Source organism: Euleptes europaea, chromosome 1, assembly GCF_029931775.1.
Source record: "Euleptes europaea isolate rEulEur1 chromosome 1, rEulEur1.hap1, whole genome shotgun sequence".
Classification (NCBI taxonomy): domain Eukaryota; kingdom Metazoa; phylum Chordata; class Lepidosauria; order Squamata; family Sphaerodactylidae; genus Euleptes; species Euleptes europaea.
The window spans coordinates 5,532,495-5,604,583 of NC_079312.1; the positions used below are offsets into that span (position 1 = coordinate 5,532,495).

Consider the following 72,089-nt stretch of genomic DNA (forward strand, 5'->3'; position numbering starts at 1 on the left):
CCCATTCACAAATGGACAACAACCCCCCCAATGCAGTTTTGAGAATCTGGATGGGGGAAATGTGCATCTGAGTGGCAAGTCCAAGGCAAAACCTCTCTTTCACAAATGGACAATAACACACACCCCCCCCATGCAGTTTTGAGAATCTGGATGGGGGAAATGTGCATCTGAGTGGCAAGTCCAAGGCAAAACCTCTCTTTCACAAATGGACAATAACCCCCCGGCCGCTCATGCTCGGCCCCGAGGGCTGCTCTGCCGGTCGCACCGCTACGCCCGCCGAGTCGCCCCCGCCCCTCGACAAAGTTGGCTGCGGCGCAGCGGAAACTTGTGCCGAGGCCGCGAGGAGGGGCAGAGGAGGGAGACGGGCAGCCAAGGGGGCGGCGGAGGAGGGGGCAGGGGCAACTCGGCGGGCGTAGCGGTGCGGCCGGCAGGGCAGCCCTCGGGGCCGAGCATGAGCGGGTGGCGGCGGGTCTGGAGCGACGCCTGGGTGGGGCGGCGGCGGTGCTGCTGCTGCTAAGGCGGAGCAGGGTAACAGAGGCAGATGGCGTCGAGGCTGCGAGGAGGGGGCGGGGGACAGGCGGGGGGGCGGCTCCACGCATGCCCATAGAAAGGGCTCGGCGTGCCGCTTGTGGCACGCGTGCCATAGGTTCGCCAACACGGGTCTAGGGCATAACCCTTTTCTAGTCTATACCATACTACATCTCCCACTTTATAGAGAGGTAGAGAGAGGGGAGGGAGACTGAATTAAGGCCCTCTGTGTTCCAACAAAGTTCACCAAAGTGACCTCCCAGGTGCAGCTAAACTTCCTTCAGCTTCACAGAGAGAAAGGGGGGAAGAAACCACAAAAAACTCCCCCTTAACACAAAATTTAAACATTCTCTCTCACACAACACAGTACTAATGCCCTGGGATTCATCAAGCAATGAACCACACTGAGATCCCCCCCAATGCATTCTCCACTATAAATCTATAATCCCAAACAGAAATTAGCTTCCAGAAAGTAATAATACAGCATTCTGTAGTATGGGTATACCAGGGCAGATCTCAGTAGGGGTACCCAAAAATAAAATTATAAAAAAAGGTGAAGTGATTATAATTTTAATTTTATTACATACAAAACTGAATAAAAAGCAGCAAAATTGTAAAGAATCTACTGTCAAACCCTTAGAGTTGATTCCCTAAGAAAGAACACATGCACACACATATACAAAACTAAGAATGAAGAAAAGAAAGGGGAAATAGGTAAGGATAAATAGGAAAGAGGCATCTGGAAAGCTGTGTGTGGTAACCTTTGCCCTCTCGGGGAGATATGACTATTTCTAATTTCCTGTCTTCCTGGGTGGGAATGTCGCGGGTCAGTGCGTTTCAGTGCCTATACTCTTAGAATGGACCCCTTCCTGAGAAGTCTGTTATCTTATTCAGTTAGACACCTAATAAGCAGGACTCAGTGCTTCTTACCAAAGAAAGCTTTCTCTTGAAGTGCTCCAATAAATTATGAAAAGGATGTAAATGTATGTACAGTTTATTTTGCATCATGTAGTATATATGCATGTAGATGGTTACAGTCTTTAAATGTTACACAAGTTCAGTTATGAGTCTCAAACACATTCATGTTGCAAGCAATCTTAAACAATCTCTAAACCTCTATATGAGTTTCAAACCTGTCAGGCCTAGCCTGGGCTATGTGCAGGGAATGCCAGGCATGGTCTGACAGAGAATGTTGTGCTTTCTCCAGGTGCTGGCCAAGGTCAACTCTAACAACTGCCAACTATGTATTTTGACTCTGAACTTCGTGGGAATCTTACCTCGATGGGAGGGGGGTTACCATGGTATCCTGAGTTGTTCTGTGTTCTTTCATATATACCCAGCACCATGCTTTTAGTTCTCATTAGTGCCATCTTGATTCTTAGCTGCTCTTAACCTGTGGATTCTCCAATAAATCAACTCTCTTTTGGACTACTTGTCTGTGGATGTTGTTTATGGGATTGTCACGGGGCAAGTGCTCACAAAACCTTAAAGCAGTAATACTATTTCATTCATAAAATATAACAATTACAGAAATCTTGTAAAAATGGTTAGCTCAGTACATAAAATCTGATTTAGTTAAAAGTATCTTAATTCAAAGTATCTAGAATATCATAATAATAAGCAGGCATACTTTACCCAATCATGTCAGTTGTGAACCTCCGCAGTACAGCAGGACTAGAGAGATCTGAAAAATTCCCATTCCATGTTAAGGATGAATAGACCTTTTAGGTCTATGTGTTATTTCCCCCTTCTGGATGCACACCTTAATGTGGTGAGGGCGTTTGTGTGTGTCAGGGAAGCTGAGAGCAATCCCGTAAGGGGTCTAGACTCTAACAAGAGACTAAACTCCTAGCAGAGTCACTCAAGGCAGAATGGTCACAGCTGAGACACCAGACGAAGATGCATCCACCCCCTTAAGGGATCAATGGCCACATCCGCAGAAGAAAACAGGCAGTTCCAATGGGGATGGGGGCAGAGGAATCCCTGAAGGTTAGCTACTGGGCAGCAGCAGTAGTGAAAGGTGACACTGGCGGAGGATCTTTCGTAGACAACGGCAGTGCCACTACGATTAACCCTGGTTAGTACTGCATAGAAGAAGGCACTGGTAAACCACACACACACACACACACACACACACACATTATCCCAATATGTGATGGCCTTCGCCCATGTTTCTTTAAATTCTTCCATATCTTTCTCATGTAGGGATTCCGCCATCTTCATATACATCCATAATTTCTCTCTCCAGTCTCTAATTAGAGGTTTATTTACTTGTTTTCAAATTTTAGCTATTGTTATTCTTGCAGCAGCAAAACTATATTGACAAATAATTCTATCTTTTTTTAAATTTTTTCTTGAGGAATCCCCATTACACAAAATGCCGGGTTTCTTTTTACTTTCGTATTGATCAAATTATTTGTTTCTTTTAATAATTTCTTCAAAAACTTGTTAATTTTTTTACATATCCACCATGCATGCATAAAAGTTCCTCTTTCCTTTCCACATTTCCAACATAACTCCGAGTTTCCTTTTTTCATTTTACTTATCATCACGGGAGTTACATACCATCTGTAAAACATTTTATATAGGTTCTCTCTAATTTCATTAGTTATTGTAAATTTGAATTCTTTCTTCCATAAATTTTCCCATATTTCCAAATCAATATTATATCCTAACTCTCTTATCCATTTTATCATCACTGGTTTAATTCTTTGTTCTAGATTTACTTTAATTAATAACCTATATATCCTTCCTATCAATCCTTTATTTCCCTTTATTAATATATTTTCTAATTTAGATTTATTCTATTAAATCCAATTTGCTTATCTTTATTAAATATATCTTTTAATTTATAATACATAAACCAAACTTTAATATTAAGTTTTTCTCTACTTTTTAAAATCCATTCTTCTCCCTTATAATCTATCATTTCTCTGTATATATCCTTATCTAAATTTAATTGTATCCCTCTCTTCAGAAATGCTTCTACTGGATTAATCCATCTGGGAGTTTTGTTTTCCATAAACCTTTTATATTTCTTCCAAATTTGAAGTAAGCCTGATCTAACAATGTGGATATTAAAATCTTTATTTGCCTTTTCCTTATCGTACCACAGATATGCATGCCATCCGAAACGTAAATTGAAACCTTCCATCTCCAATATTTTGGGATTCTCTAACAAAATCCAAGTCTTTAACCAAACAAAACAAGATGCCTCATAGTACATTCTCAGATCTGGCAACCCCAAACCTCCTGTTTCTTTTAATTCAGTTAAATTATGGTATACTATTCTGTGTCTCTCTTTACCTCATAAAAAATTTAAAATGTCCTTTTTCCAAATCTTAAATATTTGGGCCCCTTTTATAATCAGTAAATTTTGAAATAAAAATAACATTTTAGGTAATATCATCATTTTAATTACCACTATCTTACCCCATAATGATAGGGGTATTTTTTCCCAATTTTTTAGATCTATAACAATTTGTTGCCATATTTTTATATAATAATTTTTAAATAAATTGAGATTGAGGTTAACCAAATACCCAAATATTTTATTTTATGTTCAATAGAGAAGCCTGTTCTTTTTGATAGTTCTTGCTGCTGCAAGAATGTCATATTTTTAACCAAAATTTTAGTTTTGTTTTTATTTATTTTAAAACCTGCAAGTTTTCCATAAACCTCAATCATTTTGTTCCAGATATCTATTTGAGTAATAGGATTAGTCAAAAAACAAACTAAATCATCGGCGTAAGCTTTAACCTTAAAATGATTACTCCCCAATTGACATCCTGTTATATCTGGAGTATTTATAATCTTTCTCATTAAAACTTCTAATACTAAAATAAACAGTAAAGGTGAAAGAGGACAACCTTGTCTTGTACCTTTTTGAATTTCAAATTGTGTTGTTAAATTACCATTAATCAGCAGTCTGGCTGATTGATTAGTATAAATGTTTCCGATAGCTAATTTAAAATTTTCCCCCAAGCCCATATATTCTAGTATTTTTTCATAAATTTCCAATTTACATTATCAAAAGCTTTTTCTGCATCTAAAAATATCATTGTTATAGGAGTAGTAACTGACTCTGCGAATTCTAAGAGATCTATTACTGTTCTAACATTTTGAGTAATCATTCTACCTGGGAGAAATCCAGCTTTTGATCCTCATGTATAACCTGGTTTAATACTGTTTTAAGTCTATTTGCTAAAATAGTTACAAAAAGTTTATAATCATTGTTCAGTAATGAGATCGGTCTATAATTTTTAACATCCAATAAATCTGAGTTCGGTTTTGGTATTAAAACTATATTTGCTTGTTTCCAGGTTTGTGGGATGGATCCGTTCTGCAAGTAATGATTCATCATCTTTAATAAATGTGGTGATAATTGTTCTATAAAAGTTTTATAATAAAATGCTGTAAATCCATCTTCTCCTGGAGATTTATTTAATTTGCTTTTACCTATAACACTTTTTAGTTCCTCCATGGTTGTTCTAGAGTCCAATAGTTCCTTATGTTCTCATAAAATTCCATCCCATTGAAATTGGTTTAAATAAACATCCATTTCATTTTCTGAAACTTCATTTTGTCTATATAAGTTTGAGTAATAATCTAAAAAATTCCATGTTTTGTTTATCTGTTATTATTTTAACCCCCCCCTCTTAATTTTTAATATTGGTGTTTTCCTCTCTTTAGGTTTAAGCTGCCAAGCTAATAATTTACCCAGTTTATTGGCATGTTCAAAAAATCTGTTAAACAATATTTTTGTCTCAATTTCTGAAATTATCAAGAATTCATATTGATATTGTAACTTTTTTAGCCTGTCTATCTGTTCTTGCTTAAATGATTTATCTTGTGATTTTCTTAGATGTCTTTCTCCCAGTTTGATTTCCTCTAATATCTTCTTCTTTTGTGCCTCCTTCTCTTTAAACCATCTTGTGTTTTGTTGTATCAAAAGTCCTCTAGTTACTGCTTTACCAGCATCCCGTACTACTTCGTCTGAAGTTCCTTTATCTTCATTCTCAAAAAAATAATTTTCTATATCTATTTTTAACTTTACAATTTTTTTGTTTTAACAAAAATTCATTTATTGACCATGGTTTATTTCTCTTATCCCCAGCCTTAACTTTAATTGAAACTGCATTGTGATCTGATAATACCTTGGGTAAAATTTCTGGATTTTCTGAGAGGCTTATAATTCCTTAAGAAAGCCATAACATGTCTATTCTTGAAAGTGTAAGATGTCTAGATGAATAATATGTATAACCCTTTTTATTGCCGTTTGACAATCTTCATGTATCATACATTTCCCATTGGTCTGTAAGATGATTAAAAATACCAGGTAGTTTACCTTTGCAGTTACCCTTTTTTTTCTTTGCAGATCTATCCAATCGTGGTTCCACCACCCCATTAAAATCTCCCATCCAGATTATTTTTTCTTTAGCATATTCAGCTAATATTGATGCCAAACTATTATAAAACATTTTCTGGTTAGTATTAGGTGCATACCCACCAACACTATTTTTTGAAAACCACTTACAATTTCTATCAACAAAATCCTGCCATCATTATCTTTATATAAAATCTTAGGCTCAAATATCGTAGGCAAATACATAGCTATACCGTTAATTTTTCTCTTCTTGTTACATGAAGTAAAAAGTTTACCCAGTTTTAAATGTTCCAATCTTACAATATCCTTTGGTAAAATATGAGTTTCCTGTAAACAAAATACATTGGCCTTAGATTTTTGTAAATGGTAAAAAATCTTCTTCCTCTTATTGGGTGAATTCAGACCATTAACATTCCATGACAATATTTGTAGCATATTAGCATTCAATCATCCTCATTTCTTAACCTTAATAATCTACCCACCCCTCCCTCCCCTATTACTTCTTTAGATATTATTTTTAGTATTTAATAGTTCAGCCATCATCTGACAGAGTCCTCCTCAGCTTCTGGTAACTTTGGCCCACCACTTGCTTTTGACGCCTTTTCTTCTTTGTGGAGATCTTTTTCTGCAAGATCTTGAGGTGGATGATGTGTTGGTTTATGTAGATCTTCGTATCTTCTTAAGAATTCTTCAGCTTTGACTGTCCAAAATCTTAAATCTTTTTGCTTTGAAGAAAAAGGATATTCCTTGTGGATATTCCCATCTGTGTTGGATCCCATTAACTCTCAGCCGTTCCACAATCTCTGCAAAGTCCTTTCTCTTCCTGAGTAATCTTCCAGGGATCTCCTTCATTAGCCTCACCGGTGTACCTTCTATTATAAGTGGAGTTGAATAATGCTTGTTCAAAATCAGGTCCCGATGACTCCTTGAAAAAAGTTGAACTAAGCAGTCCCTTGGCACTTTATTTTTTGTTGCATATGCAGAGTTGATCCTATAAGCTGTTATAATAATTCCTTCCACAATTGCTGCATCTTCTGGAAGAAATTCAGCCAGCACATCCTTAAGGAAATTTTTTAAATCTTTCTCTTCAGATTTTTCTTTGAGGCCGCGTATGCGAATAAAACTTTCCTTTATTTTAAGTTCCAACATTGCTGTGTGGTCGTCTCACCTTTCTTCTCTCTCTTGGCTTGCTTCCATTGACATCTCCAATGTGTCCACTCTTTTTCTGGTTTCTTTATTGTCCTTTGATTGTTTCTGAAGTTTGGCCTCCACTTTATCCTGTCGTATTGTCAGAGATGAGATAGAGTCTTTCACGGCAGATAGCCACCTCGTTTTGTCCAATAACCACTGTATTTTGAGACAGTTCTTTTTTTACTGATTCCACCTCCTGTTTAATTAATGCCACCTCCTGAAAGATTTTGGTCATCAGTTCATGTAAAGAAGTCAGGGTGATTTCAGGTTTTGATTTGGATGTCATCTTTACAGCTGCAAATGTCCCACTTTGAACTGGTGAAGTGGTTAATGGAACAGTTATATTGGATACAGAGGCTCTTCTCTGGGGTAATGGTGGTTGAATCTGGAGTTGTTTAGTGTCCTTTAGGATGTTTTTCCGTGTCTTTTTTTTCCTTATCTCCCATTCCAAGAAAACTGAGGTGGCTGAAATTGTAATCCAAAGAAGGGTGTGTGTGCTTATTTTTTAATCCATCAGTTTAAAAGTCACATACAAAACTGGAAATCAAACTTGCTTTATAAACCAAACTCTGGAGAGCACATTAGCACAATATTATCTTCAGTCTGTTGTCATTTGCCAGTTATCCTTCAAAACAAGAGTTATTTGCACTCCTTAAGATAATTAACGAAGCTGGCAGAGCTGAATTTTTAGAGCGCCACAGCTGGCAAAAATCTAAGTTTCACTCTGCAGCTGTTAGTTATAAGTAGAGTCCAGGATGCTTTCCTTTAATCAACCAATACTGTCAGACACCTCAGTTATGTATTTTTTAGTTATATATTGTGAAGAAAAAAAGTAATTTGCTGTTATAGATCAGGGTCTCCCCGTCTCTCCTCCCGGCTACTTGAAACAGAAATGGCGCCCGCATTCTCCGCTCACCCGTCCGAGCGATCGCTGCCGTTTTTACAGCTGCGATCGCTCCTAGAACAGGGAGCACGCCGGCGTCCCATTCAGCATCCCCTCATACTCAAGGGGTGCCGCTTGCCAGATGGTGGGGGGGCGGTTTCCCTTCCCCCCGGCAGCTTCAAGCCGGCTTGCGATCAATCGCGTGGCCGCAGCGATTCAGCCCTGACCCGGAAGTCCTGGTAAACCACTTCTGACCTTTACCTTGAAAACCCTATGATGAAAAAAGATATAGTGCTGGAAGATGGGACCCCCCAGGCCAGATGGCACTCAATCTGCTACTGGGGTAGAGCAGAGGACAAGTACGAGTAGCGCTGTTCTTAATGATGCGATTGGACTAAAGCCGAAAGGACGTTCAGTGGTTCACATTAATAGATGCAAAAGGAAAGTCCGAAGCTGTTCGACGTATATAATAGGAACATGGAATGTGAGAAGCATGAATCGAGGTAAGCTTGAAATTGTTAAACAAGAAATCGAACGTATGGACATTTCAGTCCTGGGAGTAAGTGAATTAAAGTGGATGGATTAGGACATTTTCAATCAGAAAATTACAAAGTGTTTTATTCAGGGAATGACAAAAAGAGAAGAAACGGAGTTGCTTTAATAGTGAGGCAAGATGTAGCGAAGGCAGTCAGGAGCTATAATGCAAAGTCTGAATAAATAATATCAATCAGACTTCAGGGAAAGCCTATCAACATAAGCATCATTCAAGTTTATGCCCCAACTACAGATGCTGATGAGGAAGAAATTGAAAGTTTTTATGCCAGTGTTCAGGAAGAAATTGATCACACACCTAAACAAGATATGCTGATAATCATAGGTGATTGGAACGCAAAAGTAGAAAACAAAGCAGAATCAAATGTTGGCAGATTTGGGCTAGGAGCACGGAATGAAGCAGGAGAACGCCTCGTAGAATTCTGTAAAGACAACAATTTGTTCATTACAAACACGTTTCAGGCAACCAAACAGACGATTGTAGACATGGAAATAATCAGACGGCCAGTATAGAAACAAAATTGCCAGAGATAGATGAGAAGCAAAAGTAGAAAGTGACAGAAATAGAATCAAAAGTCTAAGTGCAACGTTCCAGCGACTCACACTTAGAGACAAAGAGACCTATTATAATAACCAGTGTAAAGAAATAGAAGAGAACAACAAATAAAGGAAGAACAAGAGATCTGTTCCACAAGATCCAAGAAATCAAAGGGAAATTTAAAGCATGGTTAGGCATGCTGAAAGATCAGCATGGAAATACATTAACTGAACAGGACAAAATAAAGAAAAGGTGGGAACAATACACTGAAGAACTATACAGAAGAGATGAAAGGATAAAAGATTCTTTCCAAGAAGAATCTTTTGAAGAAGAACCTACAGTTTTAGAAAGTGAAGTGAAAGCTGCATTGAGAGCAATCGGGAGAAACAAATCACCAGGAGCAGATGGGATATCAATAGAGCTATTCCAAGCCACAGAAACGGAATCCATCAAAATCTTGACAAGAATATGCCAACAGATATGGAAAACAAAACAATGGCCCGCAGACTGGAAACGATCCATTTACATTCCAATTCCCAAGAAAAGAGACATCAAAGATTGCAGCAACTATCGGACCATCGCATTAATTTCTCATGCAAGTAAAGTGATGCTCAAAATCTTACAGCAAAGGCTGTTACCATATATGGAACGAGAAATGCCTGATGTTCAAGATGGTTTCAGAAAAGGAAGAGGCACTAGAGATCATATTGCAAATATACGCTGGTTACAGGAGCATGAGAGAATTTCAGAAGAAAATCAGCTTGTGTTTCATAGATTACAGCAAAGATTTTGACTGTGTGGATTATGAAAAGCTATGGCTGGTTTTAAAGGAAATGGGTGTGCCACTACATCTGATCATTTTGATGCGCAACCTGTACTCTGGACAAGAGGCCACAGTTAGAACAGAATATAGAGAAACGGAATGGTTTCCAATTGGCAAAGGTGTCAGACAAGGATATATTTTATCTCCCTATCTCTTCAATCTATATGCGGAACATATAATTAGGAAAGCTGGATTACATTTAGATGAAGGTGGAGTGAAAATTGGAGGGAGGAACATTAATAATTTGAGATATGCTGATGACACTACATTATTGGCAGAAAATAATGAAGATTTGAAATGACTACGGCTGAAAGTAAAAAGAGAAAGTGCCAAAGCAGGACTACAGCTGAACATCAAGAAAACAAAAGTAATGACTACAGGAGAATTACACAACTTTAAGGTTGACAATGAGGAAATTGAAATGGTTCAAGACTTTCTATTCCTTGGTTCCACCATCAACCAAAAGGGAGACTGCAGCCAAGAAATCAGAAGGAGATTGAGACTGGGAAGGGCAGCCATGGAGCTAGAAAAGGTTTTGAAGTGTAAGGATGTGTCACTGGCCACCAAGACTAGATTAATTCATGCCATCGTATTCCCTATTACTATGTATGGGTGTGAAAGCTGGACAGTGAAGAAAGCTGATAGGAAGAAAATAGATTCCTTTGAAATGTGGTGTTGGAGGAGAGTGTTACGGATTCCATGGACTGCCAAAAAAACAAATCAGTGGGTTCTAGATCAAATCAGGCCTGAACTGACCCTAGAAGGTAAAATGACTAAACTGAGGCTATCGTATTTTGGTCACGACATGAGACGACGAGTCACTGGAAAAGACAGTCATGCTAGGAAAAATGACTAAACTGAGGCTATCATATTTTGGTCACATTATGAGAAGACAAGAGTCACTGGAGAAGACAATCATCCTAGGAAAAGTTGCCGGCAGCAGAAAAAGAGGAAGACCAAACAAGAGATGGATTGACTCAATAAAGGAAGCCACAGCTTTTGCATGATCTGAGCAAGGCTGTCATAGGACATTTTGGAGGACTTTCATTCATAGGGTTGCCATGAGTCGGAAGCGACTTGACGGCACTTAACACACACACACGTGAGTAATTTTAGACTTTAAGTATCTTTGGTGTGGGCAAAGGTTAGAAAAATCTCTGATTCCATGAGTTCATGTAAGAGCTGAGGTTATCAGCCTTTGAAGCATATTTTCAGTCCATGCCAGGACTAAGTTCATGAAACCGCTTTATGCTGTAGGACAGCAGCCTTTGCTGTATGGATTCCGTATGGCCATCATATAAGGACATCCTCTTCCTGGTCACCATAGAAGGAGATCCTCTTCCTGGTCTCTTGCTGATCATAACCTCTTGGTGTTTAACAGCTGGTTTATGTCTTCATTTTACAACTTAAGCTGTATCTTTGCAGTTCTGCTTAGTCAGGCAGTTTGCTCAGCTACAGTTTGGATTCCAGGAGTCCAAGATCACCGAGTGCTCAACAGATCTTTTGCCTGTATTCCAAAAAGGGTCACAGGGTCAGACATGCCTAGGTTTGCCAAGTTTCTACCGTAAGGCTTGTAACTAAGGAAAATCCTATACACAGCCTAGCATTTCAAGGACAACATCATTTCTGTTGCTACTACAAACAACTTGTATATATTTCAAGACTAAATGATTTAGGGCTAACATTCTTCGCTGAAGAGTCTACAATTGCATTCAACTTTAAATAGTGAAAGTCTGCAAAATACAGTGCTTCTACTGGCATAATTGTCTCATAAATTCCAGAGCCCATGACAGGAAACCACCCTAACTCTCATGTTTCACTCTTGCCGAGCTGAGAGAGAACAGGAACTTACACAACATTAACAATAACGACAAAAAATGGTCATAACAGGAAAACAGAAAAAACAAGCTAGTATCTGCAAATGGTGTTTGATCTTTCCTGAATAATTGTACCCTATGCCCCTTGTTAACCTGCAGTATATTATACTATATTACTAACTACCCTGTTCCTTTTCTGTATTATGTCATTCTGGAAGGGCCGGAGGAGCCACTGCAGTGGGCAAGAATGGAAACGTGCCCACGGAATGACTCCGATGCACGCAATCATCAGACTTATAAGTCTTGCTAGGGTCATCAGATGTGTGGTGTTGCATTAAGCCGTTGCCCTGGCCAGGGATGCTATCTTGCTGACCTTCTCTGGTGGAAGAATGAGGAGGTTCTTCTTGGTGTTGATGATCACCCCTAGATGAGTGATGCTCTGGGAGGGAACCAGGTTGCTCTTTGCTCTGCTTACAAGATAGCCATGTGTTTGTATCCCCTCCTGTCTCAATGCAGCGACCAAGGTGACTAAGATCTTAGAAAAAACACGACGGGCGGAAGCCAATCCAAATGGGAGGGCTTTTAATTGCAGGTGCCTTTCCATATAGGAGAAGCGCAGGAAACCTTTACACACAAAGCCAGCTGGGTGACCTTGGGCAAGTCATTCTCTCTCAGCCCCACCTACCTCACAGGGTGACTGTTGCGGGGAGGGTAAGGGAAGATGATTGTAAGACGGTTTGAGTCTCCCTTAAGTGGCAGAGAAAGTTGGCAGATAAAAACCAACTCTTCTTCTTTAAGATTGCCACTGCGACTGAAACTCTGAGCATTTCCACACACTGAGCATTCAAAGGGTTTCTCCCGTGTGGGTTCTTTGATGCTTTTTAAAATTGCCGCTGCAACTGAATCTCTCCATACTCTGAGCACTCAAAAGTTTTTTCCCGTGTGGGTTCTTTGATGCTGTTGAAGAGTGCCACTGCGACTAAATTTCTTTCCACACTCTGAGCATTCAAAAGGTTTCTACCCTGTGTGGGTTCTTAAATGCTTTTGAAGATCACCACTGCAACGGAATCTCTTCCCACACTCTGAGCATTCAAATGGTTTCTCCCCTGTGTGAGTTCTTTGATGCTGTTGAAGAGTGAAACTGTGACTGAATCTCTTTCCACACTCTGAGCATTCAAAAGGTTTCTCCCCTGTGTGGGTTCCTTGATGCTTTTCAAGTTTGCCACTCTGACTAAATTTCTTTCCACACTCGGAGCATTCAAAAGGTTTCTCCCCTATGTGGGTTCTTTGATGCTTTTCAAGATTGCCACTCTGACTAAATTTCTTTCCACACTCTGAGCATTCAAATGGTTTCTCCCCTGTGTGAGTTCTTTGATGCTGTTGAAGAGTGAAACTGTGACTGAATCTCTTTCCGCACTCTGAGCATTCAAATGGTTTCTCCCCTGTGTGAGTTCTTTGATGCTGTTGAAGAGTGAAACTGTGACTGAATCTCTTTCCACACTCTGAGCATTCAAAAGGTTTCTCCCCTGTGTGGGTTCTAAAATGCTTTTCAAGATTGCCTCTCTGACTAAATTTCTTTCCACACTCTGAGCATTCAAAAGGTTTCTCCCCTGTGTGAGTTCTTTGATGCTGTTGAAGAGTGAAACTGTGACTGAATCTCTTTCCACACTCTGAGCATTCAAAAGGTTTCTCCCCTGTGTGAGTTCTTTGATGCTGTTGAAGAGTGAAACTGTGACTGAATCTCTTTCCACATTCTGAGCATTCAAAAGGTTTCTCCCCTGTGTGGGTTCTAAAATGCTTTTCAAGATTGCCACTCTGACTAAATTTCTTTCCACACTCTGAGCATTCAAAAGGTTTCTCCCCTGTGTGCGTTCTTTGATGGCTTTGAAGACTGCAACTGTGACTGAATCTCTTTCCACACTCTGAGCATTCAAAAGGTTTCTCCCCTGTGTGGGTTCTTTGATGCTGCTGAAGAGTGCCACGGCAACTGAATCTCTTTCCACACTCTGAGCATTCAAAAGGTTTCTCCCCTGTGTGGGTTCTTTGATGCTTTTCAAGATGGCCACTGTGACTGAATCTCTTTCCACACTCGGAGCATTCAAAAGGTTTCTCCCCTGTGTGTGTTCTTTCATGGCTTTGAAGATTGCAACTCTGACTGAATCTCTTTCCACACTCTGAGCATTCAAAAGGTTTCTCCCCTGTGTGTGTTCTTTGATGGCTTTGAAGGTGGTAACTGCGACTAAATCTCTTTTGACACTCTGAGCATTCAAAAGGTTTCTCCCCTGTATGTGTTCTTTCATGGCTTTGAAGAGTGCAACTGTGACTGAATCTCTTTCCACACTCTGAGCATTCAAAAGGTTTCTCCCCTGTGTGCGTTCTTTGATGGCTTTGAAGATTGCCACTGTGACTGAATCTCTTTCCACACTCTGAGCATTCAAAAGGTTTCTCCCCTGTGTGCGTTCTTTGATGGCTTTGAAGACTGCCACTGTGACTGAATCTCTTTCCACAAACTGAGCATTCAAAAGGTTTCTCTCCTGTGGGGGTTCTTTGATGAATTTGGAGATGGCTACGCTGATTGAATTTATTTCCACCCTCTGAGTACTGAAAATGTTTCTCCCCTGTGTGTTGTTTTTTGTGCACAAGGAGCTTTGATCTGTATCTGAAGTTCTTTCCACACCAAGAGCATTTATGTGCCCCCATTATTCTATGCTTCGGGAAAAGTGCATTTCCTTTTCTTTCACAAGAGAACATCCTTCCACTTTCTGTGCACATAAATGGCTTCTCTCCTGAATGAATTATTTCATGTTCAAGAAGGTCTGATTTCTGTGAGAAGCTCTTGCCACAGTCTGTGTAGCTATAAGGTTTCGCTCCTTTATGTGTTCTTTGATGCCTAAGGAGTTCTGCTCTATGAAGAAAGCTCTTGCCACACTCCAAGCATTGATGGGTCTCCTTTCCACTGTGTATTTGCAAATGGATATCATATTGGATTGGATTTGAGAAGTTCATTCCACACTCAGAGCACTTATATGCTTCCTCCACCATGTGGCCTTGTTCACGGAAATCCCGTCTTTTGTCAGAAATGGGTTTATCTTTCTTCTCGACTATGTGACTTCCTTTCTGCCTCTTAGCTCTGCCTTGATTCCTGAAGTTTCTTTTCCAATCACTCTTCACTTCATCTGTTAAGAGTTGATGCAGTTCCTCATCACCCACCTTCCACTGATCACCCTCTGCTGGAATGAAAAGAGAGATCCCGTTAGCACCTACACAAGGAAGTCTAATCATCCACAAACAAAACATTTCAGTGGCTTTTTCCTGCTCTATATTGAAGGGTACATTACTATGCCTTTTAAAGCGACATGAAAGCCTGCTGTATCAGAAAGGCTTGGTTTGCAGTCTAACGATTTACACAGCTTCTCACACGAGTGAATTCTTGGATGTGACGTGGCTGATTTCCGACTGAAGGTAATTTCCCTTTCCATGCTATCATATGATTTATCTCCTAAGGAAATTTTTCTCTTAGAAAGAATACTCAGGTTTCTATAATCACAGAATCATAGAAGGCCCACCAGGGTCATCTAGTCCAACCCCCTGCACAATGCAGGAAATTCATAACTACCCCCCCGACACGCCCAGTGACCAGAAGTTGGTCAAGATGCCTTCCCGCTCATCATCTGCATTGCTGACAGATGGCCATCTAACCTCTTCTTAAAAACCTCCAGGGAAGGAGAGTTTACCAGTTCCCGAGGAAGTCTGTTCCACTGAGGAACTGCTCTGTTAGAAAATTCTTCCTAATGTCTAGATGGAAACTCTTTTGATTTTATTTCAACCCGTTGGTTCTGGTCTGGTCTTCTGGGGTAATAGAAAACAACTCGGCACCCTCTGTAAGCACTTGTCCCCATGGTAGTCCCACAAACAGCATCCACAGACAAGGAGTCCAAAAGAGAGCTGATTTATTGGAAAACATACAGGTATGCAGCGCCTACAGGTACATTGGCACGGATGGCAATTGGGAGCACAGGGTAGGCCTATAAGGGAAAGTATTAGTCACAATAGGTCAAGGCAGCCCCCCCTTCTACTGAGGAGCCGTTTTGTTGCCCTCCTCTGGACACTTTCCAGCTTGTCTACATCTTTTTTAAATTGCGGTGCCCAAAACTGAACACAGTACTCTAGGTGAGATCTAACCAGAGCAGAGTAAAGCAATAGCATCACTTCATGTGATCTGGAGACTATACTTCTGTTGATACAGCCCAAGACTGCATTTGTCTTTTTAGCTACTGCATCACACTGCTGACTCATGTTCAGTGTTTGGTCTACTAAGACCCCAAGATCTTTTTTGCACACACTACCGCTCAGACAAGTGTCCCCAATCCTATAATTATGCATTTGATTTTTCCTACTAAACTGCAGAACTTTACATTTGTCTTTGTTGAAGTTCATTTTATTAGTTTTAGCCCAGTTCTCCAGTCTGTCAAGATCATCCTGTATCCTGGCTCTGTCCTCTACCGTACTTGCTACCCCGCCCAAGTTAGTATCATCTGCAAATTTAATAAGCATCCCCTCTATTCCTTTATCCAAATCATTTATAAAGATGTTGAACAACACAGGGCCCAGGACAGATCTCTGAGGAACTCCACTAGTCACTTCTCTCCAAGTGGATGAGTGTCAGAATGTCAGGCCTCACTACTTTGGGGTAGTCAGTGTGAACCAGTCTTTGTTGTTAAGACCCTGGCTGGCCTCCTTTCGCTGTGAAGGTTTCACATCTGCACTCTCAAGGCTATGATCTCATGCTGAGTCCTGTTTGTTCTCTATGTTATGACTTTGAAGCTGTGAGAAACCATTATCAGTTCGTAGCCATAGGAACCAGCAGGTTCATGGAGTAAAGATGCTTTCGCTTTGAATTCTTTTATTTGTAACCACATTTGTCTTGCTTCATTGCTGCCCTTCCTTGCGGGAGCTGCAGCCAACTTCTGAACCTCTGTCCTTTTTCCCCCATTAAATTAGCTCTGCTTAGGACCTTCACTTGTCTGAGCATGTCTGTTTGTGGGAAGCTAGGGACGGACATTAGAGTCTGACATTAGGGCAGCAATCACTGCATTTTTTTATTCCCTTTTTCCCTTTTCCTGTTGTTTGTTGATTGATTTTCTTTTATTTTCCGTGGCTGAGGGCCCCATGCTTCCTGTCCATGTCCTGGCAGGGACAGCCGGGGAGGACCCCCAGCACCTTCTCCTGAGGGAAGCACGGCTCGCCCACGGCGAGGCCTATCGGCTTGCCGGGTTGGTAGGCACACAATGGGTCGCCCTTGAGGACGCAGAGGCACGTGACGGGCTGGAAGCTGCACACCGCGCCCGAGAGGAAGCCTGGTGCCTCTCCTGGCTCCTGAAGGAGTCTCGTCTGGCACAGTAGGACGCGGTCGCCCTTACCTGGTTGGTAGCGGAGCATTGTGACCTCGGGGAGGGCGCAAAGCGCCTCACCGAAGGAGACTGAGCAGTCTGAGGGACTAGGAGATGCACGCCCTTCCCAAATGGCGGGTCAAGTGGACCAGGCCGAGGCGGAATGGCTCGCAGAGGAACAAGTCGCGCAGCGTCATTGGTTTTTTTCCGAGAATGCTGCCTCAGCGGCGGCAGCACACCTGCTGGAGTTGGCAGCAGACAGCCTTACGGAGTCCCAGGTCCACCAAATATTGGAAGATGACTTTGGTAGCCCTGTTCGGGTGGAGGTCGCCCAAGCAGCTATGGCCAGGATGGACGATCCTGGGGCCCTGCGGACCCTACTACGAGAAGCAGTAGGACGGGCCCAGACGGAGGACTTTGAGAGAACCATTGCATGCACTGTGGCAGCATTGGCTGAGCAGAATGTTGTGCTCGGAGTCAAGGGTGGTGCTGGAATAGAGATCCCCGAGGGTGACCGGTAGTCTGACACTGTCTCTCCATTCCTGACGGAGTCCCCAAGACTTCTAGTGGGTAGCACGGGAGCGGTGCCCAAAGGTTCGAGGGGGTGGGACTCGGTTGCACCGCCGTCAACTTTTTTTCCCTGCCTGTTGGTGTAACTTCTCGGCGACGGAGGTCGGCTGACGATGGTTGTCAGAGAGACTATGTAAGCGGTGAGACCCCCTGGGATTTGCCGTTTGACCAGTATGGGGGTCCCGACGATGAAGAACAGACGGAATGGGGCACGAATCTCCACGCGTCGCAGAGGTGGAGAGCTGGAACTACCTCTCCGCCACAGCCGCCAGTGAGTGCAGAGGAGTTTCAATGCCTTTGTCATCGGAACCAAGAGTTGGAAGAGCGGTTTGCGGTGATGCAGGGCATGATGGCCGCCCTGTGGCAAGAAGTGGGTGAGGTGCAACAAGTGCAACGTGCACGACCACCACCTCAACCCCTGCGAGCACCGCTAGGTCCTCCGCAGCCACTACAAGTGCCCGCTCTCCCAGAACAACCAGCCGGCTTCCCAAGGCCCGTGGGACAGCCTGCACCTCCGCCGGCGCCCGTCCCACAACCCATTCTCCCGCCTCGTCCGCCGCCTCCACAGACAGAGCTACGTGCGTCCTTTGATGGTTCAGCGGAGAAACTACCTTACTTTTTACTCCAGGTAGACGGTTTCATGAGAGAGCAAGGGGCTACCTTCGCTTCGGAGGACAGCCCTGTGAGGTATGTGGTGTCACTGCTGGAAGGACTGCAATGGTTCTCTCCACGTCCTCCGTCTGGGCCCGTTCTACTGCTTCTCATAGTAGGGTCCGCAGCTCCACAGCAGATCGCTTCTGTCAAGAAGCCGAGAGCTCCGCAGATGGTGAGCGACATGGGAGAAACTGTGTAGGTAGATGTCATATTACAGGACTTTAGAGGGGGTCCACAAATGACAGTAAAGGCTTTGATAGACTCGGGGTGTGCACGTACCTTAATTAACGAAGAGACGTTTAAAGCTTTAAAAGTGAAAACCGTGCACTTACCCCAACCCATACAGTTTGCCCAGATGGACAGCAGTAATTTTCGAGGGGGCCCTGTAGACAAGCGCACCCGCCCAATAGCCATGGGAGTGGGGAACCACTGGGAGCAACTTCATTTTACTATTGCCCCAGGAATTCAATATCCCGTTGTGCTGGGGTCCAACTGGTTGCATGGCCACAGTCCTACCATAGATTGGACTGCCAGAACCATCGGATTCACGCAACCCCACTGCGAACGCCATCGCAGAGAGGTGGCAGTCAAAGCCAGTGCTTTGACAACGGGGATAGTGTGCCCTTCCACTACTCAGTTGCCTGAGGAATACACGGTCTTTGCAGATGTGTTCAATGAGAGGGAGTGTGATGTCCTACCCCCTCATCGTAAGATGGATTGTGCCATTAAACTGGTGGGAGAGGCCAAACCACCGAAGGGAAAGATTTACCCAATTAGTCCGAAAGAAAAGTCAGTACTCCAGGACTTTCTGGACAAGAATGTGGCCCGTGGTTTCATCCGACCCTCCATGGCTCCTTGTTCCACGCCAGCCTTTTTTGTGTGGAAGAAGAAAGGTGACCTGCGCTTGTGCATAGACTTTCGCAGACTCAATGCGGTCACCCAAACCAATGCCTACCCCATTCCCCTAATTCCGGATCTCCTCAGCCATCTGAAGGAGGGTCGTATATTCACCAAACTGGATTTGGTGGAAGTGTATTACCGAGTTCGAATCAGGGGAGGTGATGAGCCACTGACTGCATTTTCCAGCTGTTTTGGGATGTTTGAGTACCTAGTAATGCCCTTTGGTTTAAGTGTCTTCATGCACATGATTAACGAGGTGCTGCATGATCTGCTCTTCAAGGGAGTCTCAATGACATTTATCTCAATGACATTTTGATTTACTCTCAGACATATGAAGAGCATGTCAGTTTGGTTAAGGCGGTCTTGCAATGCCTCCGGGAGAACCAACTGTTTGCAAAGGTCTCCAAGTGTGAATTTCACCAAGACAAACTGACTTTCTTGGGTTATGTGATTTCGCATAAGGAACTGGCAATGGATCCTACAAAAGTGCAAGCGGTGGTAGAGTGGGAACCGTCTTCAACCCGCAAACAACTTCAACAATTTCTCGGTTTCGCAAATTTCTACCGGGGGTTTCTCAACAATTTTGCACAAATTGCATTGCCCTTAACCGACTTGTTAAAGACTAAAGGGAAAGAGGGTTCTGCTTCCCTGCTGTCTGTCCGGTTAGTGTGGACGCCGGACGGTCAACGAGCCTTCGAGACTTTAAAGAGATTGTTCACTTCAGAACCTGTACTTAAGCACCCTGATTGTGAGGAACCTTTTGTGGTTCAAGTCGATGCGTCCGATGTAGCCATGGGAGGGGTACTTCTACAGAGGGGAGAAACAGGACAGCTACGCCCTTGTGCGTATTTTTCCAAGAAGTTTTCCCAATCAGAACTCAACTAGCCTATTTGGGAAAAGGAGGCAGCCGCTATCAAGCATGCATTGACTATATGGAGACATTTCCTAGAGGGGACTGAGATTCCCTTCGAGGTGTGGACAGATCACAAGAACCTGGAGGCTTTAAAGGGAACACGTAAACTCACTGCAAAACAAGTGCACTGGGAAGACTTCTTCTCTAAATTCCGTTTCGTATTAAAACATGTTCCCGGCAAACAAAACGGTACTTTGGGTGGTTACGGATCTATTTTCCAAACAGGTGCACCTGGTTCCTTGCGCGGGCCTGCCCACAGCACAAAAGTTAGCCTGGTTGTTTGTGTCACATTTTCAAATAACACTTGTTCCCGCGCAAGATAATATCCGACCGCGAAGCCCAGTTTGTGGCTAAGTTTTGGAAAGCTTTTCTCAAGCTAGTGGGGGTGGAACAGGGGTTATCGAGTGTGTATCATCCCCAAACCGATGGACAGACTGAGTGTATTAATTCTGTGTTGGAATGTTATTTGCATTGTTATATAAACTACCACCAGGACGATTGGGTAGATTTACTGCCTTTTGCAGTAAATCTACAACGCCACACACCAGTCCACAGGTTTTAGCCCGTTTCACGTAGTATATGGCAAAGAGTTCGGGCCTTTTGGTAACGTGGATCTCTCGGGGGAGGAGGGGTTCACTGAGGTGGCGGACTGGGCAAAAGCGGTACAAGAGACCTGGCTGTGGCTACAAAAGAAACTTGAACGTGCCAAAAACCAATACAAAACACAGGCAGATAAACATCGTTCCCCGGGTTGGGACTATCAGGTGGGGGACCTGGTCTATCTGTCCACAAGAAACCTACGGTCCTTACGCCCGTGCAAAAAACTAAATGAAAAGTATCTCGCACTCTTTCCCATTGCACGGCTCATAAACGAGATCACTGTAGAACTCAGTCTTCCTAAAGCCCTGAGGGGGATCCACCCGGTTTTTCATGTAAGCCTGCTAAAAATATATGAACCCTCTCCGGAATGGCATCCAGAACACCCTCCCGAGATTCCAGTGCTGGTGGAGGGGGAGGAACATTTTGAGGTGTCTAAGATCCTCGATTCCCACGTCCGCAAAGGGAAACTCTACTATCTAGTTCATTGGAAACATTTAGGTCCAGGTCATGACGAATGGGTGGCCGAGCGCCACGTGGCAGCCCCCCGACTGGTCCGTCAGTTTCACGCCACCTATCCCTCCAAACCTCGCCCGGTTGTACAATGCGAGGGGGGGGCCTTCGGGGGGTAGATTGTCAGGCCTCACTACTTTGGGGTAGTCGGTGTGAGCCAGTCTTTGTTGTTCCCTGGCTGGCCTCCTTTCGCTGTGAAGGTTTCACATCTGCTCTCTCAAGACTATCATGCTGAGTCCTGTTTGTTCTCTATGTTATGACTTTGAAGCCGTGAGAAACCATTATCCGTTCGTAGCCATAGGAACCAGCGGGTTCACGGAGTAAAGATGCTTTCGCTTTGAATTCTTTAATTTGTAACCACATTTGTCTTGCTTCACTGCTGCCCTTCCTTGCGGGAGCTGCAGCCAACTTCTGAACCTCTGTCCTTTTTCTCCCATTAAATTAGCTCTGCTTAGGACCTTCACCTACCTGAGCGTGTCTGTTTGTGGGAAGCTAGGGATGGACACCAGAATCTGACAATGAGGAACCATTAACTAGAATTCTTTGGGTGTGATCTATCAAACAGTTACAGATACACCTAACAGTAATAGGATCTAAACGACATTTTCGCAATTTGTCAACTAGAATACTATGTGGAACTGTGAGGGCCATCTGGTTTTGGCTCTTATCTATTTCTATCTCTACCTCTTTGAACTCGTACAAGCAGTTCGCACCTCTGTGTATCTTCCTGAGTCCCCCGCCTCGTCCTTCTTGCCCAGGTGCCACCTCTCCTCCCCTGCTGTGCTTTCTGCCTTCACTCCCTCGGGCTGAGTCCGGCCTTGAAATGCAGATAGCCCTCACTGTCTCTCTAGGACTGTTTGATGTTTTATGCTGCACCGGTTTGCCTTGTAACCTCCCATGTCTCCCATGCGTGTGAACCTTCGTGCCCTGTAGTAGATAAATACTGTAACCCCGATAAGCTAGTCACTCGCAACTTTGAATCCATGAGCCTGTCTTCTCTATCTGAAGCCTTCAATAAATCTTTTGTTTCTGCATCCAAGTCTGAGCAATTGATTTGGCGAGGTTTGCCCAGCTAGGTTGGGGACTCTCACATTAAGTTGCGAGTCATTGCCTCTTCGTTCTGCATCTGTACCCTACGGGACAGCTATGTCAGCCGACGAGGAAAAAACGACCCCTCCGGCCTCGCCGGATGGAAGCGGTGCCCCGGACAAGCCGGCCCCGAAGGACAAACCGGACCAGAAGGTGCCAGGTGCGCCCCGACCGGGCCCGGGACCGGGCACGCGTCCCAAGACCACCTTTAACACTTGGCTGGACTCGCCGAAAGGTTGGTCACTTTCCCGGACTGAGGCAAAGCACCGCCGCTTGGCCTTAACTGGTACGGGGTTCGAGGACGACCCCGCTCGTCGGGACGCTCTGATGGATGAGGAGCGGAGACAGTGGCAGGAGGAACGCCAAGCGATGGTGGAGCGCATAGATGCCATGCAGCTCGTGATGGAGGAGATGGCCGCGGCCATGGACGCGCTGAAGGTACAGCCCCCGCCGGGTAACCCTCCGGATGGGACACCGGCGGCTCCCCCCGCGCCTCCTCCCAGCACCCCGGCCCGCCGGGACCTGAAGATCACGTATGATGGGTCGGGGGACCAGTTGACCTTTTTCATGGTCCAAGTGGACATTTTCATGCGGGAGCAGGGCAGGACCTTTACCTCCGAGGAGTCTCAGGTCCAGTATGTGGCCTCCCTCCTGCAAGGCGAAGCGGCCGCGTGGATGGTGTTACAGTACGAGCTCCGCTCCCCGGTGCTACGGAGTTTGGATGACTTTATGATCGCACTCCGTAACCGGTTCGAGGACCCGAATCTGGGGGAGCGGGCCAAAGCCGCTCTGATGCAACTACGCCAAGGGGCCAAGTCAGTGGCGCAGTATGCGAGCGAGTTCCAGTCTCTGTCGAGTCGGATTCTGGACTGGAGTGAGGCTACCCGGGTGCAGTTGTTCAGGGAGGGCCTAAACCCAGACCTGCAGCATTGGGCCTTTATGCAAGGCAACCCCCCTGACGTTGAGGGTTGGGTGCGCCACGCTGCCGATATCGAAAATCGGAAGCAGCTCCTGAACCTGTCCAAGCAACGTTCCGGCCGCGACTTCAAACCAAGAGGAGACAAGGCAAGTGGGATCCGAGACCCTCGCACCCCAGGCGGTGGCGGCCCCACGCCAGCGGAGCGCCGCAAGCGCTTCGAGGCAGGGGTGTGCCTGGTCTGTGGAGGAAAGGGTCAGTTCGCCTCCCAATGCCCATCCCGCTCCGGACGCCCGGCTTCCATTCGCCCCGTCCCGAGCGAACCAGAGAAAGCCCCCGCAGAGGGTCAGCCGCGACGCCGAAGCAACGCTCCAGGACGTCGGAGCACCCCCTCGGCACTACACGCGCACGCCCTGGATGGGATCGCCAGTTCGACCGGTCCATCGGGACCCCGGATTGCCAGTGCAACCTCTGACTCCGCCGGGTCACGGATTACAAATACCTCGTCCCCCTCGTCCAGCGAGGAGGAAGAGTGGGATGTGCCGGCAAAAAACGCCGTCGGTCTGCTGTAAGGGGGGCTCCTCAGCAGACCGCACCGACCCTCGTGCAAGGAGCTCCACCGATGGTAAGCGCCCAGGAAGATAATGTTTATATTCGGGTTCACCTCTCACTACCCACGGGGGGCCCAGTTTTAGAATTCCCCGCGCTCGTGGACTCGGGGTGCGCCTGCACGTTGATTAGCGAGGAGGCGGCCCGGAAATTGCAAGTCCGCCGCAAGCGCCTCCCGGGTCCCCTCCGTTTCTCCCAGATGGACGGGAGTGACTTTAAAAAGGGGCCTGTCACTCACCGGACTACCGCGATAGTCATGACTGTAGGGGAGCATTGGGAACGGCTGTATTTTACCATTGCTCCCATAGTTGCCCCTGTAGTACTGGGAATGAACTGGCTACGGGGCCACAACCCTTCTATTGATTGGGTCAAGCGGACCCTTACCTTCCCTGAGGATCCCTGCGCCATGCATGACAGGGACCGCATGACCGGGACCCCGGCGGCCGCCCTAGTGGGTTCCCCAGGACCCGTTTCCAATACCCCCAACCTACCCTCGGAATACTCCCAATATCCGGATGTGTTTGATGTGCGGGAGTGTGACGAACTGCCACCGCACCGGGAGACCGACTGTGCGATTGAAATAGTTGGGGACGGCAAGTTATCCAAGGGAAAGGTGTACCCCATGAGCCCCAGTGAAAAGGCAGTGTTGCGGGACTATTTGGACACTAACTTGGCGAGGGGCTTCATCCGCCCCTCCAAAGCTCCGTACTCCGCCCCCGCCTTTTTTGTCAAAAAGAAAACGGGAGACTTAAGACTGTGTATTGACTTTCGGAGGCTCAACGCTGTCACGCAGTCTAACGCTTACCCCCTCCCTCTCATTCCAGACCTGCTAGCACAATTGAAGGAGGGCCGGATTTTCACCAAACTGGATTTAGTGGAAGCCTACCACCGCATTCGCATAAAAGAGGGGGACGAACCAAAAACGGCTTTTTCGAGCTGTTTTGGCATGTTTGAGTATTTAGTCATGCCGTTCGGACTTTCTGGGGCTCCGAGTGTGTTCATGCAGTTAATCAATGAAGTGTTACATGATTTGTTGTTTCGGGGGGTGGTGGTATTTTTGGATGATATACTCATTTATTCTGAAACCATGGAAGAGCATGTCCGGCTGGTGCGGGAGGTCCTCCAGCGGTTACGGGACCACAAGTTGTATGCCAAAGTGTCTAAGTGTGAATTCCACCAGCCTTCCATTACCTTTCTAGGCTATGTAATCTCCCACCAGGGGTTGGAAATGGACCCCGGAAAGGTTCAGGCTGTGCGAGATTGGGAACCCCCTACCACGCGCAAGCAACTGCAGCAGTTCCTGGGGTTCGCCAACTTTTACCGCAATTTCATTCCCAACTTTGCGCAAGTGGCTCTTCCTCTCACTTCCCTTCTGCGCACTAAGGGAAAAGGTGCCAATGCCGCCTTGCCTTCGGCCCGACTGCAGTGGTCCCCTCCCTGCCAACAGGCTTTTGAGGACTTGAAGCTACTCTTCTCGTCCGAACCGGTCCTGGCCCACCCGGACTGCACCAAACTGTTTGTGGTCCAGGTGGACGCATCCGATGTAGCTATGGGAGGGGCCCTCCTGCAGCGGGACGAAAGTGGCGCTTTAAAGCCATGCGCCTATTTCTCCAAGAAGTTTACCCAGTCCGAAATCAACTGGGCCATCTGGGAGAAAGAAGCCGCGGCAGTTAAGCACGCCCTCACTGTGTGGAGGCATTTTCTGGAGGGGGCAGAATTCCCGTTTGAAGTGTGTACTGATCACAAGAATCTGGAGGCTCTCAAAGGGGCTAGAAAGCTCAACGCCAAGCAAATACGTTGGGCCCAATTCTTTGCCAAATTTCGGTTCACCCTCAAACACGTACCCGGCAAGGAAAACGCCCTAGCAGATGCCCTATCCCGACTGCCCCAGTACCGCAGCGATTTTGACCGTCCTGTGGACTCTCTATTCACTCCTGAGCAAAGGGGAGAGATCCCGGGTTTGGCGGTCTCCACCCGGTCTCAAACCCGCCACCCCAGTGGTCCCTCGCTCAAGGGAATCCCGGAGGCTTTCCAGCAACGCCTCCGGGAAGCGTCCCTACAGGAAGCAGAGCAGCAGACGCTCCCTTCCGGTATGGAACAGCGAGAGTCCTGGTGGGTGCAGGAAGGGAAACTCTATGTCCCAGCCTCTCTTCGCAGGGAGGTTTTGGGACTGGTCCACGGGGCCAAGCTGGCCGGTCACTTTGGGTTTGTCAAGACGTTGCATTTGGTACGGCGGCAGTTCTGGTGGCCGGGCATGAGAGGGGATGTAGAATTGTACGTTCGCAGTTGTCCCATATGCGCCACCGCCAAAAACAGGGGGGGCAAAACCCCAGGGCTTCTGAAACCTCTGGAGATCCCCACCCGACCATGGGAGGTGATCGCCATGGATTTCATCACCGATCTACCCCCCAGCAGGGGCAAGACCGTACTGTGGGTTGTTACAGACCTCTTCTCCAAGCAGGTCCACTTTGTCCCCTGCGCCGGGCTCCCGTCGGCGCAGGGGTTGGCCAAAATGTTTGTCGCCCATGTCCTCAGGCTTCACTCGATTCCTAGGAAGGTCCTCTCCGACAGAGGGGCCCAGTTCGTTGCCAAATTCTGGCGAGCCTTCCTGAAGCTTATGGGGGTGGGGGAACAGGGTCTCTCGTCTGCCTACCATCCGCAAACTGATGGCCAAACCGAACGGGTAAATGCCGTGGTCGAGTGCTACCTCCGATGTTATGTTAATTACCATCAGGATGACTGGGTGGACCTGTTACCCTTCGCCGAATACGCATACAACAACGCCCCCCACTCCTCCACGGGGTTTAGTCCGTTCCGTGTAGTATACGGAACCGATTTCGGCCCTTTCGATGCCGCCCCCGTCTCCCCCGAACTCGAGGCAGTGCCCGAGATGCAGGAATGGGTACAGGCGGTCAGTTCCACTTGGCCCTGGCTACAGAAGAACCTTGAACGGGCCAAGCGGAAATACAAAGAACAGGCTGACAAACACCGGTCACAGGGATGGGAACTCCGGGTGGGGGAACAGGTTTATCTTTCCACGAAGAATCTGCGTTCCCTCCGACCCTGTAAAAAACTCAGCGACCGTTATGTGGGCCCCTTCCCCATTACTCGGGTGATTAACGAGGTAACTGCGGAGCTGGATCTTCCCAAAACCCTTCGCGGGGTACACCCCGTTTTTCACATCAGTCTGCTCAAACCGTTCGTCTCCGCTCCCCAGTTCCACCCCCCTTCTAAGCCAGAAGTGCCCACTGTTGTGGGTGGGGATACCCACATGGAAGTATCCAAGGTCTTGGATTCCAAGTGGAAAAAGGGAAAGCTGTTTTACTTTGTTCGGTGGAAACATCTAGGCGCCGCGCACGATGAATGGGTTGCAGCCCCCCATATGGCCGCCCCCCGGCTCGTACACGAATTCCATTGCGCTTATCCCGAGAAGCCTCGACCTCCCGAACTCGCGGGAGGGGGGCCTTAAGGGGGGCAGAATGTGAGGGCCATCTGGTTTTGGCTCTTATCTATTTCTATCTCTACCTCTTTGAACTCGTACAAGCAGTTCGCACCTCTGTGTATCTTCCTGAGTCCCCCGCCTCGTCCTTCTTGCCCAGGTGCCACCTCTCCTCCCCTGTTGTGCTTTCTGCCTTCACTCCCTCGGGCTGAGTCCGGCCTTGAAATGCAGATAGCCCTCACTGTCTCTCTAGGACTGTTTGATGTTTTATGCTGCACCGGTTTGCCTTGTAACCTCCCATGTCTCCCATGCGTGTGAACCTTCGTGCCCTGTAGTAGATAAATACTGTAACCCCGATAAGCTAGTCACTCGCAACTTTGAATCCATGAGCCTGTCTTCTCTATCTGAAGCCTTCAATAAATCTTTTGTTTCTGCATCCAAGTCTGAGCAATTGATTTGGCGAGGTTTGCCCAGCTAGGTTGGGGACTCTCACAGGAACCTTATCAAAAGCCTTACTGAAATCTAGATAAACTATGTCTACAGCATTTCCCTGGTCCAGCAAGGTAGAAACTCTCTCAAAAAAAGAGGTAAGATTAGTCTGGCATGAATTGTTCTTGAGAAACGCATGCTGGCTGTTAGTGATCATATCCATCCTTTCTAAATGCTCAAGGACTGACTGTTTGATGATATGTTCGAAAACCTTTCCCGGTATAGAAGTCAAGCTGATGGGTCGGCAGTTACCCAGATCTTCCTTTTTCCCCTTCTTGAAGATGGGGACCACATCTGCCCTTCTCCAATCTTCTTGCACCTCACCTGTTTGCCAAGATGATAGAAGGAAGTATTTTTTCACACAACGCATAGTTAAATTGTGGAACTCCCTGCCCCAGGATGTGGTGATGGCTGCCAGCTTGGAAGGCTTTAAGAGGGGAGTGGACATATTCATGGAGGAGAGGGGTATTTATGGCTATTAGTTAGAATGGATACTAGTCATACTGCATACCTATTCTCTCTAGTATCAGAGGAGCATGCCTATTATTTTGGGTGCGGTGGAACACAGGCAGGATGGTGCTGCTCCACTCGTCTTGTTTGTGGCTTCCTAGAGGCACCTGGTTGGCCACTGTGTGAACAGACTGCTGTACTTGATGGGCCTTGGTCTGATCCAGCAGGGCCTTTCTTATGTTCTTATGTTAAGACTTTTCAAAAATGACGGACAGAGGCTCAAAAATTACATCTGCAAGTTCTTTCAGTATCCTTGGATGCAATTCATCCGGCCCCGAGGACTTCATTTTATTTAAAGAAACCAGGAGATTGTGTACTACCCCAATGCCAATCCTTGGCTGCAAATCGCTTCCCTCATCATGGGTTCTGTTTAAGCCATGTTGAGCACTGCTTCTTTTGCAAGAAAAAACTGCGGAAAAGTAGGAATTGAGAAGTTCTGCCCTCTCTTCATCTCCTGTCACAATTTCACTTTCCGGTCCACGCAATGGGCTATCTTGTCCCTGTTATTACTCTTACTCTGTACACAGGAAAAGAACCCTTTTTTGGTTGCGTTTAGCATCGCTTGCTAGCATAAGCTCCCTACAAGCACTAGTTATTTGTTTATATCCCTCTTTGGTTATAAGGCCTTCCACTTCCTAAATTAGTCTTTTTTATTTCTCAAATCTTTAAAAAGCTGTTTATGGAGCCACCCTGGCCTCTTTAGGCTTCTCCCATTTTTCCTTCTCACAGGAATGGTTTGTGATTGCGCCTTCAGGATTTCATTTTTAAGAAACTCCCACCCTTTTTGAACTCCTTTCTCCTTAAGTATTTCTGACCATGGGATTCTACCCAGCGTAAGTTTTAAGTTTGTTAAAATTTGCTCTCCGGATGTCCAACCTACATGTCTGAGTACGTAGTTTTTCCTTTTCCCAATACTGTAAATTCCAAGATTACATGGTCACTGCTACCCAGGGTGCCTACTACTTTAACCTCATCAACCAATTCTTCCCTGTTGGTGAGAATCAAGTCTAAGATAGCAGATCCTCTTGTTTCCCTGTCCATTTTCTGGAGTAGGAAGTTGTCAGCAAGACAAGACAGGAATGTACTGGATCTTGCATTTTTAGCAGAGTTGGACTTCCAGCAGATATCCGGTTAATTAAAATTTCCCATGACCACCAAATCCTTTCTCTTTGAGAACTTTGTAAGTTGGTCCAGGAGTTTTTCTACTACAAGATTTTTCTGAAAACCACACTTTCATTTTCATTTTCCCTGGAGCAGTTTCTACAATGATTCATGTTTTGGTTGACCTTTCTTCTTGGTCTATGATTATTACATGGAAGCCTCCTTCTTTGGATGGAATGGACTTATAGCTCCTGTTATGTTTGTGTGGTTTCCCTCCTGCCTTTGTAGTTAATCTCCATCTTCGACATTTTCTTTAGAGTCCTCATTCTGTTTTTTCCCCCAAACAGAACCCCTGAAATCCCCCTACCATCTCCTCTATATGTGCTGCTGGAATAAAGATGTCCAGTAAGCACCTATGCAAGAAGCCAAGCAACCCATCAGGCACTGCTATTAATGGGTCTGCATTTCCTTTATCAGACTTTCTTTCCCCCCAACAGAGCAGCTGGTCACACCTTATCACCAGCCAGGCCCCCCAGGTGAGCAGCCTTTATATTCTTCTTATCCCTCTCCATGTGTACTTTTCTTCCTTACAGTGGCAAAAAATCATTCGCCCACAGTTCACATTTGAATTGTCATGCGACTATTTTGAGTATCTGCTATTGATCTATGCCTGTGACTAAATAGAAGAGACATAGAAGAGGCTTTTATACCCCGCTTTTCTCTACCCTAAACTCAAAGCAACGTACAAATCACATTCCTTTCCCCTCTCCACAACAGACACCTTGTGAGGTGGTGGGACTGAGAGAGTTCTGAGTGAATGTGACTGTCCCACGTTCACCTAGCTGGCCTCATGTGGAGGAGTGGAGAAAACATTGGAAACTGAGAAATTAGGATGGGCCCCCTTCCAGAGTCTTCCTGAGGGCCTCTCAGTCCCTCATTGGCCTCTGCCATGGCTTGGGAGATGGCCACATCACAGGCCGCTTTTGCTCCTGGGCCAGTCAGGCCACTTGGGGCATTCTACCCGGGCATGCTGAATATCGCTGACACCCCACCACCTTGAGGCTCCCAAAAGGGATCAAATAACAGGGCAGGCTTCACCATATTGGTGTTCAAGATTTTGATTCACACATAAGCCCAATGGCACAATCCTAATGACAGCAATTTGCACCTTTGGCACCTTACCAAGAGAGGCCATGCTCTCATAGTTCTCCATCATGACTTCCCTGTAGAGAGCTTTTTGGTCTGGATCCAGCAGGGCCCACTCTGCCTCAGTGAAATGTACGGTCACCTCCTCAAAGGAAACTGGAGACTGAAAGAAAAAACAGATTCCCTTGTCAGAGATCATGGCAAGAAGATGGCACTTTGGAAGGTGACGTTCTGGGAGGGTAGCTTGCAATGTGTAAAAAGACTGGTGTTCATAGCCTCCTGCCTGGGCCCCTTAAAAACAACTGCAGGAGAAAAGCCCCCTTGAGAAAGGAGGGGGGACCCGGGCTGTCCCCTGCTCATCTTGCTTACCTGGACTGGAGGTGCAACAGCTGTTTCCACACCTTCGCAAACAAAATGGATCAACACAGTCTGTTCAATGCCTGCGAGGGAGAGAAAAGTGGAAGAAAGGGTATTAGCCTCAACTTCCTCTTTTGTTTGATAGTTTGAATCGTGCTTCATGCATCCCTGTTCCCAGGGCTGTGACACTTGGCCGTATGTACGCTAAAAAAAACTGTAACACTTTGTAGTGAGTTGTAGGAGAGGCGGAAGAGAAACAAAAAGGACCCATCAACCTCGAGGGGCTCAAAATGCTGCTGCAACATTTCAGACTCCTGTGATACTTTAAACCTTTCCTGTGAATGCTGGAGCTCAAATACATGGCAGCATCTCTGCTGGATCAGAGGGAAAGGGTCTCTGCACCGTTATCTGAGGGCTATCTCTATAGGAGGTATGCCTGATTGACAAGCATGGGACCTTAATAGAGAAGTCTTATAAGGAAGAGAGGCAACTTCTTGAACTAAAATTCTTTTTATTGCTATTTCAATATTTTAAAAGCGAGCTCCAGAGAATAAGATAGAAAATAACATAGGCAGAGTCACAGCAGACGATTACAGAAATTGCACAAAATATACAGATATTAAATATGCATTAAAAATATAGAAAATACGTACCACACCACTGTGGAAGACTCGGGCAATATCTGTGAGTGCCTGGAATGTCTACTGATCAACTAATGTCACATCTGGGTTTTCAGCCAGAGGAAACACCAATGGGTGAAAACGCATGGTTTCCAGCCAGGATTGAACGCACGTTCGGTGAAATGCATGCGTTCGATCCTAGCTGAATCCTGGCTGAAACAGGGAATAAAGGAGGCTAAAGCGACCATGCATTTTCGCCCAATGTGACATCACATCCGCTCAAAGCCCCTCCCAAAGCTGCTGGCCATGCTACTCCAAAGCCTGGCATCCCTCGTCTGTCATTCTATTTCCTGTAGCGGCATGTCAGATGCCCCGCTAAGCATGAGCACAAAACACATTCTCCCCGTATTACTGGCCCCTAGCAACTGGTTGGCAGAGCTTTACTGCCCAGAACATACAGGCTCCATTTATTCGCAAGACTGAAGAGCTCAGCCCAGATTTGTCTCTCTTTCCTTCAGAGCTACGCTGAGTCCCTCTAATGCAAAAAAGGTGGGATATGAATATTGTAATCAGTGTGAGGAACTTCCTCCATGAATTTGTCTAATCCCCTTTTAAAGAAATGCTTCTCCACTTTGAGTGCCAAAAGTTGGGTGGAGAAGCATTTCTTTTCTTTTTTTTCCTGACCAGAACTCTCTACCCATCAAATTCACTGGGTGCCCCAATCCCATCCAGGCACAATGAGTCCTTGTGAACACAGAAGAACCATTTTGTTCTTTGCTACATCACTATTCTCCATTTTGTGTCTCTAAGATTCAGCACTCAGTAAATTGCCATAGGCCTGGCTCACTCTGTTCTCACTCTTTCCCCATGCTTCAATTTCAGCATGTCACTCTGTCACCTGAAACAACATCTTTATAGCCTTTAAGATCAGCATCTTTGTCGTTATGGTTTTCAATACATTTAGTGTTTAAAGTATAGATTATTGACAAACTTCAGCATAGGTTTGAATGGTTTCTTTGGATTTTATGAATAAGACAATAAAACTGGGATACGTGAATGGGTGGAAAAGGATGCTTAGAGAGAGACGAAGAGAGAATATCACATAGTGCAGTCAGCAGAAATCACAGAGTCATAGAATAGAATCACAGAATCATAGAGTTGGAAGGGACCACCAGGGTCATCTAGTCCAACCCCTTGCACAATGCAGGAAACTAACAACTACCTCCTTCCCACATCCCCAGTGACCCCAACCCTCCCCCCACAATGCAGGATCCCACAATCAAAGCACTCCTGACAGATGGCCATCCAGCCTCTGCTTAAAGACCTCCAAAGATAGGGACTCCACCACCCGCCGAGGCAGGGCATTCCACTGTCGAACAGCCCTCTGAGGCTTGAGAACCAGGGCCAGACAGGCTTGTGGTTTGCTGATATGAAAGTACAGGGAAAAAATAGTTCAAAGTGACCTTTTAAAACTCTCTTATCCTTCCCCCACCCCAAGGCAATAAAAAGGAGACTTCCTTACGTATGTAATTTTGTTTGGCCTTTAAAGTATATGGAAATGCATTCTATGCAAATTTAATGACTTGTTTAGTCTTCCTGGTCAATAGCCTTTGAAGAATGATGCCTGAAGTGGAAATTTTATTTTGAGAATGTATTTTGATAAGATGAATTTCATACGTCATCTGTCCATCTGACATGGGGTCAAAGTTTAAAGACAAAGGTTTATCAAGAGAAATTTTGTCTGATTAATGTATGTTATGTCTTTTGATGTGTGAGAATATGTCTTTCATGTATGAGAACATCAAAACTTGCCCAAAACAATATTTTTCTGGTTTTACTGGTTCTTATCTAGCTAGCTAGATTGTTTTAAATTCCTTTTGCCTAATTGACTATGTAGCCTGTATTTTAATCTCTTTTTTGAACTATTTTTATTAATAAAGCTTTTTTGAGCTTTATGATTTTTGAGTTTACTGGCCTAACCCAGTGATTTTGGTTACCCAACGGGTATACTACTGGGGGTCAGTGGTCATAGTCCTTACCGCGTAAGAGGGCATCTCGGCCATGCGCCTGGGCCCACTGCCATCCCTCCAACGGAGCTCTTTCCATCTCACAGAACTGAGCTTCCATCTTCACGGATGGACCCCACCTCTGAAACAGCAGCAAAGGAGGGGGGTAAGAGAAGTAATAGAAGACCCCAAGAAATGGATCGTGCCCAACTCCCAGTCTCCACCCCTTTCTAACAGCAGACCTGGCAAGGTTTTCCTTCAACCCTGGTGAATTATCTGGAGGGATTAAAAAATTCCCTAGAAGTGGCTGCTGAAGCATTTTCTTAAATCTCCCATTTGGATAATTAACACGAACAAATATCAGACAGGGAAGTTTTAGGAGAAGGTTGGATATCATGGTTTGAATTGGAATACATGGAAAGAAAACCCCTCACCTGTTCAGCCTGCCTCTTCTCCTCTGCCTGACTCAGGAGGAAGCCTTCAGCCAGGGCCACCGCCTGGGAACTGGTCTCCGGCCCGCATCCTCGGACCCAGCGCTGCATTTCCTGGGGCAGGAGGCTTAGGAACTGCTCCAGGATCACCAGGTCCACGATCTGCTTCTTGGTGTGTCTCTCTGGCTTCAGCCAGTGGTTGCAAAGTCCATGGAGATGGCTGCAAACCTCTCGCGGCCCATCAGCCTCACAGTAGTCGAACTGCCGGAAGCGTCGGCAATGTACTTCTGAGTTCAGAGGCTCCTGATCCCAGGTCTCTGGCTCAGCTTTCTCCCAGAATTCCGTGCCACTCCCAGCTTGGATGGGCTGGGGGCCTCTCTTTGATCTCTTGCCAGGTCCAGGTCCTTCCGGGTCCTGCTCTTCCATCTTCTTCTCTTGGGTCACCTCTGACTGTGAAATATGCCTTTACTCACTTGGCTACAAAGAGAGGCTTCTCTCTGCAGGGTAGAGAAACATAGCAATCGGCAAGAAAGAAAACAAAAGAGAATGGAGGTACATAGTGGATCAGAACCAAAGTTCCACTTGTGGTTTGTAATATCATTTTGCTATATTTTGGAGGACATTGATTCATAGGGTCGCCATGAGTCAGAAACCACTTGACGGCACTTAACACACACACACACACCAACCTTTTTAAAGATTTGCCTGTTGGGCTCATTGGGAAAGGTAACTGCCTCTAGCTCTTTAAAGATGCTACAAGCTTGCATCTGCTAATTGTTCAGGCTGTTCTAGGGGCTTCAGAGGGCCACTAAGTGTGTCAGAAGAGATGCCCACCCAAAGCAATAGTGGTCCACTGCTTGGGTAGGGCAAGTGGAAACATTGGCACAGAGTGGGATTGGGTCAGGGATGTGGCTTGTGCATGGAACGGGGCTGAATTGACTTCCAGCAGCCCCTCCAGGCCAGGGCCCAAGGGCTGCTGGGATGAATAGGAGCTAGGGGAGGCAATGAACTTTGCCAAACATACAAGGTTGCCAATTCCAGGTCTGGAAACTATTGGACATTTGGGGGCGGAGCCTGAGGAGGGCATGAGATAATGGCATAGAGTCCACCTCCCAAAGGAGCCCTTTTCTAAATCTGAACCAATCCATTATAATTCCAGGTGATCTACAGGCTCTACCTGGACATCAGCAACCATGCATCAGGGATATGATAGATGAAGGGGGGCATCTGCCAAAATCCTTAGTGGGACCCATGCCTTCTGGGCCCCGGGGGGGGGGGGAGGTGTGTACATCTCTTGCCTGGCAAATGGATGCTGCTCCTCCCACCCAAACCCCAACGCAGAAGGGAGAATTTGTCCTTCTGTCACGGCTCGCTTAAGTGAGCTGGGGAGGTTATTAGGTTGGGGAGACTTGTCTTAGCAGTAATGTGTGCAGAAAGGAGCTAGGGATCATAGTAGACCGTACACTGAACTTGAGTAAGCAGTGCGATGCGGCAGCTAAGAAGGAAAATGCAATCTTGGGCAGTATCAACACAAGTATAGTGTCCAGATCATGCAAAGAGATGGTATCACTTTGCTCTACTCTGGTTACACCTCACCTGGAGTATTGTGTTCATTTACACAATACTGAACATTAACTGTTCAGTTTGGGGCACCACAATTTAAGAAGAATGTAGAGAAGCTGGAATGTGTCTAGAGAAGGAGAACAAAGATGGTGCAGGATCTGGAGACCAAGCCTTATGAGGAAAGGTTGAAGGATCTGGGTATTGGTTCTTGTAGGTTATCCGGGCTGTGTGACCGTGGTCTTTGTATTTTCTTTCCTGACGTTTCGCCAGCAGCTGAAGGACAGTGTCTCTCAGTGTCAAGTGTGTAGGAAGAGTAATATATAGTCAGAAGAGGGTTGGGTTTGAGCTGAGTCATTGTCCTGCAAAGTATTGAAGGTAATGTGCTAATCATTGTCCTGTAAGTATCAAGATAATGTGCTAATGAGGGTGTGGTATGTTAATGTGGAACCATTGTATCCTGAAGTGATCTGTTAACATGTGGAATCCAAAGCTAATCCGCATGGCTATTGTGGACTGTAGTCTTTGTTAGTCTGGAGGTTTTCAAGACAGGAAGCCATGCCTTATTCATTCTTAAACTCTCTTCTGTTAAAGTTGTGCTGATGTTTATGAATTTCAATGGCTTCTCTGTGCAATCTGACAAAATAGTTGGTAGAATTGTCCAGTCTTTCAGTGTCTTGGAATAAGACCCTGTGTCCTGTTTGGGTCAGTCCATGTTCAGCCACTGTTGATTTCTCAGGTTGGCCAAGTCTGCAGTATCTTTCATGTTCTTTTATCCTTGTTTGTATGCTGCGTTGTGTGGTCCCAATGTAAACTTGTCCACAACTGCAAGGTATACGATATACTTCTGCAGAGGTGAGGGGGTCTCTTTTGTCTTTTGCTGATCGTAGCATCTGTTGTATTTTCTTGGTGGGTTTAAACACTGTTTGTAGGTTATGTTTTTTCAAAAGTTTCTCCATCCTATCAGTGACTCCTTTAATAAATGGCAAGAATACCTTTCCTGTGGGAGACTGTTTAAGAACATGAAAGATACTGCAGACTTAGCCAACCTGAGAAATCAGCAGTGGCTGAACATGGACTGACCCAAACAGGACACAGGGTCTTATTCCAAGACACTGAAATACTGGACAGTTCTACCAACTATTTTGTCAAATTGCACATCAGCACAACTTTAACAGAAAAGTAGAGAGTTTAAGAATGAATAAGGCTTGTCTTCCTGTCCTGAAAACCTCCAGACTAACAAAGACTACAGTCCACAATAGCCATGCGGATAAGCTTTTGATTCCACATGTTAACAGATCACTTCAGGATACAATGGTTCCACATTAACATACCACACCTTCATTAGCACATTATCTTGATACTTACAGGACAAGAGATTACCACATTACCTTTAATACTTTGCAGAACAATAACTCAGCTCAAACCCAGCCCCTTCTGACTATATATTACTCTTCCTACACACTTGACACTGAGAGACACTGTCCTTCAGTGTTACTCCTCTGAAGATGCCTGCCACAGCTGCTGGCGAAACGTCAGGAAAGAAATTACCAAGGCAACAGTCACACAGCCCGAATAACCTACAAGAACCAATGAACTCTGACCGTGAAAGCCTTCGACAATATGATCTGGGTATGTTTAACCAGGAGAGGAAACAACTGAGAGATGATATGAGGGCCAAGTTTTTTTATGTTGCCCCTTAAGGGCGGACAGTTTGAGCGGTTCCTCAGTGGAATAGGCTTCCTCGGGAGATGATGGGCTCTCCTCCTCTGAAGGTTTTTAAGCAGAGGCAAGATGGCTGATTCTGTGAACTTAGCCAGATCATGAGAGGGAGGGCAGGAAGGGATGAGTTAGTGCTCAGCTATCGTGACCCTTTCTTACATGCCCTGGGAAATAGCAATAACCACTTCAAGGTCAGGAAGCAATTTTCCTCCAGGCCAGATTGGCCATGGATCCTGGAGGGTTTTTGTTTGTTTGTTTGTTTGCCAACTTCTGGGCATGGAGTAGGGGTTGTGGCGGGAATTTGTTTGTGTCCCCCCCACCTTCTAGTCTGTTGTGTTTGGTCCTTCCTGCCTGCTTCACTTACCAAAAAGCAACCCAGAGAGATTTGGCTAGAAAAAGGACCTTGCATACAGAGAAGCATTCTTCCACAGTCATTCTCAAACAGCATTCAAGCAATGTAAGTAGTAAACAGTTTTACTGAACTTACAAAAAGAATATGAAGCCAAGGAAAAAGCAATATTTAGCTGAACATATATTTAACAAATGTATACATACAGACAGACAACAGAAACAGAGGCCCCTGGGTCACTTCCAGAGAGACAGAGATGGCAACCATTCAAAGGGTCTGTTGTCTCTCAGTGGAAGGACAAAGAACTGGGGTTTTGGGTTGTTTCTTTATAGAGAGGAGAGGGTGTCCCAATGACCCCTCCCTGTCACATTCTTAGGAAATGAGTTTTCTGCAAATCATGACTAAATTGTTTAGAAATATCTTGCTCCATAATAATTCTTTTCACTGTCTGCTTTGATATCTGATTGTGCTTGTCCTTCAGTCAGTGTTCCCATGTTCTGAAAACAACTTTTCCCTTAGTGGACAAATGATTTGCTGTCTGTTTTTATAACCTTGTCTAAATTTTGGGGCATCTGATGTGCTTTGGGTGGTTAATTGCTGGCGATGCAATTACTTATGACCCTTTTAGGTCAGAGTCCTGCTTGGAGCTGATGTCAGCTAATAGCTGCTTTCTGAAAGTCAGGTCTATAGGTGATAATGTATGTGGTCAATTTCAACCCAAACTCTTTTAATATAGATTACTAATATTTTTAATATAAACTAATGATCAATACTGAAAATTCTCGCAACAGGGGTCACTGGGGGGGAGTGGGGGGAGGTGTCAGGGGGTGCCCACTGTCTCCACGGCCCCTCCTACTTTGTCTTTCCCTCCCCCTAAAATAATGTTCAATAATGTTCATGGCTCCTGGAGGGGGAAAAGCATGCTCAGGCCCCTCTGCTGGGGAGGTCTGGGGTGGGGTTGGGGTGATGATCCTTTTCTTTCAATTCGCAAACTCTTCTGCATATCTAGGAAGACACACACACACACACAGACCTCGTATTTTTGTGCCTTTCAAAGAGGAATTGGACCAAAAAGGTTATAAAAATGCCATACCTCAGTTGAAGTTGGGTACAAAAGAGGATTGGGTAAAATTTGCATCTAGATGCATTGAAACGGATCCTCGTGAAATCATATGATTTTCAGAAAAGAATACCACTGTCATCATGCCTTCGTTTAAAGGCAGCACCACAAAAATCACGAATTCCACTGCTTCATGCTGCTGCGATCGTGCAAAAACATAATCCCAAAGCACCAGTCCTCATGGATCCGTCTGATTTTTGTGTCAGGTCGCCCTAAAATCACCAACCAATCACCAACATCCACTGCTCTGTGGCACTGTCATGGCATGGTTCCAAAACATGGACCCTCATACATCTTCAGGGCTTTTGCACTGGTCTAACTCAAATCACATAGGATGCTCATATCCACAGATTGCACCAAAAAACAAACAAACCACACATGGATCCAATGCTTTGTGGCAACCCTACAGTGCAAAAAACAGAGTTACAAATCACGGATCCTCATGGATCCTCATTATTCTTTTATTGAATCACTCCGGATGTACTATCATAATACATATCATATTCATAGCCACAAATTAGAAGCTAAAACTAGACTGTCTGCCGCAAGGGGGCTGGTGGGAGATTCCATCCCGGAACTCGGCTACTACAAATGTTCCTTTGCATCAGGGAAAACTCCTTGCACATTGAAAGCTAGAACTGCAAGGAGAAAGGTTGTGCCCACTGTCTCTGCTTGTGTGAATCAGGTCAGAAAGATTAATGTCTCCTAGGCGTGTCAGATGGGGGCCTTGTCTCTCTTCTTCCCTCCAGCACATGGCACTCCTGACCCTGAGGAGATCCTGCTACTCTGGTTCATAATCTCAGGGAGTCGGGAGGGAACCCCTTCCCCCCTCACCAACACCCAAAAGAAGGACGGAGTGGAGAGGATGGGGGGGGGGAATGCTCTCCCTCACCTCTCAAATAGCCATGGAGATGGCTGCGTTTCTCATGATCCAGAGGTGGAAGGAAGGAAAGGCCTGCTGATGCCAGGCTGGCCAGAAGCGGGAGGGACAGAAGAGGAGGGGGCTCCCCTAAACTTCCTGCCCCTCCTGAGCTTTGACCCATCAGCCCCCTCCCCAAAAGAGGCTAGCAGGTCCCTTAACAATTCACATCTCCTGTGTGTGTCTTAATTCCTCGTCTGGTCCCCTCGGACCTCTCTGCTCGGGGCTCGGCCCTCCGGAAGGAAAGGGGATGGCGGGCTCGGCCCCCTCTGAACGCCCCTCATTCCCAAACACGTTGCATATGCCAGGCGTCCTTTATCTCCCCCAGCGGCCAGATTCCTTCCCTCGAAACAGCCACTCTGCAGAGAACCTGCCGGGGGGGGGGGTCTGACTCCAACCCCTGCCCCCCCCACCCAGCCCCCCTCTTCCCCCCCCCACCCAGCCCCCCTCTTCCCCCCTGCCTTTCCTCGTCTGCCAACCCACCCACTCTGCCAGGCATCACAACACCTCCCCCCACACGCCCCCCCCCATGATGACCCACCCGGACTCGGCGCCCCTTCATCCCCCCACCGACCCCCCCTGCAGACCTGGATCACTCGCGAGGCCTCCTCGAGGCAGGGAAGGGGCTGCGACGCCCCCCTCCCCTCCCATGCAAACAGGAGGGAGAACAGAGGAGACCCAAAGGAAGCAGCCCCGCCCCTCTCCCCCCACCCTCCACCCTCCACGACTGACCCGGAAGGAGCCGCTGCTCGCGCCAGAACCGCAAAGGCCGCTTCCCCAAGCGCGCCCTCCGCGTAAGGAGGAGGAAGTGGCCGCTCTAGGGTTTTCGACTCACTGGCCTTACTCACCCCCCCCCCCGCGGTCCTCTCTGCAACTGGCTTGGGGAGGGGAGACCCATGAAAGAGAAAGACAGACAAGGAATTGCTTGGAGGAGACCAAAGACATTTGGGGGGGGGGGGAAGGGGCAGACAGAGTGGTTATGAGCGGTGGTTTGGAGCAGCGGAGGCTAATCTGGTGGGCTGGGTTTGTTGCCCCCACTCCTCCCCACGAAGCCAGCTGGGTGACCTTGGGCGAGCCACAGGACTCTCTCAGCCCCACCTACCTCACAGGCTGTCTGTTGTGGGTAGGGAAAGGTGGTTGAAAGCATATAAAAAAGCAGCTCCTCTCTCCCTTCTCAGACTCCCCTCCACGGCCTTGAATTACCTCTCGCAAGAGATGTTGCCCTTTCTCTCCCCCAAAGCCTCTCCCCAAGAAGGATCCAGCCCACCTGTTCCCCAGCATAGATTCACTGGGCTTCTTGGAGCCCCCAAGGAGGAGGGGGGCTGGTAGGGGAGGCCCCTTTCTGCTCTGGGACTTTATTTTCTCCTCCATTTTATCCCCACGACAACCCTGTGAGGTCGGTTAAGCCGAGGGTGCGACCGGCCCAAGGTCACCCAGCGAGCATTCCATGGCCTGGGTGGGGAGTCAAACCCGGGGCTTTCACTTACTAGTCCATAATTCCTAACCACGACATCACACTGGCTTACAAGGATCTATGCTGGTTCAGGCAAACCATGTGGGAGGTTTAAGGCTCCTTGTCTGCTGTGTGTGTGTGTCTTAATTCCTGAACTCTTCCTTCTTTGGGGATGTCCTTGTTTTGCATCAAGTGTCTCTTTCTGGCCCAGAATGGGGCAGGTATGGGGCTGCTCAGTGCGATCCCTTTCCTTTCTCTTTGCTTTGGCTCTTGCCTAGCAGACCCTGGCCCGACACTCCTCCCCCCTCCCCAAATCCCCTTTCAGCTCACCAGACCTCTCCCAGCCATTCCTGCAGCAGCCCGGAAGACTCAAACCTTCCTTCTGTAGGGAGGGAGCAGGAAATGTCCCCACCCCACTTATGTGAAATTCAAACATTCTCTCTCACACAACAGTACTAATGCCCTGGGATTGATCAAGCAAGGAACCACACTGAGATCCCCCCACCCCCACCCATGCATTCTGCACTATAAATCTATCATCCCAACCGGAAATTAGCTTCCAGAAAGGAATAATACAGCATTTTGTAGTATGGGTATACCAGGACAGATCTCAGTAGGGGTACCCAAAAATAAAATTATAAAAAAGGTGAAGTGATTATAATTTTAATTTTATTAGATACAAAACTGAATAAAAAGCAGCAAAATTGTAAAGAATCTACAGTCAGCACCTTAGAGTTGATTCCCTAAGAAAGAACACATGCACACACATAAAACTAAGAATGAAGAAAAGAAAGGGGAAATAGGTACAGATAAATAGGAGAGAGGAATCTGGAAAGCTGTGGGTGGTGACCTTTGCCCTCTCCGGGAGGCAGGACTAATTCTAATTTCCTGTCTTCCTGGGCGGGAATGTTGCGGGTCAGTGTGTTTCAGTGCCTATACTCTTAGAATGGACCCCTTCCTGAGAAGAAGCATGTTATCTTTTTCAGTTGGACGCCTAATAAGCAGGACTCAATGCTTCTTACCAAAGAAAGCTTTCTCTTGAAGTGCTCCAATAAATTATGAAAAGGATGTAAATGTATGTAGTTTATTTTACATCATGTAGTATATATGCATGTAGATGGTTACAAAGTCTTTAAATGTTACACACGTTCAGACATTATAAGTCTCAAACATGTTCATGTTGCAAGCAATCTTAAACAATCTATACCTCTATATGAGTTTCAAACCTTAAAACAGTAATCTTTCATTCATAAAATATAAGTTACAGAAATCTTGTAAAAATGGTTAGTTCAGTACATAAAATCTGATTTAGTTAAAAGTACCTTAATTCAAAGTATCTAGAATATCATAATAATAAACAGGCATACTTTGCCCAATCATGTCGGTTGTGAACCTCCCCAGTACAGCAGGACTAGAGAGATCTGAAAAGTTCCCAATCCATGTTAAGGATGAATAGACCTTTTAGTTCTTCTATGTGTTATTTTAGTCTTTAAGTATCTTTGGTGTATGCAAAGGTTAGAAAAATCTCTGATTCCATGAGTTCATGTAAGAGCTGAGGTTATGAGCCTTCAAAGCATATTTTCAGTCCATGCCAGAACTAAGTTCATGAAACCGCTTTATTCTGTAAGAGAGCAACCTTTGCTGTATGGATTCCGTATGGACATCATATAAGGACATCGTCCTGGTCACCATAGAAGGAGATCCTCTTCCTGGTCATCATATAAGGAGATCCTCTTCCTGGTCTCTTGCTGGTCATAACCTCTTGCTGTTTAACAGCCGCTTTATGTCTTCATTTTACACCTTAAGCTGTATCTTTGTAGTTCTGCTAAGTCAGGCAGTTTGCTCAGCTACAGTTTGGATTCCAGGAATCCAAGATCACAGAGTGCTCAACATATCTTTTGCCTGTATTCCAAAAAGGGTCACAGGGTCAGACGTTTGCCAAGTTTCTACCGTAAGGCTTGTAAGAGAGGAAAATCCTACACACAGCCTGGCATTTCAAGGACAACATCATTTCTGTTGCTACTACAAATAACTTGTATATATTTCAAGACTAAATGATTTAGGGCTAACATTCTTAGCTGAGGAGTCTACAATTGCATTCAACTTTAAATAGTGAAAGTCTGCAAAATACAGTGCTTCTATTGGCATAATTGTCGCATAAATGCCAAAGCCCATGACAGGAAACCACCCCTAACTCTCAGGTTTCACTCTTGCTGAACTGACAGAGGACAGGAACTTTCACAACATTAACAATAACCGTAACAACACAAAACGGTCATAACAGGAAAACAGAAAAAACAATAGGTAGCATCTGCAAATGGTGTCTGATCTTCCTGAATAATTGTACCCTATGCCCCTTGTTAACCTGCACTATATAATACTGTATTACTAACTTTTTTTTTGGGGGGGGGCTTATGTGTATGTCTTGAATGTTTCCACCTCTCCTGTTTTTGGGCGGGCCAGATGCCCATGCACCTCAGAGCAGAAAGAGCCCTCACAGTAAGTAGTCAAGGCTCTGAATCTTGATGTGATGCTCTGGAAGACTTCCCTGTTCAGGGACCATTCCCCTTCGTCCAGAGTCTGGCGATTGAGCCAATCTGCTTGTAGGTTTAAGTTGCCCTTGATGTGTTCCGACTTCAACGACAGTAGGTTGGGTTCCACCAGCATGAGAATGATCTCTGATTCCTTGTGAAGAGCCGAGGATCTTGACTCCCCGTTTGTTCAAATGTGCCTTTGCTGACACATTGTCTGTCCTCACTAAGATGTGTTGGCGGTAGAGTTGATGACTGAATTTCAGGAGAGCCAGACGGATGGCTCTTAGCTCAAGTACATTTATGTGCAGCCTCTTCTCCTGGGGAGACCATAAGCCCTGAGTTGTTTCCTTCCCCAGGGTGGCGCCCCAAACTTCCAGGCTCGCATTGGTGACTAATTGAAGCATTTCTTCTTGAAGGAAGGTCTGGCCCCTGTTCAGATTGGTGTCCTTGGACCACCAATTGAGACTTCGCCTGAATTCTGTTGTGAGATGAACTAGCCTGTTCCTTTTCTGTATTATGTCATTCTGCAAGGGCCGGAGGAGCCACTCCAGTGGGTGAGAATGGAAACATGCCCACGGAATGACTCCGATGCACGCAATCATGAGGCCCATAAGTCTTGCTAGGGTCATCAGACGTGCGGTATTGCATTAAGCCGTTGCCCTGGCCAGGGATGCTATCTTGCTGACCTTCTCGGGTGGAAGAATGAGGTTCTTCTTGGTGTTGATGATCACCCTCAGATGAGTGATGCTCTGGGAGGGAACCAGGTTGCTCTTTGTTCTGCTTACAAGATAGCCATGTGTTTGTATCCTCTCCTGTCTCAATGAAGCGACCAAGGGGATCTTCGAAAAAACTTGAGGCGCAGAAGCCAATCCAAATGAGAGGGCTTTTAATTGCAGGTGCCTTTCCATATAGCAGAAGCGCAGGAAACGCCAATGATCTGGATGTATGGGCACATGCAGATATGCTTCGGTGAGATCTACTGCAGTCATTAAAGTACTGGGTTTAGCGATTCCAAGATGGACCGGAGTGTTTCCATCCTGAAGTGCTTGGCTTTGACATGCTTGTTGAGACGCTTCAGGTCTAATATCGCTCTCCAATCGCCATTTTTCTTTGGTACCGTAAAAAATATCGAATATACACCTGTGTGATGCTCTTTGCGTGGAACAGTCTCTATGGCTCTGATCTGGGCCAGATGATTGATGGCTGCCAATGTTCTTTGGTGTTTTTCTGGACAACGCGAGGTGGGGGATGCCAGGAACCTGTCTGATGGAACACTTTTGAACTCTATTAAGTAACCTTTTGAAACTATTTGAAGTACCCATGGCTCCGGATTTAATAGGTTCCACTGCTGTGTGAACTGCTATAGACTGCCCCCCCACATGAACGTGGCTGGCGTCATTACTTGCCAGCCCTTGAGAATTTGTCACTCTTGTCTGCCCTGAACTGCTGTCCCTGGGGCTGACGGTCAAACCTTCCTCCCCACTAAAGGATCCCCTGCCGAACCATGATCCTCTCCTCTAATCATTCCTAAATCGGGGAGCAAATGATTGGTAGGAGCGAAAATAGGGAAAGGAAAAGGGAAATAGGGAAACCCCGAATAGCCCCTGATGGGGAGGAGAACTACCTGGGGAATCAGTAACCCTCACAGGGACATCCAAAAATAGTTGAGGATGCAGTGATTTAAGCATTTCAAGCTGCCTTTGAAGGGCATTAGTCACTAAGGCGTCAGCATAGTCTGCTGTTAAAAACTGCCTCCCCCTGCCCCGTTTCTAGGCATGGATTATGAGGAACTTTACCCTGTGTCGATCTATCCTGCCCAGTCAAGACTGTCTGTTGAGGAGGGGGGTTAGGACGTTCGCCGTCTGTTGAAGCGGTCTGGGCAAAAGCCGAGGTCACTTTTACCACCGGGGCCTCTTTTGCGCCTTTTTTCTCTGTGCGCAATCGTTTGGGCTCACTAGGCCCGGTCTCCAGCTTGTTCTCCTCTGCAAGACCGCAGCCGCGACTGTTAGAGGACTGCCGCTGAGGATCAGCTGAGGTGATTAGCTGGCTGCGGGAATCCTCCTCAGATGGGAAGCTATCCTTCCTAGTAGCCCTATTGGCCGCCATTTTAGTAGCCTCCTTGTTCCCTCACGGGACTTACAGGACTGACAAAAAACAAAGGAGGACGCCAAGGAACGAAGACTCTGACAGTCACACACACATGGCGCAAGGGAAAAACAGCTAGGAACTGACGACAAGTATCAAGAAACAGAATCCTAAATAGTACAAACTAGCGCTGAGCGACTAAGCAAGCATGCTCTCCCCGTCAAAGCAGGACGTAAAACTGAGAGTTAGGGGTGGTTTCTCGCCAGGAAGACAGGAAATTAGAATTAGTCCTGCCTTCCCGAGAGGGCAAAGGTCGCCACCCACAGCTTTCCAGATGCCCAGCCCTCAGAATGAGAATGGACTTTCCCATAATCATCATTGGTTCAATACATAAACTTTGAATTTGATTGCACGTTTTGAAGTAACTTCCCTCAGACTTCAGCAGGGTCAGAAATGACGACTGATATTCGAAGATAGGGAGGATTTCAAAGCACCTGGTGTGCCTGAGTCGATCAGGTGTTACAGCTGCTCAGAGGTGATTGTCCATTAACTGTAAATGGTCTCGAATTGCTTTGATGAAATTTCCTTTAAGCAGAGATATTTTTGTACACAGGCTATGGAGCTGGGGGGTATATAAAAGCCCTAGTGACATCCTGCCTGTGTGTTGGAAATAGGATCTTGATTTGGCAGGCAGATGAGCTCTCTGAAACAAATCCGAAAGATCTCCCCATTGTACTTTAGGCTTCCAAGGGGGCCCCCTTCAAAAGACTGAAGAAGTTGGGGGATCAAATTGGAGGATTCAAAAAGGTTTTTCCATTGTGTGGGTTCTTCAATAACCTTGACGATGGCCACTGTGTCTGAATCTTTTTCCAAACTCTGAGCATTTAAAGAGTTTCTAGCCTGTGTGGATTCTTTGGCTGGAGGGCCAGCGTGGTGTAGTGGTTAAGAACGGTGGTTTGGAGCAGTGGAGTCTGATCTGGAGAACCGGGTTTGATTCCCCACTCCTCCACATGACCGGCGGACGCTAATCTGGTGAACTGGATTTATTTCCCTACACCTACACATGAAGCAGCTGGTTGACCTCGGGCAAGTCATTCTCTCTCAGCTACACCTACCTCACAGGGTGACTATTGCAGGGAGGGAAAGGGAAGATGATTGTAAGCCGGTTTGAGTCTCCCTTAAGTAGCAGAGTAAGTTGGCAGTTAAAAACCAACTCTTCTTCTTCTCTTCTTCTATAAGATTGCCACTGCGACTGAATCTCTGAGCATTTCCACACACTGAGAATTCAAAGGGTTTCTTCTGTGTGGGTTCTTTGATGCTCTTTAAAATTGTCGCTGCGACTGCATCTCTCTCCATACTCTGAGCACTCAAAAGGTTTTTCCCATGTGGGTTCTTTGATGGCTTTGAAGATGGCTACTCTGACTGAATCTCTTTCCACACTCTGAGCATTCAAAAGGTTTCTCCCCTGAGTGGGTTTTTTGATGGCTTTGAAGATGGTAACTGCGACTAAATTTCTTTCCACACTCTGAGCATTCAAAAGGTTTCTCCCCTGTGTGGGTTCTTTGATGGTTTTGAAGATGGTAACTGCGACTAAATTTCTTTCCACACTCTGAACATTTATAAGGTTTCTCCCCTGTGTGGGCTCTTAGATGTTCTTGAAGATGGCTACTGTAACTGAATCTCTTTCCACACTCTGAGCATTCAAATGGTTTCTCCCCTGTGTGGGTTCTTTCATGCTGTTGAAGAGTGTAACTGCGACTAAATTTCTTTCCACACTCTGAGCATTCATAAGGTTTCTCCCCTGTGTGGGTTCTTTGATGCCCTTGAAGATGGCTACTGCAACTGAATCTCTTTCCACACTCTGAGCATTCAAATGGTTTCTTCCCTGTGTGGGTTCTTTGATGCTTTTCAAGATTGCCACTCTGACTGAATCTCTTTCCACACTCTGAACATTCAAAAGGTTTCTCCCCTGTGTGTGTTCTTTGATGGCTTTGAAGACTGCAACTGTGACTGAATCTCTTTCCACACTCTGAGCATTCAAAAGGTTTCTCCCCTGTGTGCGTTCTTTGATGCTGTTGAAGATTGCTACTCTGACTGAATCTCTTTCCACACTCTGAACATTCAAAAGGTTTCTCCCCTGTGTGTGTTCTTTTATGGCTTTGAAGACTGCAACTGTGACTGAATCTCTTTCCACACTCTGAGCATTCAAAAGGTTTCTCCCCTGTGTGGGTTCTTAAATGCTTTTGAAGAGCACCACTGACACTAAATGTCTTTCCACACTCTGAGCATTCAAAAGGTTTCTCCCCTGTGTGTGTTCTTTGATGGCTTTGAAGATTGCAACTCTGACTGAATCTCTTTCCACACTCTGAACATTCAAAAGGTTTCTCCCCTGTGTGTGTTCTTTGATGGCTTTGAAGACTGAAACTGTGACTGAATCTCTTTCCACACTCTGAACATTCAAAAGGTTTCTCCCCTGTGTGGGTTCTTTGATGGCTTTGAAGAATGAAACTGCGACTGAATCTCTTTCCACACTCTGAGCATTCAAAAGGTTTCTCCCCTGTGTGGGTTCTTTGATGTATTTGAAGATGGCTACGCTGACTGAGTTTATTTCCATCCTCTGAGTACTGAAAATGTTTCTCCCCTGCGTGTTGTCTTTTGTGCACAAGGAGCTTTGATCTGTATCTGAAGTTCTTTCCACACAAAGAGCATTTATGTGCCCCCATTATACTATGCTTCGGGAAAAGTGCATTTCCTTTTCTTCCACAAGAGAACATCATTCCACTTTCGGTGCAGATAAATGACTTCTCTCCTGAATGAATTATTTCATGTTCAAGACGGTCTGATTTCTGTGAGAAGCTCTTGCCACAGTCTGTGTAGCTATAAGGTTTCGCTCCTTTATGTGTTCTTTGATGCCTAAGGAGTTCTGCTCTATGAAGGAAGCTCTTGCCACACTCCAAGCATTGATGGATCTCCTTTCCACTGTGCATTTGCAAATGGATATCATATTGGATTGGATCTGAGAAGTTCATTCCACACTCCAAGCACTTATATGCTTCCTCCACCATGGGGCTTTGTTCACGGAAATCCCGTCTTTTGTCAGAAATGGGTTTATCTTTCTTCTCGACTATGTGACTTCCTTTCTGCCTCTTAGGTCTGCCTTGATTCCTGAAGTTTCGTTTCCAATCACTCTTCATTTCATCTGTTAAGAGCTGATGCAGTTCCTCATCACCCACCTTCCACTGATCACCCCCTGCTGTAATGAATAGAGAGATCCCATTAGCACCAACACAAGGAGGTCTGATCATCCACAAACAAAACATTTCAGTGGCTTTTTCCTGCTCTATATTGAAGGTACATTACTATGCCTTTTAAAGCGACATGAAAGCCTGTTGCATCAGAAAATCTTGGTTTGCAGTCTAATGATTTATACAGCTCCTCACCAGAGTGAATTCTTGGATGTGAGGTAATGGCTGATTTCCGACTGAAGGTAATTTAGCTTTCCATGCAATCATATGATTTCTCTCCTGAGGGAATTTTTCTCTTAGAAAGAATACTCAGGTTTCTAGAATCACAGAAGGGACCACCAGTGTCATCCAGTCCAGCCCCTGCACAATGCAGGAAATTCATAACTACCTTCCCCCCCCCACACACACACACACACACACACCGTGACCAGAGGTTGGCCAAGATGCCTTCCCTCTCATCATCTGCCTAAGGTTACAGAATCAGCATTGCTGACAGATGGCCATCTAACCTCTTCTTAAAAACCTCCAGGGAAGGAGAGTTTACCAGTTCCCGAGGAAGTCTGTTCCACTGAGGAACTGCTCTGTTAGAAAATTCTTCCTAATGTCTAGATGGAAACTCTTTTGATTTAATTTCAACCCTTTGGTCCTGGTCCGACCTTCTTGGGCAACAGAAAACAACTCGGCACCCTCCTCTATATGACAGTCCTTCAAGTACTTGAAGATGGTTATCATATCCCCTCTCAGTCTTCTCCTCTTCAGGCTAAACATACCCAGATCCTTCAACCTTTCCTCATAGGACTTGGTCTCCAGACCCCTCACCATCTTTGGAACTCCACAAGTCACTTCTCTCCAAGTGGATGAGGAACCGTGAACTAGCACTCTTTGGGTGCGATCTGTCAAACAGTTACAGATCCACCTAACAGTAATAGGATCTAAACCACATTTTCCCAATTTGTCAACTAGAATACTATGTGGAACCTTATCAAAAGCCTTCCTGAAATCTAGATAAACTATGTCTACAGCATTTCCCTGGTCCAGCAAGGTAGTTACTTTCTCAAAAAAAGAGATAAGATTTGTCTGGCATGACTTGTTCTTGAGAAACCCCTGCTGACTCTTAGTGATCAGTTACCCAGAGCTTCCTTTTTCCCATTCTTGAAGATGGGGACCACATTTGCCCGTCTCCAATCTTCTTGCACCTCACCTGTTTGCCAAGACTTTTCAAAAATGATGGAAAGAGGCTCAGAAATTACATCTGCAAGTTCTTTAAGTATCCTGGGATGCAATTCATCTGGCCCCGAGGACTTCATTTCATTTAAAGAAACCAGGAGTTTGTGCTCTACCCCAATGCCAATCCTTGGCTGCAAATCGCTTCCCTCATCACGGGTTCTGTTTAAGAAAAGGTTGAGGAGCTGGGTATGTTTAGCCTGAAGAGGAGAAGACTGAGAGGGGATATGATAACCATCTTCAAGTACTTGAAGGGCTGTCATGTACAGGAGGGTGCCAAGTTGTTTTCTGTTGCTCAAGAAGGTCGGACCAGAACCAACGGGTTGAAATTAAATCAAAAGAGTTTCCATCTAGACATTAGGAAGAATTTTCTAACAGTTAGAGCGGTTCCTCAGTGGAACAGGCTTCCTCGGGAGGTGGTAGGCTCTCCTTCCCTGGAGGTTTTTAAGAAGAGGTTAGATGGCCATCTGTCAGCAATGCTGATTCTGGGACCTTAGGCAGATGATGAGAGGGAGGGCAACTTGGCCATCTTCTGGTCACTAGGGGTATGGAGGGGGGAGATAGTTGAGAAATTCCTGCATTGTGCAGGGGGTTGGACTTGATGGCCCTGGTGGTCCCTTCCAACTCTATGATTCTATGACCTTTCTTCGTGGACTGTGATTACATTGAAGCCTCCCTCTTTGGATGGAATGGACATAGCTCGTTATGTTTGTGTGGTTTCCCTCCTGCCTGTGCAGTTAATCTCCATCTTTGACATTTTCTTTAGAGTCTTCATTCTGGGTATTTTCCTCTATATGTGCTGCTGGAATGAAGAAAGACGTCCAGTAAGCACCTTTGCAAGAAGCCAAGCAACCCATCAGGCACTGCTCATTAATGGGTCTGCATTTCCTTTATCAGACTTTCTTCCCCCCAAACAGGGCAGCTGGTCACACCTTATCACCAGCCAGGCCCCCCAGGTGAGCAGCCTTTATAGTCTTCTTAACCCTCTCCATGTGTACTTTTCTCCCTTACAGTGGCAAAAAATCATTCCCCCACAGTTCACATTTGAATTGTCATGCAACTCTTTTGAGTATCTGCTATTGATCTGTGCCTGTGACTAAATAGAAGAGACATAGAAGAGGCTTTTATACCCCGCTTTTCTCTACCCTAAACTCAAGGCAACTTACAAATCACATTCCTTTCCCCTCTCCACAACAGACACCTTGTGAGGTGGTAGGACAGAGTTCTGAGTGAATGTGACTGACCCACGTTCACCTAGCTGGCCTCATGTGGAGGAGTGGAGAATTGAACACTTTTCCCAGACTAGAGTCTGCTGGGTGGGGATGGAGGAGAGAGAAAGAGAGAGAGAAAGGGAACCAGTATAACGGGGAAAGCTGCATTCCACAAACAGTCAGAGGGGATGACAGTAATCCCATCTGGGGGACAAGAGTGTTGCAAACGTTGGAAACTGAAAAATTGGGATGGGGCCCCTTCCAGAGTCTTCCTGAGGGCCTCTCAGTCCCTCATTGGCCTCTGCCAGGACACCCTCTATGGCTTGGGAGATGGCCACATCACAGGCCGCTTTTGCCCCTGGGCCAGCCAGGCCGCTTGGGGCATTCTACCTGGGCAGGCTGAATATTGCTGCCACCCCACCACCTTGAGGCTCCCAAAAGGGATCAAAAACAGGGCGGGCTTCAACATATTGGTGTTCAAGATTTTGATTCACACATAAGCCTAATGGCACAATCCTAATGACAGCAATTTGCACCTTTGGCACCTTACCAAGAGAGACCACGCTCCCATAGTTCTCCATCATGACTTCCCTGTAGAGAGCTTTTTGGTCTGGATCTAGCATGGCCCACTCTGCCTCAGTGAAATGTACGGTCACCTCCTCAAAGGAAACTGGAGACTGAAAGAAAAAACAGATTCCCTTGTCAGAGATCATGGCAAGCAGAGATGGCACTTTGGAAGGTGACGTTCTGGGAGGGTAGCTTGCAATGTGTAAAAAGACTGGTGTTCTTAGCCTCCTGCCTGGGCCCCTTAAAAACAACTACAGGAGGGGGGGATCCGTGCTGTCCCCTGCTCATCTTGCTTACCTGGACTGGAGGTGCAACAGCTGTTTCCACACCTTCGCAAACAAAATGGATTAACACGGTCTCTTCAATGCCTGCGAGGGAGAGAAAAGTGGAAGAAAGGGTATTAGCCTCAACTTCCTCTTTTGTTTGATAGTTTGAATCGTGCTTCATGCACCCCTGTTCCCAGAGGTTTGACTTTTTGCTGTACGTACGCTAAAAAAAACTGTAACACTTTGTAGTAAGTTGTAGGAGAGGCGGAAGAGAACAAAAAGTACCCATCAACCTCGAGGGGCTCAAAATGCTGCTGCAACATTTCAGACTCCTGTGATACTTTAAACCTTTCCTGTGAATGCTGGAGCTCAAATACATGGCAGCATCTCTGCTGGATCAGAGTGAAAGGGTCTCTGCACCGTTAATAGAGAAGTCTTATAAGGAAGAGAGGCAACTTCTTGAAATAAAATTCTTTTTATTGCTATTTCAATATTTTAAAGGCGAGCTCCAGAGAATAAGACAGAATATAACATAGGCAGAGTCACAGCATACTATGGCATCCCTAGTCTGTCATTCTATTTCCTATAGCGGCATATCAGATGCCCCACTAAGCATGAGCACAAAACACATTCTCCCCCTATTAATGTCCCAAAGCAACTGGTTGGCAGAGCTTTACTGCGCAGAACATGCAGTCTCCATTTATTCACAAGACTCAAGAGCTCAGCCCAGATTTGTCTATCTTTCCTTCTGAGCCATGTTGAGTCCCTCTAATGCAAAAAAGGTGGGATATGAATATTGTAATCAATGTGAGGAACTTCCTCCATGAATTTGTCTAATCCCCTTTTAAAGGCATCGCTTTGAGTGCCAAAAGTTGGGTGGAGAAGCATTTCTTTTATTTTTTTCCTGACCAGAACTCTCTACCCATCAAATTCACTGGGTACCCCAATCCCATCCAGGCACAATGAGTCCTTGTGAAGACAGAAGAACCAGTTTGTTCTTTGCTACATCACTATTCTCCATTTTGTGTCTCTTAACATTCAGCACTCAGAAATTTTCCATAGGCCTAGCTCACTCTGTTCTCACAAACAACACCGGTAGCTTGTTACACTAATGAGCAGAACCATCAAGGTCACTAGCTCCTACCAACCTAATTAGTTGAACCAGCACATCTGTGGGAAGATGGGAGGGGTACGAAATCACTTTTCCCCCCAGTTCAGACTGGTTAGCGCCTTCCAGAGACTTCTCCCAAGAGTCCACCTTGATTGGGAGTCGTGTGTCATCTAACCTGAGTCCACTTTTCCATAAGTTTAGCTATGCCTTATGGTGGTCACTCTTTCTCTATGCTTCAATTTCAGCATGTCTATCACCTGAAATAACATCTTTATAGCTTTTAAGATCAGCAACTATGTTGTTATGGTTTTCAATATATTTAGTGTTAAAAGTATAGATTATTGACAAACTTCAGCATAGGTTTGAATGGATTCTTTGGATTTTTATGAATAAGACAATAAAGCTGGGATATGTGAATAGATGGAAAAGGATGCTTAGAGAGAGACGAAGAGAGAATATAACATAGTGTAGTCAGCAGAAATCAGAGGCTTGAGAACTGGGGCCAGACAGGCTTGTGGTTTGCTGATACGAAAGTACACAGAAAAAAATAGTCCAAAGTGACCTTTTAAAACTCTCTTACTCCTTTCCCTTCCAAAGGGAATAGAAAAGAGATTTCCTTACCTATGTGATTTAGTTTGGCCTTTAAAGTATATGGAAATGAATAATATGCAAATTTAATAATGACTTGTTTAGTCTTCGTGGTCAATAGCCTTTGAAGAATGATGTGTGAAGTGGAAATTTTATTTTGAGAATATCTTTTGATAGATGAATTTCATACGTCATACGTCCATCTGACATGGAGTCAAAGTTTAAAGATTAAGGTTTATCAAAATAAATTTTGTCTGATTAATGTATTTTATGTCTTTTGACGTGTGAGAATGTCTTTCATGTATGAGAACATTATAACTTTCCCAAAACAATATTTTACTGGTTTTACTAGTAAACAACCCATATATATATATGCATCCAACACTGTAAAAAGTGGAGATCCTTTGTACATTTTACTTTTTCATTTTTATACTGAAGTATCTACAATAAAAAGGAATTTTTAAATTCAAAGTTAGTATCATTGCTTGGGGTGGCAAGTTAAATTGCATAACGTATTTTCCAGTGAAATACAAAATCTAACAATTTAGCCACTTATCACAGCAAATGACCACTTCAATGTAACATTTAAGTATAATGTAGCTAGCTAGATTTATTGTTTTAAATGCCTTTTGCCTAATTGACTATGTAGCCTGTATTTTAATCTCTTTTTTGAACTTTTCTACTAATAAAGCTTTTTTGAGCTTTATGATTTTTTGAGGTTACTGACCTAACCCAGTGATTTCAGTTATCCGATGGGTATACTATTGGGGGTCAGTTGTCATAGTCCTTACCGCGTAAGAGGGCATCTTGGGTATGCTCCTGGGCCTGGGCCCGTTGCCCTTCCTCCAACGCAGCTCTTTCCATCTCACAGAATTCAGCTTCCATCTTCACGGATGGACCCCACCTCTGAAACAGCAGCAAAGGAGGGGGGTAAGAGAAGGAATGGAAGACCGCAAGAAATGGATCGTGCCCAACTCACAGCCTCCCCACCTTTCTAACAGCAGACCTGGCAGGGTTTTCCTTCAACCCTGGTGAATTATCTGGAGGGATTAAAAAATTTCCTAGAAGTGGCTGCTGAAGCATTTTCTTAAATCTCCCATTTGGATAATTAACATTTGAACAAATATCAGACAGGGAAGTTTTAGGAGAAGGTTGGATATCATTGTTTGAATTGGAATACATGGAAAGAAAACCCCTCACCTGTTCAGCCTGCCTCTTCTCCTCTGCCTGGCTCAGGAGGAAGCCTTCAGCCAGGGCCACCGCCTGGGAACTGGTCTCCGGCCCGCATCCTTGGACCCAGCGCTGCATTTCCTGGGGCAGGAGGCTTAGGAACTGCTCCAGGATCACCAGGTCCACGATCTGCTTCTTGGTGTGTCTCTCTGGCTTCAGCCAGTGATTGCAAAGTCCATGGAGCTGGCTGCAAACCTCTCGCGGCCCATCGGCCTCACAGCAGCGGAACTGCCGGAAGCGTCGGCAATGTACTTCTGAGTTCAGAGGCTCCTGATCCCAGATCTCTGGCACAGCTCTCTCCCAGAATTCAATGCCACTCCCAGCTTGGATGGGCTGGGGGCCTTTCCTTGATCTCTTGCCAGGTCCAGGTCCTTCCGGGTCCTGCTCTTCCATCTCCTTCTCTTGGGTCACCTCTGACTGTGAAAAGATGCCTTTACTCACTTGGCTACAAAGAGAGGCTTCTCTCTGCGGGGGAGAGACAGACAGCAATCAGAAAGAAAGAAAACAAAAGAGAATGGAGATACATAGTGGATCAGAACCAAAGTTCCACTTGTGGTTTGTAATGTCATTTCACTATAGTACATCCCAACCTTTTTTAGATATGCCTGTTGGGTTCTTTGGGAACGGTCATTGCCTCTAGCTCTTTAAAGATGCTACAAGCTTGCGTCTGATTACTGTTCAGGCTGTTCTAGGGGTTTTGGAGGACCACTAAGAAGAGATGCCCGCCCAAAGCCATAGTGGTCTCCTGCTTGGGTAGGGCAAGTGGAAATCTAACATTGGCACAGAGTGGGATTGCGTCAGGGGTGTGGTTTGTGCATGGAACGGGGATGAGTTGACTTCCGGAAGCCGTTCCAGGCCAGGGCCCAAGGGGTGATTGGATGAATAGGAGCTGGGGGAGGCAATGAAACCTGCCAAATGCACAAGGTTGCCAACTCCAGGTCTGGAAAGTACTGGACATTTGGGGGCAGAGCCTGGGGAGGGCATGAGATAATGGTATAGAGTCCACCTCCCAAAAGAGCCCCTTTCTAAATATGAACCAATCCATTATAATTCCAGGTGCTCTACAGGCTCTACCTGGATGTCTGCAACCGTGCATCAGGGAGATGGTAGATGAGGGGGAGAATCTGCCAAAATCCTTATGGGGACTGGAACCCCCGACTCTTGTGCCCTGGTGTTTCTCTTTTCTGTGCTGCCCCGGAGGGGGAGGTATGTACATCACTTGCCTGGCAAATGGATGCTGCTCCTCCCACCCAAACCACAACACAGAAGGGAGAATTTGTCCTTCTTGCTCCAAGTGAACTGGGGAGGTTATTAGGATGGGGGAGATTTGTCTTAGCAGTAGTGTGTGCAAAAAGGATCTAGGGTTCATAGTATACCATACACTGAACCTGAGTAAGCAGTGTGGTAGCTAAAAAGGCAAATGCAATCTTGGGCAGTATCAACAGAAGTATAGTGTCCAGATCACAACAACGCGTTGGCACATTAAACAAATTGGCTGTATTTTGCCAATATACATCTTTAAACCAAGCCCCACATTAACAATACAATAGACATGCAAAGGGTAGAGCTGATGGGCAAACCAAGCACCGAATAAGCATTACAATACCCAACCAAACGGTAGAGCTCATAGTTTTTAAAGCTGAACACACCCAAAGAGGGATTACGTTTCCTATACAGAAATAGAATATAGTAAACAGGGTTATAATATATTTGTGTAAATGAAGTCAGTTTATTAAAACGGTCAGCAACCAGACAGAATATGTACAAATACAGAAAGACATTAAAGTTTAAAAGGAATATATAAAATCCACAACTAATAACCTGAGCATTTATAACTGACATTTTATAGGACAGTTAGAGTCCTTACATGAATTTTTGTACATCAAAGGTCTGAATGGCTAGCAGTCAGTGAGGGACTCATATCGTTTATGATTGCCTTACGTTTAGTAAATGTGATGAACAAAAATGTTGCTACTGAACGTGAAATCTCCATGTTTTTGTCCTCCAAGAAATATCTTACTAAAAAACCCTCAGATTTGGTATATAAAACTTCCGGTTTGGTTAAAACGGTGTGTAAATGGTTCAATTAACCCCTTTCTCTCCGAGGCATACCAATCACAATGAAATAATACATGAGAAACTGTCTCTATGGAGTCGCTTGAACAGGGACAGAGTCTCATGGAGCGGGGAGTATGGTGGAATCTGCCATATAGTAGCGAGGAGGGAAAGGCATCAAATCTTGCCCTTGATAGGGCCCATCTATGGTATGGGTTGGAAATATTGGCCAAGTATGAAGCTGGAGCCAAACCCAAACCAGGATGTTGTATAAATGAAAGTCTGTTGCTTGTTAGAAGAATATCATATCATTTCTTTTCTTTTCTTTAAATTAGAAGCCATCACTGAGAAGTATCCAGGTAACAGCACTGGAAGAAGCTGGGGGAAGACAGCCAATAAAGCGGTTTCACAAAGAACCCTGTCCCCATCCACAAGAAAGGGGACAAATCAATCCCACAGAACTATAGGCCTATAAGTTTGCTGGACATTTCTGCCAAACTATATAGTAAACATCTGCTGGCCAAACTGGAGGACTGGGTTATCGAACATCAAATTATACATCCAAACCAAGCAGGGTTTCGGAAGGGCTACAGCACCATAGACCACTGCCAAATACTTAACTAACTGGCCTTCTCAGGCATTAACGGTCCCACAAAGGTGCTGTATGTGGCGTTTGTGGATTTTGCTGCGACTTTCGATTCCATAGACAGGAACTGCCTCTGGACAAAACTAGGGGCTCTGAATATTGACAGTCATTTGCTATTCCTACTTCATAGGCTGCACAAGGACACCTTTGCGCAAATAAGAGTAGGGCCCTCAGGCTCTGACAAACAAAATTTTAGTGACTAAAGGAGTCAAACAGGGCTGTGTCTTGGCCCCTCTATTATTCAGTCTCTATATCAATAACATAGTAGAAGGGCTTTCCGGCTTACATTTTTCCCCTCCATCCATTGTCCAACAAAAAGTTTCAGTCTTGCTTTATGCAGACGATATGGCCCTAGTCTCGCTTACCAAAATGGGTCTCAGAAGACTATTACACCAGTTGGGTGACGACTGTAAGGAGGAGGCCCTGCAGATCAATTCTGAAAAAACAAAGGTTTTGGTCTTTAGGAAAAGGCCATTAAAATCCGTGTGGAGCATTCAGAACAACTCAAACAGTGCAGTCTGTTGAAGTACTTGGGCGTTACTTTTAAAGAGACACTAAACTGGAATGATCATATAGCCACAATCAAAGCATCTGCTCTTCGGATTGTGGGCTCTATTGTGAGGTTTTACTATTCAAAAGGGGGTTTCCTTATTGACCCGGCCATAAAATTATTTAAGAGCAAGGTCGTCCCTCATGTGCTATATGGTGTGGAAATACGGGGGTGGAGGGATGCTACCCTCAGTATAGAGGGAATCCAAAACTACTTTCTTAGGCGCATCCTAGCCCTCCCCAAAGGAACCCCAGCAGCCCTGATGAGAGCTGAAACAGGTATAATAAAATATTGTAAAAAACATAGGACTATCAGGCCAGACGGATTTGGTGGCAAAGCTTTTGATTACTTACTGGTAAAAGACCAAGCCCGCCAGAATCACCTTAATAGCATTTACCATCGCTACTCTATACCTGATATCTTAGATGCTGCTTCTGATAAATCTTTACTGGGTGATTGGGTGTTTAGGATGGATGCCTTAATTGACAAAGTAACAATCCAAGAGTCAAAATCCCCCCCCTTCTATAACTACAAGAAAGACCATCTTAGATCTTCCGATTTGGTTAACCTCACATCTCAGATCATTAGGGTGGCTTTCACCTCCCTAAGATTTCAGACCATGCCTTCAGCCTTTCTGACAGGGCAGTATAATAAAATCCCAAAGGAACATCACACATGTATCTGTGGATTTTATCACCGGAGGACATTTTTTTATTATGTGCTGTCATGTCCATTGTATAGTGAGCCTAGAGCCAAATTCTTGGATGAAGGGAGTAAATTTTTGTTCTGAAATTGATAAATTGTTTTTTTTACTTTCTGACTCTGATTCACATGTCACCTTCAGAATGTCTCAATTTGCCATTGCGGCCAGGAAGATTAGAGCTATTGAAGCTATCCAGAAAATTTTTGTATAGGAAAGCAAATAAGTGTGATATTTGTTTTAATAGAGATTCTGTATGAAATAGTTTTTATCCAGGCAATGTATATTGATGCAATTTTATCCCTTTTTCAGCTTTTTGTACACATGTAAGGATATTTTGTAACTGCCTATGGCTAAACAAATAAATGAATTTCTCTCACACACACAAAGAACCCACGTGCCTCATCAGTTTTTCGCCAGCTAAAATAAAATTAACCACAATTTACAAAAATACAGGTGTACTAATAAACAATTATAACAATAATAGATAACACTCACCCACAATAATTTTTTGTAAACAGTAGCACTTATTAGCGTGCTCTCAGGAGCGAGTGCAACGATGCTAATTAGGGTTGCTGTAAAGCGCAGCTGAATATCAAACGTATGACTCACAGTAACAAAAATGCATTAATGTTAAAAGCACATCTCAGAAATATGAAGAAAAATCTAAAGAATCATTTAAACCAAATGGTGTTACAGTGTTTAAGAGATGAATGAAATAGGCTTCCTTTTGGAGTAAGATTTCCTCTACATTGAACCTGTCAAGAGACCTATGTTGAGCCTTCCAGATTACAAAAAATCTCAAATCATTTTCACTTTGTTTTTTTCAAAATATAATGATCCACCATAGGTGTTTTAAAACAACCCTAATTAGCATCATTGCATGTGCTCCTGAGAGCACGCTAATAAGCACTCTTGTTTAAAAAAATTTTATTGTGGGTGTTATCTATTATTGCTGTTATTGTTAGTACAACTGCATTTTTGTAAATTGTGGCTAATTTTATTTTAGCTGGCGAAGAACTGACGAGGCATGAACCCTGTGTGGGTTCTTTGTGAAACAGCTTTATTGAACCGGCTTGGCTGTCTTCCCCTAGCTTCTTTCAGTCCTGTTATCTGGATATTTCTCAGTGCTGGCTTCTAATTTAAAGAAAAGGAATGATATTTTATTCTTCTAACAAGCAAGAGACTTTTATTTACACAAATATATTATAACCCTGTTTACTATATTCTATTCCTGTAATGGAAATGTAATTCCTTTTTGGGTGCGTTCAGCTTGAAGAACTGTATGAGCTCTCCCTTTGGTTGGGTATCATAATGCTAATTCGGTGCTTGGTTTGCCCATTAGCTCTACCCTTTGCATGTCTATTGTATTGTTAATGTGGGGCTTGGTTTAAAGACGTTTACTATATTCTTTTTGTAAATATATAGCTATATTATTAATTTAAACAATATAAACACTTAAACATACACATACAGATTAAAACTTCTTCCAAGGAAAGCAGCAAACAATTGTAATTAAACCAATAAATGATCAAAAACACTGAATTAATACCCTCCATTCTACTTAATAAAAAGCTATTTTAAATTGCATATACATCATATAAAAATATTGTCGAAGGCTTTTACGGTCAGAGGTCATTGGTTCTTGTAAGCTATCCGGGCTGTGTGACTGTGGTCTTGGTATTTTCTTTCCTGACGTTTCGCCAGCAGCTGTGGCAGGCATCTGCAGAGGAGTAACACTGAAGGACAGTGTCTCTCAGCGTCAAGTGTGTAGGAAGAGTAATACATAGTCAGAAGAGGGTTGGGTTTGAGCTGAGTCATTGCCCTGCAAAAAGTATCAAATGTAATGTGCTAATCACTGTCCTGTAAGTATCAAGATAATGTGCTAATGAGGGTGTGGTCCTACACACTTGACACTGAGAGACACTGTCCTTCAGTGTTACTCCTCTGAAGATGCCGGGCCGCAGCTGCTGGCGAAACGTCAGGAAAGAAAATGCCAAGACCCACGGTCACCCAACCCGGATAGCCTACAAGAACCAACATCATATAAACTTTTAATCTATCGCTCTACCCGTCTTCTGATTAGTCAAGGCTCTAAATTCTGACATTACAAATCATATCTAATATACCTACTATTAATCTTACTTGAGTCTACAAAAAAATTCTTCTCCACTGTTTACTACTTACTTTCCCCGATCATCTACCCTTAAAACCCACTGTATTTGTAATACAAATACTTTCAGATGAGCATAATCAAAGTCTCTCTCTCTCACACACACACACACACTCATGTGCCTCTCTACGACTGTAGACTTTCTCCCTTTAACCATTCCGGGGTATTCTGTCCTTCCTCCCATCCAAGCCAGGAGGAATGCGGAGGTCTTCTCCCCTTGGGCATCACTTCCCTCCTCCAGAGAGCCTCGCGTGCCCCCTCGGACCCCTCTGCTCGGGGTTTTGCCCTCTGGAACAAACATGCATGTCCTCTGCAGACTCGGCCCCGTCTGAATGCCCCTCATTTCCGAACACGTGACATGCCAGGAGTCATTTATCCCCCGCTGCCCAGATTCCTCCTCTCCAAACAGCCCCTCGCCCTGCAGAGAACCTGCCGGAGGTCTGACTCCAAACTCTCCCCCACCCCACAAATCCAGCACCCCCTTCCTTCTGCCTCCCCTGGACTCACATCCCCGCCAGGACTGACCACCCCGCTCCCCCATGACCCATTCAGACTCTCGGCTCCGTTTTCCCCACCCCTGCAAACCTAGATCACGCGCAAAGGCCTCTGCAACCCAGGGAAGGGGCTGCATCTCTGTCCCCCCCCCCATGCAGAGAGGAGGGAGGAAAGAGGAGAGCCAGACGGAGCTGACTTCAAGGCTTCCCTCCCTCTCCCGAATCGGGACCACCTCTGACCTCCCTTGCACCCCCCTCCCCCCCCCGCCCCCTTGACTTACTCGGAAGGAGCTGCTGCAGCTGCACGTGTCAGAGCAACAAAGGCCGCTTTCCCCAAGGCACTCTCCCTGTAAGAAGGAAGTGGCCTCTCTAGGATTTTAGACTCACTGGCCTTAATTTCTGCGGGGCGGAGGCAGCCGACAGAGGCGACTCTCTGCTCATCAAGCGTTGCCACTCTGTCGGGGGGGGGGAGTGTAAAGCGCAGCCTGCCGCCTCCCCCATTCTGTCTGCAAAACGAGCTTTGCAGCCCCCCCCTCAACCTTGAATTACCTCTGCAAGAGATGTTGCAGAGATGCCTCTCTTCCACCCCCAGCCTCTTCCCAAGCAGGGTTCAGTGTCTCTCTCTCTCCCTCTCCCCCCCCCCGTGCCCTAGCAAAGATTCACCCGGCTTCTTGGAGCCCTGAAGGAGCGGGGGTGGGGTGGGGTGGGGCTGGTAGTGGAGGCCCCTTTCTGCTTCTGGACTTATTTCCTCCTGGAAATGGAAAGTCCCTCCGCATTAGACCCACCCAGAGATGGTCTCATTTGGAGGCTGCTGAAAATAGAGCCAAGACAGGCGGAAACTCAAGGAGAATGCCTGGTCCCTTTAGGGATCATTTAAATCCAGCTCCCACTGTTAACATTAACAAAATCTTGGGATCCATCAAAGCCACCCCTTTGTCCTCCCCCCCCCCCCGTGGTATGATTTGCAGGGGCTCCAGAACAATATTTTAGAAATCAAAACGCCGAGAGAGCACGCATTTATTAACCCTTTCCAGGCCAAAATGCCTCCGGAAAGGCACAAAATGGTCCGGAACGGGCATTAAACAAATCATACCACAGCAAAAAACAGTGGCATGCCTTGCAGGGGCTCCAGAACAATATTTTAGAAATCAAAACGCGGAGAGAGCGTGCATTTATTAACCCTTTCCAGGCCAAAATGCCTCCAGAAAGGCACAAAATGGCCCGGAACGGGCATTAAACAAATCATACCACAGCAAAGAACAGTGGCATGCCTTGCGGGGGCTCCAGAACAATATTTTAGAAATCAAAACGCGGAGAGAGCGTGCATTTATTAGCCCTTTCCAGGCCAAAATGCCTCCGGAAAGGCACAAAATGGTCCAGAACGGGCATTAAACAAATCATACCACAGCAAAGAACAGTGGCATGCCTTGCGGGGGCTCCAGAACAATATTTTAGAAATCAAAACGCGGAGAGAGCGTGCATTTATTAGCCCTTTCCAGGCCAAAATGCCTCCGGAAAGGCACAAAATGGTCCAGAACGGGCATTAAACAAATCATACCACAGCAAAGAACAGTGGCATGCCTTGCGGAGGCTCCAGAACAATATTTTAGAAATCAAAACGCGGAAAGAGAGCGCATTTATTAGCCCTTTCCAGGCCAAAATGCCTCCGGAACAGCACAAAATGCCTCCGGAACGGCACAAAATTGCCCAGAACAGGCATTAAACAAATCATACCACAGCAAAAAAGAGTGGCATGCTTTGCAGGGGCTCCAGAACAATATTTTAGAAATCAAAACATGGGGAGAGCGCGCATTTATTAACCCTTTCCAGGCCAAAATGCCTCCGGAATGGCACAAAATTGCCCGGAACGGTCATTAAACAAACAATACCACAGCACAAAACAGTGGCATGCCTTGCAGGGGCTCCAGAACAATATTTTAGAAATCAAAACGCCGAGAGAGTGTGCATTTATTAGCCCTTTCCAGGCCAAGATGCCTCCGGAACTGCACAAAATGGCCCGGAACGGGCATTAAACAAATCATACCACAGCAAAAAACAGTGGCATGCTTTGCAGGGGCTCCAGAGCAATATTTTAGAAACCAAAATGCCGAGAGAGCATGCATTTATTAACCCTTTCCAGGCAAAAATGCCTCCAGAACGGCCCAAAATGGTCCGGAACGGGCATTAAACAAATAACAAGACCACAAAAACACTGGGAGATGTTAAAAGCCCCCAGAACAGTATTTGGAAACTAATACATAGAGACAGTGTGCATTTATTATCCCTTTCCGAGCCAAAATGCCCCCAGAATGTGCATCTTTCATTTTTAAAATAGCAGTTGAATACATCATTATGATATAACAGTTTGTCTCTCTTGTTCTCCAAATTCCCAGCTTTCTTTTAAAAAACTGTCTAGCAACTTTTGTTGCAAATATGTTTTCCCGTTATATCTCTGCCATGAAAAGGGCTAGAGATTTATCTGTTAAAAATGAAAGCTGGAAATTCAGAAAATCTGCAAGATACATTGTTATAACGTAAGACTGATATAGCGACATTCATGTGCTGATAAAAATAGTCATGGTGCCACAGGGAGTGAACTACTGCTTCCGGGGATAGGGGAAGTTAAGATGGCTGTTGTGTGGGTTGGCCTGGCAAAATTCAAACTTTCCTACTCACATTACAGCCATCCAGGGTTTGCTCAGATCTTTTTCACAATTTTGCAGCAAAGCAGATTTGGGAAAAATTAGTGACAAGCAGGGGAAGCCCCAGGAGGTGCACAAATACACAGTAATGCAATGGGGAAGTAGGAAAAAAAACACTTCCCAACAGCACCAAGAGACAGAGAAGACTATACTCACAATAGAGTTTATTTTTGGCAAGGGCAAAATAGACAACAACGAACCTTTAGGGACGGAGGAGGGTCTAGGGTAGGCTCTGATTCTGAAGCCTCCTCGGCAGAGAGCGCAGGTTCAAGCATTTCTAGTGGTGGGTCTTACGGATCTTATTATTATCTCCGCCCCTCTCGGCGGGATTTTCCTTTTTTTTTTTTTTTAACCAGGGGCCATGCTAATCTTCTCTGTATCATTCCAATTTTAGTATATGTGCTGCCGAAGCGAGCACAACGGCAGGATTTTTCTTATGCCCCAAGACCACAACGGGGCCCCCGCCGCAGACCACAACAGCGGCAACAAACCTAATAGTTAACTTGTCCTCTAGAATTTTTACTCAAGAGGAAGAACAAGTGTTGAATCTTGGCCTTGGCTTTGTACCCACCCCCCGTTATTCAGCGTTTCAAACGCAAGTGGACTTGTACAAACTATTTCGAGTTATTAAATTAAAAGAATTCTTTAAGGGGCATTCCAGTGTCACTCATGATTTTCGCCCAAAGTCTTCTTTTATACCTAAGAATTCGAGCCACTACATTAACACGTTTCAGTCCCTGGTTTTAAGGGATATAGATAAACTTGAGAAACGTAAAGGCTGGAAATATGGCTCCTCTAATCTTACTCTGGAGGAACGCCGTATTATCAAAACTATCTCTGATGACATGAGTATTATCTGCAGGCCTGCAGATAAAGGCGGGGCCATTGTTTTTCAGGACTCAGTGAAATATGACAGTGAAAACATGCGTCAACTGAATTATAGAAGATTTTATAGACCCGTCTCTTCAGATCCCACTGCTAAAGTGTTTAATATCATTAAAACTGTAGTGTATGTGGGGGTCGCTTTAAATTTCATTACCAAGTCCATTGCTGAATTTCTTCTGGTTGAACATTCTAGAGTACCAATTTTTTACACATTACCAAAGATCCATAAAACCCTAATAGACCCTCCTGGCCGCCCTATAATATCAACTATAGGCAGTCTTTTGGAACCTTTGTCCAAATATGTGGACTCCTTCTTACAACCCTTTAGTAAAATGACGCCTTCCTACATAAAAGATACCAGGGACTTCATCAACAAGATAGAACCTTTATGTATACCCAATGAAGCTATTTTGGTTTCTTTAGATGTTTCCTCCCTCTACACAAACATTCCTCTCGAGGAAGCTAGATACATTATTGAGGGGAGACTTGATTCTAGAAGCAACTCAGACCCACCAACTCATTTTTTGCTTTCTCTTTTGGATATTATTTTTGAACATAATTTATTCAGATATAAAGAACAATTTTATTTGCAAACTCAGGGAGTGGCCATGGGGGCCGCTTGTGCTCCTTCTGTGGCCAACCTGTTCATGATTTCCTTTGAAGAAAATTTCTTATTCCAAAGTGATTTCTTTACATCTCATGTGTTAGCCTATTTTAGATTTATTGATGATTTGTTTCTTATTGTTGACTCTGCTTCTAATTATTTGGATTTACTTACTTGGATCAACACACTTGATGTACATTTGAAGTTCTCTGGTAATTATGATAAGTCCAGTTTGCCGTTTCTAGACGTGATGTTTAGGACCCAGGGGAACTCTATTGCAGTAAAACCTTATTGCAAGCCCACTGACATTGGGGCAGGACTACATTTCAATTCTTACCATCCCTTACACCTACATCACAACTTATCTTATAGTCAGTTCCTCCGACTTAAACGTAACTCCACTTTTGATGATGACTATAAGAGAGCTTCTATGAATCTTACTACTAAACTCCTCTCCAGAGGTTACAGTAACCAGATGATCAACTGGGCCAAAACCCGCGCAGCCGAAAAAAGCCGCGGAGAACTACTCATGTGTAGGTCTGACCGGGATCAACTTTCTAGAATTGTTTCTTCTTTGCAATATAACCATCTCACCAGTGAAATTAAAAAAATTGTGCTTCGCCATTGGCACATAGTACAGGATATCCCCGGATGCCAAACACCACCCTTATTTGGACTCAGAAAAACGCAATCATTAAAAAATTCTTTGGTCAAAACAGACTTGTTACCCAGGAAGCAGAGGGTCAATGTGGTCGGGCACTATAGCTGCGGCGCATGAGCAGTGTGCAGATTTAGTCTGCCTGTAAAGGAAATTAGCTCCACTGCTTTAAAATTCAACTTTTGTCTGAATTTTTTTAGTAATTGCCTCTCAAGAAATCTTGTTTACGCAATTCTGTGTCCATGTCAATTGTGGTACATTGGGTCCACATCTAGGCAATTAAAATTGCGCATCGGGGAGCATAAAACGCGCATACGCATGCGCACAATGGAAGCCCCACTCACTGGACATTTTTTAGAAAAAGGACATACAGAAGATGATTTACATTTTTTTGTTCTGTGGAAATACAAACAAAAACCATATCAGAGAGAAGATATCAATAAAGTCCTACACAGACAGGAAATGAAAATGATCTTTTTATTCAAAACTTTAATCCCGGCAGGATTAAACAACGAATTTGATCTGGCATGTTTCCTTTAAATCTGTTTCTTTAAGCAAGCAGCTTTGCTAATACACATCAGCTGTACTATGATTTTGACCTGTATAATTCTTGGGGGATACTATAGCTATCTTAACCTCATTTGAGGACAGGAAAGACAGCAGGGTCTGCTCTCTTGAGAAATTGGTAAGGTTCCTTTGATTCTATCCCTTTATATAAATTATTTTTGAGAAATGTTGTTACATTATACATTATGTTATGATCTTTCAGAGGCCACTGGCCCTATTAAAAGGAAAGCATTACTTCAGGAAATCCATTGTGATCTTTACTAACATTGTGGTAAGCTTATTTTTACAAATTGCTCCTTTCTGTAATAATGTATTGTATAGCAGTATTAAGTGCTTTTTAATGTATTATTTCAGAGGTATTTTTGCCCATAAATGCAAACACTGAGGAATAACTGAAGAAGCAGTTAGCGAAACGACTACCAAACTAGAGGTGTCGTCTGTGCCATCATTGAAGAAAATTGTATTGCTATTATTGAAGATTTTGTGTTATTCAGTACTTTTGTATGAAATATTGCCAGGTGATCTTAACCTGAGCAGAATACAGTACTTGACATTGTTTGTGCTGCTGCTGTTTAAATTTCTGTTGCCCTGTACTTTTGTATGAATCACTGTTAGATGACTATAACCTGAGCAGAAAACAGTATTTTATATTGTTTATGTTCCTCACCCTTATATGCAATACAAGGAATTTTTTCATTGTCTTTGGGAGAAATTCTAAGCAGATCAACTCAGAAGTCCCATTTTATTCATTGAGGCTTACTCCCAGGAATGTGTTCTCAGGCTCATGACCTCCTGCATCACTGAAGTACTCCAACATCACTGAAGTGGTTGAGCCGGAATGGTGTAGTGGGTTAAGAGTGGCAGACTCTAATCTGTAGAACCAGAACCAGATTCTCCACTCCTCCACATGAAGCCTGCTGAATGAACTTGGGCTAGTCACACTCTCCCAGACTCACCTACCTCACAAGGTGTCTGTTGTGGGGAGGGGAAGGGATAGTGATTGTAAGCTGCTTTGAACCTCTTCCAGGTAGAGAAAACGTGTGTATAAAAAAACCAACTCTTATCTTCATGCATGCTTGGATCTTCTCTCTGGATGCCTGCTGCCCCTTTTGTCAAATCCCTCTTCAAATACCATTCTAACCAACTCAAAGCCAGCAGTTGCATTACTGTTTTTGCATCCACTGTACACAAGACACATCCTCCCCCCCTCTCTTTATTATTGCACTCACTTTCATTCTCACCCACTGACTGAATTAAGATGGTATATTCCCGGTGGCCCTACAGAAGGGGCTACAATCCCCCAGTGCAAGATATTACAGAAGGTTCAACCTTCGGACAGACCAGTTAAAGAAGAATTGCTGCAAGCCAGACTAGAGAAAATCTGTGTTGGAAAACCTGGGACAACCAATGCCAGTCTGAGTAGAGGAAGGGCTGTGGCTCAGTTTGTAGAGCCTCTGCTTGGCATACAGAAGGTGCCAGCTTCAATCCCTGGCATCTCCAGTTAAAGGGACTAGGCAAGTAGGTGATGTGAAAGACCTCTGCCTGAAACCCTGGAGAGACGCTGCCGGTCTGAGTAAACAAAACTGACTTTGATGGACCAAGGGTCTGATTCAGTATAAGGCAGCTTCATGTGTTCATGTGCTCATGACTGGTTATGGGGAGCAATGCTTAAAACAGTTTCAGTTGTTCAGTTGTTTCTATACATTAATATGGCATCTCTTTTTTATTGTTAGCTGGTTAAATAGAGCACCTGGTCTTGTGGAACTTTAACAAATTGACTGATGTGCAACTGGGGGACCTGCAAAAACCCTTGGGGAGGGGGAATTCCCATTTGTTCCTTCCACAGGACTCCTGGCTCTGCGCTGTGTAGCCTCCAGCCACTTGACTCCCATTAGGTTGAGGTAGGGTTGCCAAGTGCCAGGTGGTGGCGGGCAAACCTCCACCTGGCTGCCCACCGACCAGCTGAGGGTCAGCAGGCAACGCATGCAAGCGGCGACACATCACTTCCAGTTGACATCCAGAAGTGCCGAATCGCAAAGGGCCGGTTACCACTCAAACTGGGAGTTTGAATGGTAAACGGCCCCTTGTGATGCGTTTCACAACCAGAAGTGCTGCATCGCAATAGGACTTTTACCACTCAAACTGGGAATTTGAGTGGTTACCGGCCCTTTGTGATTCAGCACTTCCAGGCACATGCGAACCCCCCCTCCACTCCAAAAACCTCCCGCTGAAGGAGAAGGGGGACCTTGTAAGCCTAGGTTGAGGCCATGCCTTAAGCCCCAAGCTACCACCGCAAAGTTTGGGGGGGGGGGGAGCTTGGTGCTGAAAACATGTCCAGAGGGACTTTTAGCCCTGACCCACCACAGAAGACCCTGTTGCTTGCTGCTCCAACCTAATCCTGTATTGTTCTCCCCTCCTGTAATCTGGCTAACCGTCCTTTCCACAGCACTCTCTTAGGTCATCCCTACCTTTTCATGGGGATCTTCAGGTGCTAGGCAACCCAACATTTCAGACAGTTTTTGTGTGGTTTTTGGCCAAGTGGAAATGTTGAAGGCTAATTTTGATTGACTGTAACCCCCATTTTCAGGAGGGAAGATGACATTTAATCTCATCAGATCTCAGAAGCTAAGGAGGGTTGGTACTTGGATGAGAGACCACCAAGAAAGACTTTGCAGAGGAAGGCAATGGCAAACCATTTCTGCTTCTCACTTGCTTTGAACTCCTTGCTGGGATCTCCATACATTGGCTGTGACTTGACAGCACTTTACACTCACACACACAGCCCCCATTTAAAATACCAATTTTCAGATTTTTCTGCAAACACGGGTATTCCTAAAATTCGAAGAAAAGTATCTTCTAGGGACGTAATTTCTCCATGCCCATTTCCTTTATTAAAAGGATCAAGACATTTTTCTCCAGACCTGTTGGCAACCCTTAGGGATGCCAACCTCCAGGCACTAGCAGGTGTCAGACTTCAAAAACCTCCTACTCATGGCGAAGAGGAACCTGCTAACCCTAGTAACCCTAGTTCCAGGCCACTTTATCAGATACATTAAGTGAACGTCCAGACAGCAGAACCATATGCACAGCAGAGGAAAAGAAGGAAAAATGGTCATAGCTGCCATGAAATGCAAGAGATTGCATTTGTGACTTTTATATGCAACACTCAGAATTATACATTATAATCACAGTGATCACTGACAACAAAATGACATTAAGCAATTTTATGCCTCGAGTAGGTAAGAAAGTGTCAACTCTGTTTAATACCGGATTGTTAGTCCAAAACTATTGGAAAATTCCATCCCAGCAATTTCTCTGGATTCTCGATTTGAAGTTGCCTAAAGTTATTTTTCAATAAATCTTTTACCACAACACTCTTTTTGCTCCAATGCACTTGGGTGGCTATCCTGCTTATTATGATTATGCCATAATAAAATAAATATAATAGCTAAGAATAGTTCTCAAAGAGAAATTCTCGAATCCTTTATAAATATAAACATCTTTACAAATATTCTTTAGGAAAAATGATCCCAGTAAAATACAAAAAAGCAACAAAACCAATTTGTTTGAAACAACAAAAAAGTTATATCAAATTAGTGTTTTTAGAAGACTGTTCTAAGTATTGAAAACTAAAATTGTTACATTGCCTAACATAATATTAAACCAAGTAATATCAACACTACCTTTAAAATTATCAAAGGGTACATCGAGAAAAACACTATTGCTGGCCATGGATTATTCATTTTTGCCAATACAGCCTATTGCTTGGAACACTTTGGACATTTAAACACACCACAAGGAGCTTGAGTTAGCTCAAGGCAAGACAGATGGTACCAGTCCTGACATACTCCCTGACAAAGAACCATCATGTCCTTCTTGGGCTTCTTAGACAAGTTCCCCTTAAAGCACAAAGACCAAGATGAAGAATAATACTGTTGTACTGCTGAAGATAGAAATTCAATAGTGGATGAAGACCCTTTTGGTGCACTTCTGGAAATAGTTGCTTTGAAATCCCTTTTGACTTTCTGCTTTATTTCTTTCTTCGTTCTCGGAGGTTTTCCCTGCGTGAAACTTGGTCGTTGAAGAAATGATCTTTGTTTGAGCAGTTCAGTAGCAATCCATTGCTGTACAGGAGCCATGTCTTCTGGAAATGGGACTGCTGATCCACTGCACAATACGTGCGCAAACAGACACACAAAAATCCCACAGTTGAATGAATCCTTCTGGACCGGTATGTCGACTGGTGCGTGAATAATCCATCTGACCAATTTATTGGCAACAATGTCTGCATCTCCATAAGTGTTTGAAGCATGTCAGTATAATCAGTGGAAAGGCCTTGGTTGGAATCAAGATAGAGAATAATTTTCCACTTAAAGAAGACAATCATCAGTATCCAGTGAAAGTTTCGTATATTTGTGGGAATGAGACAGATGTCCGCCATAACATCAGACTTTATGCCAAAGTTATGCACATCATTTGTATATCCATGCAATTCCATGGAATGCAGGATAAATGGGCTGAATACACTCACCTCGACATCTGTGGTGGTAACTGTTTCCAGGGTAGCCCTAGTAAGTAGGAAGCCCTCAATGACAGTGTCAACTAGCCAGTTATTATTCAAGAGAGACTTTATGTCCTCTGCATTGATGTTGACTCTTCGTACATACGTGCTCCTCATGTGTGGATAACCTTTGACAGAGTTCTATGGAACACAGTGGCTTATTTGCATTTCTTGATTTGCTTTTCGAGGGGTACTTGAAAAATTGGGAGTTTCTGGTTCTAAATCGAGAGCCAAGGAGGAGATTTCGCTTTCTTTGCCTGTCACTTTATTATCACTTGTCCCTTTTTTCTGAGGTATGACATCAGCTGCGATGTCACTGCTCATGAGAATGGAATCTGATGC

General features: G+C 45.0%; 3 pseudogenes; all 3 read right to left on the reverse strand.

The window, feature by feature from the left end:
• Positions 1 to 12,642: 12,642 nt before the first annotated feature.
• LOC130473064 (oocyte zinc finger protein XlCOF6-like) lies at positions 12,643 to 34,394 on the reverse strand (annotated as a pseudogene).
• Positions 34,395 to 46,995: 12,601 nt separating this feature from the next.
• LOC130473168 (zinc finger protein 883-like) lies at positions 46,996 to 54,807 on the reverse strand (annotated as a pseudogene).
• A 10,018-nt stretch (positions 54,808 to 64,825) lies between these two features.
• On the reverse strand, positions 64,826 to 64,890 carry LOC130493635 (U6 spliceosomal RNA; annotated as a pseudogene).
• Between the last annotated feature and the right edge of the window lie 7,199 nt (positions 64,891 to 72,089).